Raw genomic sequence first — 58684 nt, 5'->3', positions numbered from 1 at the left:
TAATTAAAGTTATTTATTTCTATTATCCTATTCATATTTATATATATATATACAGGTTATCATTATCATTAGACGTGATAATAATATTATCTTGGTAAGATCAATTATAATAATCATTATAAATTGTATTAAGAAAGACTAATACTTTTATTATACATAGAAGGGAGTATGATATTAATGACATGCAACTACTATGACTCGCATTGATAGTCAAACTTAATATAGTATTATTATATTATTGGACTTATTGGCTTATTTGATAAATTCATGATCACATGTCAAATGCTTCTCAAAATTTTCATAATCCAATTAGGTAAAATTACTTTTAAATAAAATTTATTTTATATTTTAAATTCTTTTTATATCTTACTAATTAATTGATTAAGTGAAAAATATTAGATTATGTTATCATGTTTAATTAAGTAAGATATATTATAGATATGATTTAATTATAATTAGAATTATCAACAAATATAAAGAAAGTCCAATTATGATATAATTCTTTATTGGGGATAACCTTGATGGGAGGGAGTCTCCTAATTTTTTATTCTTGACCCTTTGCCCTCATCTATAAATATATATGACCTCCTAAGAACTAAAAACATTGAAGAGATATTACATATCTGCTCTCAATCTCTCAGTTCCTATTCCATTTCTTATAATGATCTTATAAAGGATAGGAAGAGAATAGAAGATGAATTTAGTTTTCTTTGTAGATAGCTTCCTTCAGATCGGATGACGGTGCATTTACATATATGATGAAAGGTATATATTGAAAGATATATAATTTTGATCTTGAATTATCATTATTTGATTTTAATTTTGATATTAAATTTTTTTCGTATAGTAGTAGAATGATTAGTCTTATGCTAACTAACTAAATTTTCATTCGGAAGAAATGCTTTGTCTAACAATTAAAAGAAATATTTTAACCATTTGCATTGGTGGAGTATTAACTTGCTTCTTCATAATCCAACTCAAAACATATACTTGAACTTCTACGATAACTACTCCTAATTGTTTATAGATATAGGGAGTGTTTGGTATATAAAGAAAATTGTATAAAAAAACATTCATGCAATATTCTAATGCAAAAACTTATGCCAAATGGGATCACCATGCAAGAATTCTTGAACTACCTCTTGTACCGGCATGACCCATTGTAACATAAAGAAATATTTCAATTGATAAGAAAACATGTTGTTGATAAAGTTCATGATTGGAAACAATATCCATCACTAATGGGGTGCCAAGACATAGACTCCTTTTGTCGCTACTTGGGTACCACTCATCTCGGTAAAGGGATAGCATCAATACTCTTGTATATGTATGGGGCTAATTATATATTATCCCTTATAATTAGTTATCTTTAGTATTTCAATCCTTATATTTTTAAAAATTATATTGAAATCTCTATAGTTATAAAAGTGAAACATTTATTTTTAGTTCTCGTAGGCGGGAAAGAGTAATGGAAAACACCAGTATCACTTCTACCATCGTCTTAAATAGCCAAGAGAAGGAACCACATGCAGAAGAAGATTCCACAATGGATAAACCTAATTGGTCATCACTCCCACTGGACATCGTAACACTGATTAGCGAAGAACTTCCCTTACCACATCGCATCTGTTTTCATGCCACATGCAATGCTTGGTATTTTGCAACCTTGCTCAAGCCCATCCCATCCCCATTGCTCCTTGTACGCAACGATGAAAGTGAGCATAATGATTCATGCCTGTTTGTATCTCCCATTACCGAGTTTTTTTTTATCTACTTCCCTATCAACGAGCTCCATGGCACACGTTGTGTCGGTTCTAATGCTGGTTGGCTCGCGATCTTAGATGAACAACTACATGTTAGCCTCTTAAATCTCTTGACGAAGACTCGAATCTACCTCCCCTCATTTATTACTTTGCCTCTTTATAATCCCCCTTATGAAAGTAAGTTTTTTACGACGGACTTCAATGATCTATTAGCTTATGCTCATAATAATTACAGCCTCAAAATTTTTCGTGATTTCATCGTTAAGAAGGTAGTCTTCTCCTCAAAACCTACTATCCATAGCTACATTGTGATGATTCTCTATGGAAAATATCCTGAAATTGCCTACACAAAGGCGGGCAATGATAAGTGGATTTTTCTTGGGACGCCATCAACAATGGAATGCTATTACGAGGATATCATGTATCATCATGATGGCAAATTTTATAGCATAACAAGTCAATCTGAGGTTCAAGCATTTGACTTAAGTGGAGATTATCCTATCACGATGCTACTCGTCGAGAGATTAGCACGTAGTATTGAATACCTTGATAACATATCCGGTTCCACCATCAATGATCTATACAACAAATACTTGGCATGCTCGAGCACAGGAGAGATGTTCCTTTTTCTATGGCATAGAGACCAGACACATTACCCGAACAATGGGGCACTGCCTAGACCAAAGGATTTCATGCTCATGAAGGTTAAGCCAGAGAAAAGTCATTGTTGGGCTACCACGAAGGATATGGGGAACATGTGTTTATTCATTGGTAGCAACAATCCCATTTTGATACCTAGTAAGGATTTAGAAGGATTAAAAGGAGACCATATCTTCTCTATCGAAACCTTCCCGAATGAAGAGGTTGACGGATACACTCGTAATTTTGGATACTTCGATTTGAAGGAAGAAAGGTGGAAGAGCTTCAGTGAATCATCACAGTCTCCACTATACCTGAGACCACCCATCTGGTTTACACTCTCATTGCATTGAGTACAGTAATATAAAGATATGTTGGCTTATTATTATGTTTGTTGGTCTATTAGTCATCTTTGAACAGTAAACATTTACATGAAGCTAATTAACCATTTCCATGTTAACTCCATTTGTTCTATATTGAGAAAAGAACATATTTTGATGTTTACCTTTCCCTGATTGATATGATACATAGCTGATGTTGTAATGCTTTAAATATGAAATCATAGATACAAAGCATTGCAATTGGTTTTCCTTCATGGAAAGACAACATAAATATACGTGTCCCAATTCTAGAGAGAAAAAAAATTGCTTACATCTTCAAAAGAAATGCTTGCATGAAAAACTAGACTGTGGAATTATCAGGAAAATTCAAAGATTTCAATAAAGTAGCATTGGACATTGAATTTAGGTCTCTGAAGTATTAAATGGCACTTAGTCCATTATAAATATTAATCTATAGATTAGAGGATAGATTGATCGATATAGTTTAATTTCTTTAAAACGAATATAAGTCTATTTGAGAATTTTGAATTCAATATGATTTTCAAAGGATCTCCTTATGTAATACCAACTAGTATAAGGAAATTATTATTAGGGTATGAGTTGGATAATATCTCCTAATCCTCACTACTTTTCACTTTTGAATTTTCTAATTTGAGCAAAAAGAAATCTTTCATTATGGCCTTCGATTACAAGTGTAGAGATTCTATGTGAAGCGTTTTCACCCAATTTGGATCGAGAATTAAGTTTTGGATTATAACTAATTCTTTATGAATCAAATGAGCTACCAACAAAGGTTTATATGTTAAACCTGAATATTCAATAAGGGTATATTAGGAATTAAAATGGATTTGGTTGTGGTTAATGATTAAGAATATGGGTTAAAGATAGCACATGATTATTGATTAATTTATCTAGAAAGAAATGATGATTACCTATATTTTAAAAGAAGTAATATCTACCTATAAATAAGCTATTGGTAATTTATTAGTATTATATTATTTTAGGATAAGAATTTTATCGAGATTAGCATTAATTTATTTCAAGGTATTAAATATTTATGCTTTTTATTGCATCCTAGAATTAGAAAAAAAGAAAGAAAGAAAGAAAAAAGTCAAATGAGTCAAAAATGGGTCCAGCATAGGGGACATATATTGGTGCAAGAGGTTTAGCTTAGACATAAGAGAGACCCAACGGACTTATGAACCCTTGGTTCTCATACTCCTCAACTAATGTGGGATTAAATGACATTATCAATACTCCCTCTCGTAAGGGAGCTAAGGGTTCATAGTTGAGATATACGATTCGGGAGTGAGTTTACTCGGTCGAGATAATGGGTATACGCATATGATTTTATATTTTCAGAGCATGTGAGTTAAAAAAAAAATGCTTCTAAGGGTAAGAAAGATCCGACGAATTTATAAGCCCTTAGTTCTCATGACGTAAGACTAAATGACTTTATCAAGAATTATTATTATTATTTTAATCTGTTTTGATTGTTTTTAAAAGATACTTATTGAATGTATGGTATGGATATGTAGACTTATTATTATGTTCGTTTATACGTTAGTCATCTCTGAACAGTAAATATTTACGTTGAGATAATTAATTATCTTGATGTTAATTAATTCTGTTTGTGCAATATTGAGACAAGAACATGTTTGGATTTATTATTGAAATTCATAGTTACAATTTGGTTTTCTTTTATGGGAAGACATCATAAACACATATCACAGTTCTACAAGAAAAAAAAAACCACTTGCATGATATCGAATTGAAGAAATGAATGAAATAATTCTGTATTGCGAAAATGAAAAACTCGAATGTGACTTTATTAGCCAAATTCAGAGAACATATTTTAAACAATAAAAGACACTCGTACCATTAAAAATATTAATTTGTATATTAAAGGATAGATCCACCGACATAGTATAATTTCACTAAAATAAATATAAAGCCAAGTTGAGAATTTTTAATTTCATATTATTAGGAGAAAATATCATTGACGTCCTTGTCAGCCCGACGTGAACTTGATCCGTACATGCAGAGTTGTTCAAGGTGAAAAGCGTCTCCTCCCGAGATGTTTCTTGCACAAAGACCAAAATTAATAGAAGTTTTCTGAGTCAATCCCTTCGACGCTCAAGTTAATCCCGATGTCAATTTTTATGGATCTATGTTCTCGATTTCAAAACCCTTACCTAGAGTTGAGTGTGTATTTTTATATTTTACCTTGAAGAGATAAAATATTTATATGAAGATTCCATAGGAAAGGTAATTGTAACTGTCCTGAGTTGTCCCTTGGACTCTCATGAATATTCCACAAAGAAGATATATTGTAATCATTTTTAACTGTCCTTTAAACTCTTATCTATGTAGAAAAGTATGTGGTAGGTCGTCTCGATTTTTTCCTCCCATAAATCTTATGTGGTACTCGTGTAACGAGTGATAACCGATCATATATTTTTTATCAAATATATTTTTCGAAGGATCTTCTTGTGCTATACCAACTAACATAAACATATTATGAATATTTTTATGAGTAAACAATTCCAATATACATAATGGATTCCAACCAAATTTTATGAATGATTTTCTAAGATATAAAAGTTATTTGTGAATATATAAACTTACTTAAACTTCATCAACCCATCAAGTTTGAACTTATCATATGAATAACCAAATCATTTTGCCCTTTTATATTTACTATTAAAAATTAAACAACATAGCTCAAATAAACTGTTTTGCTATGATAAATTCTAATGGCAAGCCAAAGCAAAACTAAACAAGGATATAGAATGCAGCTTCAAGACATCTACTTATTGAAGCTATTTCATAATAATGAAAAATCTCTATCTTTTGTCACCAAAACATTGTGAATGAAGCATTTATCATTAGATTCAATAGACATTTTTGAAGCTTTGAATCCTTATTCAGAAGTTCGATATGTACCAAACAACATAACCCAAAGCAAAATCTGAATCATACCACAAGTAATATCACTATAATAATTCGACTTAACTATGAGATCATTAGGGTTCATCCAAGCAACCATTCAAGGTGAATCATATGCCCTAATCATCAAGTAGTCACAATCCAAAACATACTATAGTATCAGAAAGAAGACAATTAAACCATCATAAATTCAGCCAATAGATCATCCAAATTTTGCTATATATTTAATCAAAATGCTCAACGATATATGAAAGGATGCACAATTCATAAAGTTTCATGCATGATCACAGCTGACCCAAACCGAAGCATCAATAAAAATATTATTGTAAATCTAAACCAATGTGCACCCGTTTGACTCAAAGAGAAGGAATCAATGACGTCCCTCCTCTACTCCTCCTATCTATGCTTCTGCGCTAACTAACGACATTGATGATACAACGGTGAAGAGATGAGACGTTGATCTATGCTGATACGAGGGTATCAAACCCTTAAGAGATGAGAAATTATAACCTTCTAAATTTAAGTTGATAAAGATTTAAATTAATTTACCAGAGCTTAAGCATTATGACCAGTAATTTAAAAGTTTGCTCTTTAGCCTATCACATTATGGAACCACAAAATATGATTGTAGAAATGTGTTGTGCTCTTTACCTATATAACTCTTTCTTACTCGAGTCTCAAATCATATCTAATATAAGATTAGCTTTAATATCATTTGTCAATGTCTCAACTCGATGCAATAACTAACTAATTACATTTATTGAGTCTAATTCATTTGTCCAAAATATTTAGACCCAAATTAACAATATATATCTATCAACTACTCATGAGTCAATTCAAATATTTACCCACTTCAAGTCTAAAACTAAACTTATGGTGTGTTAAAATTAAAAAAATGTGACATCCTGCCCAACTTTTTTTTCACAATGTATCATATAAACATTAACTAGAGAAATAAAAGTGAAAGCAATTTTATTCAAAGCAGAAATCTCAAATGTTATTTTAGAATAAAATAATTGTCTAAAAAGTTACAAAAAGTTCTATTATCTTGAACTAAGAGTCAGGAAATGCTGGGACTTCTCCACAGCACCACCTAGAGATCAAGGGAGGTCTTCTCTAACCAAGTTTCAGCTTAGCACTATTAGAAGTATGCTTTAAAATACAAAATATAAGATAAAAATATATTATTAATTATGTTGAATAAGAACCTTTTATAAATAAGTCACCATAATCATCTTTATCAAAAATAAGTGAGCAAAATAATCGTAAAACAACGCCATTCTGAAATCAAGTCATATATCTTTGATTGTTCAATGGCATAGTTTAAACACCTAATATTATACTTTTCCAATAGTAGATCGAAAGAACTTACCCTACCAGATATATTCTTATTCTCATAATATTAGACGAAAGAAGTGGAGAAATGTTTCTTCTAACAAAAAATATAAATATTATTTAAGTAATCACGTTTGATGACTCACTCTCTAAAGAGAATAAAATACTATCCTCAATCGTCATATACATTATCTTTAATTATGATTACTATTTATAGATAGAATTTGTTAATTGTTTTAAAATTTCGTAACATAAATTACTTAAATTAGAAGATAGGGGTGTATTAAACCTATATACCCTATGATTGACCTAAACCATAGCCGAACTCGAACTAGTGTGAATTAGTCATCAAAAACTAGTTCGGAATCACCCAAGTCTAGTCTAGTTTTATTTAATTTGGATGCATAGTGTTGATTTATATATACTACCAGTAATTCATTTTTAATTTTTTTTATATATACTACCAGTAAGAATTATATAATAAAAAATAAAAAAAATTCCATAATATATGGCACAATCAGTTAATCAAATTCAATCTAATTAAACATGAACTTCTAAAAAATATTTGACATGCTTTGAATCGATAAAATTAATCCAATTGACCTATCATAAAATGATATGAAATTTATTTATTAAAATATACCAATTAAGATCAAATAGTAAAATCTAAATTTACGATGTGCCACGAAGTTCAAAATTTTCCATTAATTAATTCTAAAATTCACAAATTTTTTAAGCAATTAAAACATAAATCGAATACTTTTCATGCATCTTAGAATTCGTAAATGTATCATTAGCTATTCTAAATTTCATAATATTTATTTATTAAAACACAAATATTTTTTTTTCAATTTCAATTAAAAAAGTCAACTTAAATAAAAGATGAGGGGATGTCACATATAGCATAAATCATAATTATTAATTATATAGTTGATATTTAATTAAATAATTATCATATTCCATATTGGCCATTCAAATTACAAAATAACCTTAATGCCATATTCCATATTATCACCTCAAATCTCTAATCTCGATTCTCACAATCACTAAGATAGGTTATATATCACTAATCTAATCAAATTCTCCTTATATTCAACATTAAATTGAATCTTTCGAACCCTATTGCTAATTCAAGCATGTAAAGACCATAAGTCCCGACATAGTCTTGCAAGATCTCAACAAATGGATTTGACGTGCTCACTCCTAATTAGCCAGAGAAAAAGATCACGGTTGAATCCAAGTCACAAAGATCTAACAACCAAAATCTATCATAAACACTTTAAAATCTCGCAAACGGCTCACGGGTGAAGATATGGATCCGACTTCAGACCCGATCCAAAGATTTTAGTTGGTAGTCGGATCGGAACTGAAATGGATCCGATTGGGTCGAGATCCCTTATAGAGGCTCCGTTACCTTGACCCAGTCATAGAAACCCTTGCGTGAATTGATCGCACGAGTCTGTCGCTCCTTCACGCTCCGGCCGATCTCCTCGCTTCCCTTCCTCCTCGCGATCGTCCTCCCCTGCCTTGTACGATATCGGGATCAATCCGATCGCAACAAGAAGGAGACGAAGAAGGGATTGGAGATGGGAGGCGGCAATGGCCAGAAGTCGAAGATAGCGCGCGAGAGGAACATGGAGAAGAACAAAGCGGCCAAGGGTATTCTTGATGGTTCCTCTACGATATCCATCTTTCGATCTTCTTTTTCAAGATTTAACTTTTTGGGACTTCTTTAGAATCTTGTGTGTTTTCTCACTGACCGATCGTTTATTTTCTTTTGGTATATTGGCGCAGGAAGCCAGCTGGAATCGAACAAGAAGGCTATGACCATCCAGGTTAACTATTTGGTTTAACTTTTCTTTTGGCTTCGTTCCTCTTCGTTGTCTTTGTCTTTGGATTTCTGATTGGAATATGGAGATTTTACGATTACGCCAATTGATTGCCTGGATCTGTCGCTGTGGATTGGGTTTTCGGATTCGTGTTTGATCAATCGTAAGGATAATTGACTCGGGATTCTAGGGTGTTTGTTTTTGATCGGGCCTTTTTTCTTTTAAGTAGATCTGGCTTTCGTTTTCAAGATGATTGCAATTAATGGGCTTATCTTGTTGTTTTCTTTTTTTATGTATAGCTGACTAATGATTCGGTCGGGATGTGATTCTTGGAAGAACTCGGTGGTGATGTGTTGCGATAACTTGTGAATATTATATCATAGGATGATTGTGTGTCTTTTATTAGAAAATCTGGTTACCTTCTCCTCTTCATTTTTCTAATCGAGTATCTATGGAGCATTCACACGCATCTTAGTGTCCCTTTGTGCTTTGGACACCCTTTAAGCAGAAAATTTTCTCTTTTTTGGTCACGTTATCATTCTTATGTTGAACCTAATTCTTAAGTTGGTGTGGACTAGGACTTAGGTGATAAAGTACTATCATGAAACAAGTTGTGATTTAGGATTATTTGATTGGGATTTTGTTCTCAGCAGATAGAATCTAGTTACAAAGCTTGTGGGTTCTATATGTCTTTTGGGTAAATTGGCTGGGTTATTTGTATATGCTCTTGTGGTAACAGCTTAAGTAGTTTATATTATATTTGTTTTAAATTGTTAGCTATGGATTTTTTGCAATGCAAAAACATGTAGGTAAACAATTGCTTTCGTGCATCAATGCATTTGCTCTGTTATTTCACGTTGAATGAGAGTATACAGCTTGAATTTAACAAAGAAAGTTCCATTATTAGCACTAGATCTGATATTTACACTTGGTTTATATTACATGTTGTATGCACTAGAATCCCCAAATAGCTGGGACTTACGGGTTTATTGTTGTTGTTGTTGTTGTTGTTGTTGTTGTTGTTGTTGTTGTACTCACTAGAAAAAAACGAGGTCTAAAATAGGATTAGAACCAGCACGCATTGGGATTGGAATGGATCCATTGGATCAGTGGGCTTGCATTTCAACTTAAAATCCATTAATAGAAAAAAATTCAGAAACAATTTAGAAGTGTTTAAAATTTTTCAGAATATGTGTCGGCAATATTTTTCGGCATTGTTGTTGTTGTCGTCCTCCTAATCTTCTCCTCCTCTTGATCCTTTTCTTCTTTCGATGATAACATCAAGTGCAGATTGGCTCATTGAGGTAAGTAGTATTTGCTTCACCTCCCTTCCTTTCATTTTTGACAAAACTACTCAGCTTTAAAGGTTCTGGGGCCTAGCAGACCTGATGGGTAAAAAAACAAGAAAATAATACATTTTTTCTTGGGAAGGAAAATAAGAAGATAGAAATATAGAGAACAAAGAGTTTGTCCTTTTTCCTTGATTTTCTTAAACCAAGGATATCAAGGAATATATATAGGCAAAGAACCAGCTTGAAATTCTCTTTATTGTTCTCTCTTTCTCTCTCTCTCTCTCTCTCTCTCTCTCTCTCTGGTTTGTCAACTGCAGGAATAGGGTAGTAATGAAAGGATTGATATAATGTGGACTTAGTGGCCTCGTCACTAGTTGGATCTAAGCATCTTTTATAATTTTGGCAAATCTATCTATACAAATTAGCTGATTTTTGTAGGTTGCTTGAGTTGTCCAGAACCCGCATTATCTGAAGCTTAGCATGGTTCTGATCATTCCTTTATATGTATTAGATATATTTTGGGATATCTAGCTATTTTTTTATCAAGTTTGCAGTATGTTGTTCAGAAATTTATGCATCAATTACACATTATTCCTAGATCTGTGGAACATGGACATCATTGCAGTGAAAGGGAGAACATAGCCAAGCGTGTTGTCATCAGTCGAAGTATGACTGACACATATAAGCCAGTTTGCTGATAGATGAGGAAGAACAGTTGAGACTTCCAAAAGACTCATCATACCAGATAGTAGGCTCTTTGGTTCTTTGCGTATCATAGTGCTGTTGAAAGCTTTACCAGGGATGAAGGTATCCTATTCTGAGTATGATGTGCATTTTTCGGAGGCCCTGTGAATGTTTTTGTTCCAAGTGCATGACTTTGTAGACTATTAGTCTTTTTGAGTGACAAACTAAATTATCTACATTACGCATTTTTGTCTTTGGTTTATTGCATGAACAGCCTAAGGGCTTAAGAAGTGCTACCATAGGATTTCTCAACATCAAGTTCTTCGACTCATTTCGTTCTCCTATTCTGATTACAGTGCAAGGTATGCATGCAAACCTTTATGTGTACGACATCAGAAGTCAAATGCAGAGAACATGCCGAAGCAAAGCATCCAAAGTCTGATGTGTCTCAGTGTTTCCCCCATCTTAAGAAGTAGTGACAAGCTAGAAGGAAGATTATAGTCAAATTAGGCATGGACTAAAATACTGATTGAATGGTGATGTGAAGGGTGCGGGCTTTGGCTTTGAATTGGACTGCTTTTATATGCCATGAGTCTTCTTATTGAAACCATGTCTGTTGTATTCTCAACTATCTAAAATAGTGAGCAGACTTTGTGGGGGATTAAGATCTTGTTATTGCTGCGAGCGACTATTCTGTGTTTTTGTCATTCATAAAATTCTGTGTTGATAAACAATTTGTAAGGATTCCATGTACCAATATAAGAGGAGTATGCAGACAAAAAGTGATATGTGGGATAAAATCAAAGCAATACTTAATAACCAGTTTTAATTTGTTGTTCTTTTCATCTTTCAGAATTACAAATTCAGACATTTATTTTCCTATGATAAAGTTTAAAAGAATATAGTTACCAATGATTTCATGGATAATGGAAAACCTTTTTATGTAGGTACAAAAACTGAATTGGGATGCATAAACCCCAACAAGCCTATTAAATCTCTCCTTTATTTTTTGCCCTCCAATTTTTGTTTTCCAAAATCAGTCTATATATCATTAACTAAAATGAAGGGAACCGACTCCACTTGCATATAGACACTATATTATTAAGTAGAAAATAAGAGCCAAGATTTAGAATGGTCTCAAATTTAGTAGTATATTGTTAAATTTGAATTAATTATTCAATAAGATGAAAAAAATTAATGAAGATATTATTCATATAATAAATCAATAAAAATAAAATAAGTAAAATGATAAGAGACATCAAGAGTCGTATATAATCATCAGATATCTTTAATATTAGAAAAAATTATAAAATAATAGTGAGATAATAATATTTTTATAGATTTGTGTACTAGATAATTTAAAAATAATATATAAAAAAAATTATGTTGTCAAGATAAAAATATTTGAATGAGTTTGTTGAGTTACTAGGAAAGATAAAAAAAAAATACTTTTATTCATGAATAACTAGGTATTGTAGATATTTTTAAGATTATAAGAAAAATTTTATAAGATAATAGTGAGACCAATAATACTTTTATAGACCTAAGTATTAGATAATTAAAAAATAATATATATAAAAATTTTAAATTCTCGAGATAAAAATGTTAAGATGAATGTATTGAATTACTAGCAAAGATAAAAAAAATACTTTATTCATAAATAACTAGTTATCGTTTGATACAAGATAAGATGGTATATATATACTTATAAGATTTTATTATATAGTAATAAAATAATTAATATTAATGATACGAGAAGAGATAGAAGAAAACTTAAAAACATCTTTATAGAAATTATAAATAAATATTTATGTATTCTAAACTTAATTAAATATATGATATTTTATATATCTCAATAGCGATAAGTAAGTGATTCATGTTATCCATCTCAAATAATTATAACTTATAAATTTATTATTATTATTATTATTGTATGTGTAAAAGTCATGTGTGTTATTTGATATAATAATTAAAAAATCAAAGGGATTAATACTGAAATAACTTTATTTGCAATTTTGCCTGATTTTTAAATAGTGGTTTGCCGCCTCTGTTTATACCCAACTTGGTTGTTTCCTCTGACGATGCCCTGAAGTCACTCCTGCGCTCCTTCCAAAGCCGTCACTCCCACCTCGTCTTCCTTCTTCGGCCAAAAGCCACCTCGCTCCCCCTCTCCTTCTTTGGAGGCCACCCTGTCACCTCCTCTTGCTGCTGTACCTTCCGTCGTGCAGAGGCCGCGGTCCTCTACAAAACAGGGAGGAGGTGTTCGCTCACGTCCCGATGTAATTTACCCGTGAGCTTCTTCATGTGACTGCTAGGTCTGGCTGAAGTTTCTCGGTACCGTTTGCCGCGGAAAGGCGCATGAAAGGGCGACCTCGACTCTGCTTTACTCGATTGAGGTTCAGGTGCTCGATCTTTTGCCTCCCTTAAGTTTTTCATTCGATGAGCGTTTGGAACTCGGTTAATCTCGAACGAAGTCCTTTCTTGTATTACTCGTACGAGCTAGAATAGCATAGGATATGATTGGAAGGCTAACTGGATATAAATACTTAAAGTTCAGTTCTCAGAATCTTCATTTCACTTCGCTGGCTTGACATTGCACATCATGTAACTGCTGGACTAGTTTGAGTTTTGTGATTATATGAAAGGGGATTAACTAAGTTAGCTTGGTGCAAAAATAATTAAGCCTCTAATGGGTAACCCATAAACTTGAGCCAGCTGATCAAAGCGCAATTTTTTTTGTTTTTGTTTTATTTTGATGATACTTGATTTTAAAGTATGACCATAGATGATATTTCTCTCCATATTTTGGCATGTATTGGATCCTTATTTTAATTGTTGAATATGGCTTACAAGTTGAGAATCGTCTGTGTCATAAAAGCAAATGCAGGCTTTGAGACAATATTTCAAGGCATACAACATATTTGCCAGAAAAGATTATGAACACTTGATGCCATTTGTTTTGGATGTATGGATGCAATGTCTATAAAAGTTCTGTTCCCCAAGGACATCAATGAGTTTATCATCGAACGTGGTTGTAGATTTCATATATGTTTCTTTTATTTATTTGGCATTTTTTTTATATGCTTACTGGTCACTTAGATTTAGCAGCATTCTTTAGTGATTAATCACCTACCCCAACCTCTGATATAAATATTTTTTGGTAGAATAACTACATTTACGATACTGTCACCTTTTCTAGCGTAGAGCTTATTGCAACATGAATTTGGTGAATAAGTTTTGCTTTGATTGAATTGTTCCGTTTAAAGGGAGAAACATCTTTGAGGCCATATGGCCTCTTGTAGGGGTTATTTGTCTTACACCAAATACATCCAAACACGAAGCATGCCTAGTATCTAGATATGATTAACTTTTGTCAACATATCTGAAAATCCAGTCACATGAAAACATGCCAAAGATGAGAAAGGTAGAGTCCTGGCAGAACATTCATCACAATCTGTTTTAAGCAATTTGATATTTTATTGGGAAGGTAGAGTTTTGGCACATGGAAGCGTTGCTCCTGTGTGAACTAGACAACCAGAATTAAAATCACAAAAATAATCTTTCTACTTGTAGGGGTAAGGTTGTGTATGTTGACATTCCAGATTTTGTATTGCTGAGAGGCTCATGCATTGGACCATCCTTTTTGATATTTAGGTGGACTGTCCTCTAAGTTGCTTAATTCTCAATGTTCAAGTTCTGTTCTCGATATATAAATAACTGCACCGCTAAAGAGCTTGAATGACTGAAGTGCTTTTTATATTTTAAGCTCATTACCAAACAAGAAGATAGATGAACCCTTTCTGTGTGCTCAAAGACCTGAGACTGATATGTTTCTTAGGACAATTCTAGTTTTTTCAAATACTCGTGGGGTTCATTTTGGTATACTCCAATAAACCAATCTGAATTTCATCAGGTTATACAACTATCTTCTACCGAAGGATTAGTTTTGATTCTTGACACTTCTGCATCATTTCTCTGAAGGGTAACATTATCAAAAGAGCTATCACAAAATTGATCTCAAAGATGCACAATGACATAGTTACTCCATTTTTTTTCACCAAACTATTAGTTTCTTTTTTTCAAATAAGCTCTTGTCATGGTTTTATGTGACATTGTTTGAGGAGATTCCTTCCAGGAAAAGTAAAAGAAATTGACATTTAAATGTGAATTGAGGTGGATGACTAAGGTGGGTTTTATTTCATCTAGTGGTCAAAACTATTAGATCCATGTATTTTGAGATAAGCAACAATTTGATTGATTAGTTATGCTCTTTGATTCTTATATAATTTATTGCAATCCATCATATCTATATATACAACTTCTCAATATTTGGCCACTTATGACAAATCATTGTTTCCATCCAAGTTGCCTAGATGTTGTGAAAGCACCAAATTGGTTGGCTTTAGGTTTGTAAATTTAGTGGTTCATATTGTCATCATTAACTTCTGTCTTTGTCAGATTTTCATAGTCCAAGCAATTATTTCATTAATGACTTTTTTCCTGTTCAATAGCATTTGATGGTAATCTTTTCATGGTTGCTATCACAAACAAACTGTAATATTGTCTGAATGCTTCACAGCTTGTGATGTGCAACTCTGTTTTTTGCATCAAAACAGGTTATCATCCACCAGATTCTTTTCCAATTTATTTTCATATATAGCTACAATGCTATTAATGGAATCTACAGTTTACACTACTGAAGCCATCATTAAAAGAATTCTTTCATAATGACATTACTGCACAAGCTACACTATTGAAGCCATCATTAGAAGATTTCTTTCCTCTCAAGCTAGCTTCATCATGTTGTTTTACTTTTCCACATAACATATGACTCAATCAGGAGATCACTTCACAATATGCTCATAATTTTTCTGTCTTACATGTGGGGTATGCCATCCTACTCTGTTTTGGAACCTATAATTCCTTGCCTGAAGTAGAAGGAGAAAGTAGGGCATCAGTTGTAGGCCCTCATTTCTGTGCCCAGAGTAAAAATTATTCTCCTGTCTCCTTACAGTCATTTTCATCTTAGGATACTTGGTTCACAAACATTCTCTTGTGGACCATCCTATGAAGTGCAGATCAAGATCCCTATAGTCAATGTTTGCTATGTGGAACTTCATCAAGGTTATTTGCTTCACTCCTTGTTAACTGAACTGTCAAGCCAAAGAGTTCATCTCTAGATATGTTATTTATTATTGTTATTATTATTATTTTGCTGCAGGATTGGATGTTACAGTAGCTGATCTTGTGTAGCTTGTAAGTCAATAAAGCCTTTATCAAAGTATGGATTAGGCCAAAATCTATCTAAATCTGATAAAGGATTCTTGAACTTGGATTAAGTTCATATATAGTTATCAAAATAGATCTGTCTGAAAAAAATCCAACTAATATATGTTTCCCTTCATTACATAATAAACTTCCTAATCTTTAAAGATTATAAGAGGGCCTTAGTACATTATACTGAATTAGTAACTCATGATAACACAAATTATTACTGTTCTTATTTCTTTTTTCTTATAGCAATGGTTTCATCAACAACAATAGTTGTTGGTTTTATTAGTGATTGCAAATCCATTTCTTCTATCAAGAACATAAAATCTTTGGGTGTGACAAATGCTTTCCGCTGAATGCCAATGAACATACTTTAAGATGTGTTGTTTGCCTTTATATATATATTTATATATTCATTGTGAAACATGGAGACAGAAAGACTATAAAATGACCCTTCTCAGGAAGCTTTGGATGAGGACAAGAGACTGGATGCGGCCCCGCCACGTCAACTCATGGTGGACAGAGCCATTAACCATCAGGTGACGCAGCGGTTGTCTCGATTAGGATGACTGCATGGCCGAGCCACCCTTGAAATTTAACTTCATTGGTGTCACACCTCTCAAGGGCCTGCCAAGTTGGCCCAACATCTGTGTACGGGACCCACTAATAGCGGGTAATCAGCATCAGCATTCTCAGGGGTGACTCAGCCGGCCGATCGCCATAACCATCAGACGCACCCAAATACCAAAAGAGTCGTTTCTTCTAATCAGGGGCACTGAATGTGGAGTCACCCCTGGACAAATTCAGGGGTGACGGCACCTCCGGAAGGCCTGACATGTTGGGGCCCATATGTCTGTGAGAGATAGTATCACCCCTGAAAGGTTCTCAAGGGTGGTTCGATCCTTACGCAGGTGACAGCCGTTGCTTTCCTCGCACTACGACCCCTCCATCATCACCATCAGCCTGTGACACTCCCTGTGAACAAGCAGCTCTCCTTTCTCTGCTGTTCCCATCGCCGCCGCAGACCCGCCTCCGTTTCCTCCCTCTCTCTCCTCCTTCTCCTTCTGTTGTTTCTTTCTTTGATCTCTTTCCTTTCCATTTCCTTCTCCTTTACTCTTCATATCTCTCCCTCTCTCTTTATACCGAGCCTTACCTCAGTCTGTCTCTTTACTTTCTTCTTGCTCAGCTCTTCTTCTCCAGTCTTCAGGGGAGCCTAAGAGAATAACCCGAAGTCCGGTGCTTCCCTCGGTAACATCACCGCCCATCCCCGGAACCAGTGAAAAGGACCAAGAGCTCGGCGGGGAGTGAGATCTCCTAAGATGGTTGCTGCCATCCCGGCGGCTACCGCCGCCACCCCGACGGCGACCACCCGCCCTCAAGCTCAGAAGAAGATCCCGAACCCCTCTCCTCGCCGCCGCGATCCCATTTGCTCCGCCCGGCCGCCGCTGTCCCTCTCCGAGAAGAACAATGCCGTCGCCCCCAAGTGCCCCCACACCAAAGAGATGGGTTCCCGCTACCTGGCCTCTTACTCCCCTTCCTCATCTTCCACTTCGGTTGCTAAATGTGGCTCCTTTCCGTCTGCTTCGGCCTCCTCCTCCTCGAAAGGTCCTTCTTTTGCTTCTTCTTCTTGTTATTCCGCTTCGACTGTGTCCTCTTCCTCTTCTTCTACTGCTAATTCTTCTCATCGACGCTCCCATTCGCCTCTCCCCACTCCCCGACCCTCTACTCCGGTGGCACTGCCCCGGTCTTGCATGCCCAGCCGATCCAAATCCGTCGACCGCACTCGACCTGCCGATACCGCGATTCGCCATGCCACTAATAACCCCACCGAACTCTCCTCCGCTGCCGCCAGAGTCCTTCGTACGACCACCAGGAGTCTCTCTGTTTCCTTCCAAGGTGAGTCCTTCTCCTACCAGACCAGCAAGGTCAGAAATGTCTCTCCTTCCCCAAACAGGAGGCCGACTCCGGAGCGGCGGGGGCCTGTCACTCCCGCGGCCACTCCGGCAAGGAGCAGTTTTAAGTCGGAGAGTGCCAGACCGTTCGACAACCACCACCGATGGCCCGGGACCAGGACTCAGCAGTTGACTCCACTTACGAGGAGCTTGGACTGCTCCATTGGTGAGAAAGATTCGGTCTTGGCAGCCATGCGATCCCTGAGGCATTCCATAGTTCTCAATGAAGGTGCAAGGAGGGCCTCATTTGACGGTGGTGACCTGTCCCTCTCATTCGACATTGATAGCTTGTCTTCTGGTGGCAATTCGGTGTCACATGAGCGCACTACTCTGCCACCAAGGGGGCGGGCAACATCCCGTGGAATTGATGTTCCTTCAAGGTTTCTGCAAGAGAAGGGACACCGGTTACACAGGTTGTCAGGGCCAGGTATGCCGCAACCATCAACTGGACTGAAGAGCACAGCCCCTACCAAGCTTGTTCCAGCAAAGAAATCACTTGCAAATGGCCTTCTGTCGTCTCCTGCATCTGCACCTTCTACTCATTATGGTTCTTTCAGACCTTCTTCTCCTAGTAAGCTGACAGCTGCCTCACCAAGGGGCATCCCAGGTGTTCAACGGGTGACAGATAGCCTTGTGACAAGCTCCCCCAATGTTGTTTCGCTGCCTGTTAATGCTGCATCAATCTTTAACTTCACTGCTGATATCAAGAGAGGAAAAACTGGGGAGAGATGGATCAAGGATGCACACCAGTTAAGGATATTATATAACCGGCTCTTGCAGTGGCGGTGGGTTAATGCACAAGCGAATGACAACTTTCTTGCTCAAAAATTGGATGATGAGGTACTATGCAAGATTCCAGCTTGGAGATTTAATCTTTGTAGTGGATTATCAAGTTGAAAGTAGAATGTTATAAATGGGAGGGTTTACTAGGTATTGCATCTTGATTAGTGTTTGATTTTCTGAAATAGAATCTCTTCTTTATTCTTAAATTAGAATAATTCATCTATACAATCTAGTGGTTAGTTGTAACAGTAGTCTTTTCACACATAATTACTGTGAAGTACAGATTTGATCTATTGCACCTTATGCCATAAGTTTGCGCTAGAATTTTATGGTTTATTCAATGAGAGTCAAATAAATTTAATGCTTAGCAAAATTAAGAATATAAGTTACAGTACCACAAGAATATCCATGACATTTTTTAGTATTTATGCCATCTTTAGATATCTTTAAGGCATGCTCAATCTGATTTAGTTTTTTGTCATATTATTTTGTTGAAATTCTCTATAACATAAAAAATCAGCTATGCTAATTTTATTAGCAGTTCTGCAGTTGTATCATTCACTATCCTGTCTAAAACGAGCATGAGTTAGTGGTATTAGGTTTGAATAAATTGCTTCTACTCAGAAAATAGATAACTAGTATTCTTTCTTCTTATGGCTAGCATTCTTTCCTTTTCTTTTACTTGAAGCATCACATTGTAGTCTGCATAAAACATCAGCATTTTTTTGAGAAAATCAATTTATATTTAGTGGAATATGCACAAAATCAATGTCTTAGAATTTTTTTTTAGAGAGTGACATTGAACAATATCCCTGCTACTATATATTTATTCATATGTGGACTTTGAAAGACCTTCCTGCTTAGACCTGGTTTTTGGGATCTGTGGTCTAATTGGCTGAAAAAATGGGCCCAACACTACAATAGATTACAGGTTTTGGTGGGCTGGACCAGCCATCTGTGCTATTAGCTGGTCTAAGGCCCACCATTCAAATAGCACTGGGCTCCATTTATGAAAAATCGTCAGGATAAATACAAGTATCCTTTGTTTGTTATACATGTAGTTCTATTTGCACCAGGGAACACACAGGTGTCATATAATTTGCTGTAAAACAAAAGAAAAAAAAGATTGAGCTAGCCTATTAATTATTTCAACTATTAAAGTTTGTTGGATGTAAAAGAACAAGTTAGAAGAGTGAATAAAAGCACTAGCCCTTGTAATATATTATTTATGCAGAATATGAACTAACTTATGAGGGAACACTCATCTTTATTTCTTGATATGATTTCATAAGATATGTTACGCCATAGCTGCAATAAACATAACCAACATTCTTGATAAAGGGTTGCACCTTGTTTGGTTGACACTGATAGCATATCTGGGTCATAACAGCATCAGCAAATTACCATGTCTCAGCACAGGACTTCTATTTTCCTTAAAAATAGTGACAAATTGGTTTCAATCTGAGCAACCTCTGAAACCCTTTCTGGTAGCAGTGTGCTTTGTGGTCTTTTCATTCTCTTGTCTTGTTGTCTTCTGATTCTTTCTGGTTGTAGCATGCCAGTCACCTGACAATTCTGATTTTACAGTATAACTTGATTGTTCTGAATGGCTGGTGTTCTTTATTGCTTTAGTCGTTGGACTCTTTTCAATTAAGACATATTATACTTTTCTTATGATCTCTGACCAGAAATATTTATATGATGCCTGGATAACTACCACAAAAATGCATGAGTCAACAGCAATTAAAAAATTCAAGCTACAAACGGACAGACAAAATGTGAAGCTCAATTCTATTCTCAAGGGGCAGGTAAGATTTTTGTCATTATCTAGATCTCATTTTCTATGCTTAATGCTAGCGATTTTTTACTTTCTTATTTTTTAACATCATTAGGGAGAATTTTAGGGATTTCTATTAGGATTTAAAATTCTATTAGGGATTTCTCATCTTATATCAAGTGCTTTAAGAGAGAATTTTAGGGGATAAAAGGAGAAAAGAGAGATTTGAGGCAGATGAGAATTTATTAATTCCAACCGTATACTTATTGAACTATAAAAGTTATTAAGGAGAAAAGGAAACTCATACTCTACGCAATTTGTCTAAAAGATGACTAAATAACCAGCATAATCTAACCATGTCGGTGGGACTTTTGGATAGCAATTTGTCTCTGATTGGCTCTAAAGATCCTCTACAATTGCCACTAATCTATGATCAAAGTACACTAACATTCCTAGACAAGTTTTCTATTGTGTGCATAGTGGGTTTCCTGTTCTTGCTTAATGGCCTTGGTCTTCTCTAGATATGATGAGGACCCTCTTAGCATTGTTCTAGGGCTACTGTTGAGGGTCACGTCACAGATAAACCTAGTCGTACCCATTTTAGGGGTGATTGGAATTCAAGTAGTGGTGGTTCTATTACATCTTCAGAGCAGGATCACTTACCAAACTACTTTAAGAGATAGTCTGCGCATAGACAAAGAGGTTTAACACTGAATTGACTACTAATGTGATATCATGGAATCTCAAATAGATTGGAGAAGACTCATCAGCACTGGTTCAGTCCTAGGCTTGCACCTAGAACAAATAAGCTCTAGTTAGATCTAGAAATACCATAGTGGGCTACCCAATTTTGCTTGACTCTCTGAATGCTGTGTTGATGATATGGAATTCGACCTTAGGTTTATGTTTGAGTCCGACATCATGTTCAATCCAAGATCAAAGATAAGCTCTAGTCTTTATAGTGAGTCTTATAATATTATTAGTTAAATTAATCCCATCTAACCCTCCTAAATCATCTGGCCATGTTACTTTGAGGTTGAAATACGTCCAACAGAGTTCTGTTTTGATTTGAATTGAACCGGAAGATGTATTGTAGCAGTTTCCTTCTTCTTCATGTAAAGTCATGGTTAATGACTACTTCTCATGAAAAGAAAGTTCACATTGAACTAGTTTCAGTATCAGGATTTGTCTGTCAGACTAGTGAACATTGCCCTTAGTTATATTAATTAATCAATTACAACCAGCACACACGACATATTTGAATGGTACAGTAAACACTTATTTGTGAGTGTTCATGACATTTTTTGGCCTAACATCAATCCTTTATTGGATTATCAACAGGGAAAGAAATAATCAAAGTTTACAGTATTGTAAACAAGCTATGAAGTTAGACTATAATCTTATATATGAACACTGATAATCTCATAATGTTCGACATGGTTACAGTAAAAAATATAGGTATTCATTTTCTTCTGTCTTGTATATATAAATTAAACCCTATTGACTTACAGGTTTAAACTATTTCAAAATTCTTGTAAAGCGTGACTAGGGCATCCAAAAAATTATATGTAGTATGCACCTTCTAACTGAATCCTTATCCTTATATTGTGCTCGAATGGTATTCCTTCCAATCCATGCCATTCTTTGTAGTATACTCAACAGATAGAGCCTAAATCTGCTCCACAATTGGCTAATGCAGATAACCTATCTGGAAGAATGGTCTCTTGTAGATCAAGACCATTCAAGTGCTTTACTTGGAGCCATTGAAGCATTAAAGGCGAGTACTATCTGCCTTCCAATTGTTAATGGAGCAAAGGTTTGTATATCCAAGTTTTCAGTAACAAATGCTACCTATTTGGTATCATCCAAAATTCAGAACTGATGCACTTTCTCTTCTTTCTTAACAGGCAGATTTTCAAGAATTGAGAAATGCTGTTAGTTCAGCAGTTGATGTAATGCAGGCAATAGGAACCTCAATATGGACTATATTGTCTAAGGTTGATGAGTTTGTTATTTCTTATTTGTGTTCCCTTTGATACAATTTTCATTGGCTTTTGCATGCATACTAGAGAATATTAAGCTTTAGTGAAAGAAAATAATCATTATAGTCACTGAAGTTTGTTTATAATTAATACATTCACCTGTGTCTCTTTGGAGCTTGGCAAAGGCCAAAGTTACTAAAAGCTGCATGACTTAAGGTCAATATGGATGACCAAAGTTTTTCTTTCATAACATGAATGATCACAGAGAAGAATGTTGAAATGGGTGTGTGAAATTACTAGGAAAGATAGGGAAAAAAATATTTTTATTCGTGAATAATTAGGTATTGCTTCGATAGACGATAAGATGAGAGAATCATTTAAAGTGATATGGGTATGTGCTGATGAGACTTTCGGATGCGATAGTCAGAAGAGGTGAAATAATTAATATTAATAGTACAAAAAGAGGTAGAGAGAGACCTAAAAAGAATTTAATAGAAACTATAAATAAAGATCTAAGTACTTTGAACTTAATTAAGCATATGATTTGTTACCAATCTCAATGACGACAAAAGATTCATGTAGTCGATCCCAAATGGTTGAAAATTACAGCATTGTTATTGTTTGTGTTGAACATGGATATTAACAAATTGTACAGTGTAACATTATATCATACCACAATGTGGTATAAACTTGCAATGTAATTAAAAATTGGTAAACACATTCCAAACAGGATTAGAAAGCAACATAAGTTATACAGAATAATCTATTGAAAAATATAGTTAATAATGTTATCTAAGAAATACCTAATCTGAAGAAATATACAGAGCTCTCTCCTTCTCTATGAGCTTATAAAATTTCTTAATTCAGAAAATCTCAGTTCATCAGTATTTTGAAATTAACACATAAAATAAACAGATTTTTTTCCTTTTTTTATTTAGGTCTCCTAGGAATTATTCCCTTCCGTCACACTTAATTTGTCATTGGTATAACTATCAAGAAGTTATTGTGTGACATTCAGTTTTTTTATGTAATTCACTTGCATCATGTGAAATATCAGAGTCTGTGAAGTGAGATCTATATAAATTTAGATATACATTGTATGTTTACGTAAACATAACTTTTTTTGATAAATCATTAGGAACATTTGATAAGACCTTTTTGCTAAACAATCAGCGATTTATTCTATCATCCATGCAGTTAAAAAAAATCAACTTTCATTGAACTGTTCACTTGTCCTTCAATATATTTGGTCAAAATCTGGAATCTATTACAGTCTATATGTGCTTCATCAAGTAGCCATCGGAAATGGTCCTTTTGGTGTAATTCCTTCAGAAAACCATTTTGCCCTGTGATTTATTTCAGATGTTTCGAGAAAAACATTTTTCCATGTGATTTGTTTCAGAGATATACTGCCTTAGATATCTTACAGATAATTCTTCAGTTCGCTGGTAGCTTTTAAGAAAATGAGCTGATTATGTAGCATTTAGTACATGGTGCAGCAAAGGAATTTGTCCAAGTATCCAACTGCTATAATAATGCTATTTGGAATCTGTACTAAGGAAAGCTATTTTTTTTCCTTCACTTGAGATCATTTGGACAACTTCCATTTTCTCCAGGTAGAAAGAAGAAGTTCCATGGTGTCTGAACTTGCTGATTTTGCAACCAAAGAACAAGCCTTGATGGACCAATGCAGAAATCTTTTGTCCACGGTATCAGCCATTCATGTGAGTGTTCCACCTCCTCTACTTGGTCGTTGTCGATAAGTTACCTGCTTCTTAGAACTACTAATTCGGTTTCTTAACGAGTCTTGAAACAGGTAAAACAATGTAGCTTGTTAGGTCATATAACACAGCTGAGCAGACCAAGCCTGATTCAATTATAGATGGCAACTTGGCATCATCTAACTACTAACTCCACAGCAGCCTTTCTTTTTCTAACTCGCGACTCTGCAGAAGGCAACAGAGAAGGAAAGCTCATCAGGTTCAGATTGGGTGCTCAACTTATGCATGCAACCATTTTGGTTAAGCATAGGTTAGTTGATTTCCATCATTGTTTGCCTTTCAGGGTGTGAGTTGTTGTGTATATGTGAGACTCTTTATTTCCTGTTAATTTGGTGATCAATCATTATTTATATCAGAATATGAGTTACATTTAAAAACATTCATATGATATGTGTGAGATGAAGAAAAGACAGGTTGAGGATAATATTATATAACTAAAGGATAGAAAGAATCGGATTACATATATTAGATTTAACCTACAACTTCAAATCTTAAACTTTTGAGTTGAATTGATATCTTGCTTGTTGTCCAACTTAGATTCGGTCGTTAGATTTATATTTCTGACCATTTTCATGTGTTTCGAATTTCTCATCTTTTGCTGATAGAATGAAATCAAGTTTCATTATCTTTAACATTTGAAGTTGTCATATGCATCGAGAAGTACAAAATGGTCCAAAGTGTAGGTAATGTTTGAGTCAACGCTTCACGTGCCCAAGAACAAGTCCTGACCTAAGTTTTCCTGTGCTCTTGGGCATAGTCAAAGTCAATCTGGTTGGGCATTTGCCATGAGACTTCTAAGAAGGTGAGTTCAACTGTTTCAAGAAGCTACTAGGAAAGAGTGGGAATGACCGAGACTTCCATTCTACGTTTCCTTCATCTCCCAAAAATCCAAGCCAGCCGTTGACCTGCCCAACTTTCTGTGTGGACGAGTCGTAACTCCACTCGATAAGAATCTACCTAAACTTCTCGTCATCCAGCAAAGACTTCTGCTGGATAGAGAGGGATTTAGCAATAAAATACTTTTAATGTTATTATATTTTTCACATATTAATAGAATTTTTCGACCTTTCATCAAACATTTGACATTAACATGGCAAAATTTAGCATACAAAAGAACTGTAATTGGTTTCACGATGAACTGCTACAAAGAATTGAGTAATTTTCTATACATCGAATAAGTAGCATTTATCTACGAAAAATTGATTGATGTGGTGGAGAGTTGACTCGTTGGAGGCAGTCAAAGTTTATGCCGGAATCAGAAGTCTGGCCTTCTTGAAGGCCATCGGGCTCTGCACTTCCTCCTCCTCCGCCATGGCCACGCACATCCGGCTGACATCCAACGCGAACTCCGCCGTCGCCGGTAGGTTCAGATCGAACCCCTTGCGGCTCGAGCTGGCGCCCTCCGACGCCGTCGACGCGGTGGCCGACCCGCTGCCAAGGCTCCCATCGTAGTGTCTCCTCTTGTGCCCGCCCAGCGCCTGCCCCGTCGGGAACGTCTTGAAGCACACGGAGCACTGGTGCACTTTGCCGCCGGTGGTGGTGGCGCCTGCTGCGGCGGTGGAGGAGCCGGAAGCGGAAGCGGCCGGCGACGCGGCGGCGGAGGGCTCCTCCCCGCCGCTGCTGGCGTTGAGCTTGCGGTGGCTGGCCTTGTGCCCTCCTAGCGCTTGGTAGGAACCGAAGGCCTTGCCGCAGACGGAGCACTTGAACCCGACCTTCGCGGTGGGCGTGGGAGTCGCCGCGGCAGAGGCGGTGGAGACGGACGGGAGGTGGTGGCCGGAGCCGCCGCGGGCGAGCATCATGAGGCAGAGGGCCAGGTACTCCTCCTCGGTCGAGGGGTGGTCGAAGAAACGGTGGTGGCGCTTCGAGCGCTTCCGCTTCGCCCACCCCTCGACGGGCGGGAGCTCGTCCTCGCTCATCTCCGATCTCGGCGGCGGCTGCGGCGGAACCAAAGCGACGGCAGTCTCGACAGTGTCCACGGCCATCCGATTCAGCTCAGAAGACTAAAACCACTACGATCTCTAGAAGCAAAGATCAGAAGCAGCAGCAGGAACAGAGAAGAGTGGCTAGAGGAGGCAAGAAATGGCTCTCGGGGACCTTATCAGTGAAGAGTGTGGCTGAGGTTACAGTTATATAAAGGAGAGGAGTGAAGGTGTGACACGCTATATGCAATCGAGCCTAGCCGTTTATGAGCGGCTCAGGCTAAGCTGGATTGCAAAGTCACTATCAATATCTACATGCGAAATGCGTGTAGAAATTGTCGGCGCTTATGTGGAAGCCAAGCCACAGTTCGTCATGGCTAGAGTCATCAGCTTGGCTACAGTCTCGAAGAGGAGTAACGATGGAAGACAGCCAACGAAGAAGTCAGCTGAGGGCTGCAGCAGGCTAAGTGGAGAGTGGACTAAACCGGTTCATTCTCAAGTCAAAAATAGAGCAAGCAGCAGACCGTTTCCAATCTTCCCTCATCTTGCGTGTCCGGTTTTGCTTGAAGCGGTAGCGGTGCGAAGACGACAAGTGTGGTTCTGGTGGCGTGGGGGTGAGGTGACATCCGTGGGTAGAGAGATGGCAGGTAAGAAGAATATGATTCCGGGAACCAAATGGGGGTCGGCATGCGGCCGCTTTCACGCTAGTCGGCACCTGTCCCGAAGCTGGCTTCCGCGTGGCGGTGGCTCATGGTGGAGGTCGAGGAAGATTCACTGGAGGTTGGGTGGGGCGTGGCATCTTCCTAAGAAGCTTCCACGCGGAAGAAACGTGTTCCTCGTCTTCCTCCCTGGTTACTATATTACAAAGGGCTGCGTGTGGAAGTCTTCCCGCACAGGTGTCCGCTACATGAGTCGTGGATCTCCCATCATCCATGAGGCTGCCCTTCTCCCTGCGTTTCTTGAACAAAGAGGGGATTGTGACTTTTCCCACTAAGTTCTTCGTGTTCATTTACTGAGGTATCATTGGATCACACATATCTGCAAAAAATTATCGATTAGGATTGAAAGGAATTGAGGAGACGAAGTAACACATTGGGAGAACTACGAGTATAAGAATCAAATCACAAGTTCATTGCATAGAGACAGGCCATTAATCTGGACAGAGCAGACCACCTAATTTTTATCATGGAGTGCAGCACAGTTGAGCAATTAATTCAGTTCTCATTCCACTGGATGAACATTGCATTGATCAGGCCAACCACGCAGGTCAGCCATCAAGTCCAACTCATGCGTTCTCCCATCAGTTTCGGTATGGTATGAATTCTTTGACTTTCTTTGATTAATTTATACAAGTATGCATGTGAAGCTCCCACAGTGACACCACTGTGGGAGTCATCGGATAGGGATCATAGTTAATGAGCAATTGTAATCTTCGCCCTTGAGAAAACTACAAGCTTGAGAAGTTGGAGCTTGTAATTATTTGCATAGCAATTTAGGAGATCCCACTTTGTTTTTGTTTGGCTGTGGGTTCATGATTCACATGCTTGTTCAATGCAGTCACTGCTTAGGTGATGCATGACTGAAGAACTGTGTGGTTTTAACGTATGGAACATAAGAAATGGCAAAACAGGAGGAGCTCAATGAAGATTGCATGAAGGTCTCCTTGCTTATTGATCACAAACATAAACTGGAAGCAATGACAAAAATGTGTGTATAAGTTGGTATACAATATAGGATCAAAGAAGGTGTATTAGGATTAAATCAGAATAGGATGCTCTGCTGCAGGCAGTTCTTGTTTATAGGTATCAGAGTGAACAGTGAACTGGATGTTGACTATTAGTTGCTTTGATCTAGATTTTGACTTTTAGATGCATAGATTTTCCTACAATGCTATCCACAGTAAGGATGTTTCCAGAGTTAGAACTCCTAAAATAAAGGCTTTTGACTACTCTCTTTCTTTCTTTTTTATGTAAAAGAGGTAGTTTTACCTCATTGTTATCCATGAGAAACAAAAGAAAACATGAGTGCCAGCTTAAAGTTGATTTCAATCCAACAGAACTCTTCAGAGAATATGGTAGCAGAGTTATTCAAAAGGATGAGAGAAGGAAAGCACCTAACAGGTGAAGCTTGATATCTGCCCTTCTTCCTCTGAAATTTTAGATGACCCTCAAATGATATAGTCTTCTGCTGAAAGAAGAAGATGTATCTTGCATGCCAAAGAACCCACCAAAAAGGTCCCAAGAGTATCTTAATTCTATGTCTTCTGAAGCATGCCTTTGTGGGGAAATGTCTTCTGCATCTATTCCCATACTTTTGAAGCTAGAGAACAATGTAAAATAAGATGTGCAACAATGTATGTGAGGAACAATAGCAGGGTCTGTCCTCTGTCCCGTGCTGGGCTGTCTCTAGTTAGGATCCTTATGTGGATGACTAATCAAGAGAAGGCTTTGACCTTAACAGTGAAGTGTAAAACTTCTAGCAACTCCACCATAATTGAAAACCCAGAAAGATAATTACATTGTTTGATCTCCTTGAGGATGAAATCTCCAATTCCTAGTCTCCTTTGCAACAAAGGACCATTTATCAAGAGGTTGAAGTTGTATTCACTTTGGAAAGATTCTGTCAGTGATATGCAAAGTCTGACATTCTCAAGTTATATGACTCCAATCACATGTATACCAAATGATATTTGTGCTATGCTATGCAATGCAATCAGATGAAGGTTATAGACAGGCACCTATCAACCTATATATCCTTACAAAACCTTCTCTCTTAGCAGCCAGGAACCTTCTCCCAGTACCATAGAAGGACAATTAGACAGGAAGTGTATTATGTTTTCTGAAGTAAATTAGCCAAACATTTAGAACCAAACTAAGGAATTCAGAAGCATTTGCTAAATTTCTGCAAAATACTAATAATTATTTTACTGCATATTTATCAAGGGATTCTCCAGTAGATTACATGTGTTTTTCCTACTTCCTTGTCTGTAATTAGAACACAGGCAATCCTTATCTGATTCTGCTATTTTAGTTCCTCTAACTGTAGTCAATCTTCTCCTGTTTATAACACCAGATTCATGTGCTCCACATCAACTTACCAACCCATATGGGAGCTGACACAGGATAAAAAATGTTCACACAGGTAACTTGTAATTCCCAATTTGATCTAAAACTATGAAAAGAAAATTGACAGTATTTGATGTTGGAATTTGGGGATAAATGAGAAAGTTATCTATAATTAACAAATTCTGTCGGGCTTTGAAGATTTCTGATCTTGAAGACTTGCATTTTAACAAGAATGTACTGGAACAGTGAGGTGGGGATGGCATTGTTAGAGAAACGACTGAAACACTCCCTTGATAGATTATCACTAGTCTACTACTATAAATCTACTGATGAGAAGCTCTCATCATTCTCCTACCTTTGTGAATATGCACAGGTGCTCAACAGTAGTTTAAAACAAGGTATATGATTTTGAATAATATCGTTTGGTATGGACGGTGTATACCGATACGTGGACTGCTCGCTACCGGACAGAACGTTTAACATCACATCGTATCAGATGATACAGGGTTATGTTGGATGGTAACGATCGAAATTTCGACTGTTACCACCCGGCACAACTCGGTAACAATCGAAATTTGATAACGGTCGATTTCGACCATTACTACTTGGTAACAGTGTTTCAACGGTCAATTTGACCATTGGAGCCCTTTCTCATAGGTTTTTAAACTCGTCTTCTCTTATATTTTACTCTATTTCACTCTCATACTCTCTTAAACTATCATAATTTTTTTTCTCATATTTGCGCTCTCCTAAACTCTATAAAACAATGATTTCTGAATTGAATCAATACTTATTTAGGAAGATTAAGATGAAGAACTTTCTAATCAAGAATTATATATTCTCTTTCTTTAATTAGAGGTATATATATATATTATTTTTATGTATTTTCAGATGATTTTACACCTAAATTAGGTGAACCACTCGATATGTCCTGATGCTCGATACATAGTATCTTACCATATCGAGCCAAGCTCGAAATATCAATACGATACGGTACGGTATTTCAATCCATGGTTTAGAGATGGTCTCGATGAGAGATGACATATAGTTAGGTATACGAGAGGTGCCTAACTTTGATAGATATTTGAGCTGTCCCGCTATGATTGAATCTTTCTTTCCAAGAATCTAAAAAAGAATTTGACATGCTTATTTACCAAAAGGACAAAGATGGATTGTGCAAGAAGCAAGATGTGAATGAGCAAAACTACTACCATATTGTAGCTTTTAGATTCTGGTGAATGTAACAATGGCTATATGATGACCAATTTGATGTTTTCTCAACCATGCATTGAATTATATGTAATGATCAGAATTGAACAGTCTTCTGTCGACAGAGTGACGAATGCTATTATGTTATTTTCATGGATCTGTACTTGTATGCTGCACTATTATGTTGCTTTCTTGAGACACAGACAAATTCACCAATCTCCTTCATGCAGTGAAAGCTCCAAAATTGTTAGGATTAAATGAACCGATATTATGGTGTGCAATTAAGAATAACAAATAAATATTTTTTGAACAGATTATTATGTTTCATATGTATATTTAGTTGTAATTTTTGCTGCAGATGTAGAAGAAGGTGTCACCTTCTGAAGGTAGACAACTTCCAGCAGAAATAGGAGATTGATAAGAAATTGCCACAATGAGTCAAACTCCAATGAGGCATGGCAAAGTTCATGAACCAATAAGCATACAAGTTGTTGTCATCAATAAAAGGTTGTTTCTCATGATGGCTTATAAGACATGACAGTTCCACTTTCTCTCCATATCTCATACCAATATATTTCAGTGATCTACAGCAATGCTGAAGAACTTATATGTCATCTCCAAGGGTGAAATGATTACATCTTATGTTATTAAAGAAAAAGAGCAACAGCAGTTGCAATACCCTCAATGGCTGGCTGTTCTTGAAGCAAACTCTTTGGTATCAGTTTGTATGTTTGATCTCTTTGCATATAAACTGGGTTATGAAAGAAAGAACTCATAATTCATGATTAGTTTGATAATTGGCTGTAGGTTTTAAGAGTTATGGGGTGTTGGTGATTGGACTATTTCCAAACCCAAAAAGAAATTGAGATAAAGCTTTCTCTATCTTTAGCTGCTTGAAATAGGGACTATTGAAATAAGAAACAATAAAACTTCTATGCTGGTATATATATTTTAAAGCTAAATTCATTTCAAGAGGATAAAATCTAATTGGTGAGTAACATAAATGTAACATGAATCTGATCTCTTCCATTCTCTAACATAATATTTTGGGTTTCTTTGAGAACCTGGTAGTATCACTGGCACAAGTTCCTTCACATGTGATGTTACTACTGTACCTGGGAAAAGATTTCCAGTGAAGACCTTATCTTAATTCATTTGGTAAGATAAAGGATCAAAAAAAATAAAAGAGAAGAGAGGACAATGGCAGTTTTGACTTTGTGTTGCTGAAATCCATGTGAAGCAGAAGAAAGAAGAGGTTGCACTTATTAGCAACCACAACACATTTTTTATATACTGAGCAAGTCAAGGTGGAAGGAGGAGGCATTGTACAAATCAAAAGAGAGATCAGGCAACTTCCAAAGTCTTTCAAATCCTTCTGGTCGAACTACTGTACTATTGATCAGGCAACTTGAGAGATCTTCTTTCTCGGGAAGATCTTAGCATTCATTCAAAAGAACAAAAAGAAATGTGTTAACTGCATAGATATATAAAGAAATCTGCAGTCAGATCTCCTCCAAATCAAAAGAATTATTATACCCATGAAACTTAGCATTTGAAACCTAAGGAGTGTAGCCAGATAAGCTTCTTTATAGAGTACAAACAGCACTATCAAATCCCTCAGGCAGCCAGTGCAAACAATAAATGAAACACCAAAAAAAGATTCAAACCAGAATGATTGAAGGGGAAGAAAAACTGAAGGCAAAGAAGAAAAGCAAAGATACCAGCTGGTTGTGGAGGAAGAAGTGATCCATCCATATATAATTAATGATATCTCAGAAGGGAAGGTACTGCAGTCACATGAACCAACGCACTGCAGAAGGCAAAATGACTCAACTGGGGAGCTTCAAGAGGATGACATCTTCTTGATGACCAAGGCGAAGAGAGAGGCAATGTTTATCTGACTCCATTTCCGCTGCGAACTACTGCTTATGACTGCTACTTCTGCACTGTAATCCTGCACACCATTCACTTTGCTTGTTCCATTCGACAGTCTTCCCTCCTCCTACATCTCCTATGCTCGACGGTGCAACAGGGTATGATAGCTTTCGGCTCATTGAAGAGATACAATGTAATAGGGACTTCTCCTGCCTCTTGAAACACCCTAATGTCGATCATCTCATGCACATAACAATTTAAATTAAAATCTATTTGTAAATGTAATTGAATGAACGGTGTAGGTTGCAGAGACATATGATTCAGTCTATGTAGCCTATTGCATGTGTGATGTGAGAGGAGAATCCGCACCTCGAGGTGGGAGAGGTCTCAAGACATTGCTCGTTTCGTCGTTCTCCTTTGTTTTCTTCAAGCAGAAGGGTTTACTCCGCTCCTCCCCTCACCCCTAGCCTTCGCCCATAGTCGCTCAGCGTATTGCTGAGGTTGCGGATGCCGCTGCTCTGCTGCAGATGGGCTGTTGAACAGCTGTGCTGAGACTGTAGCCACAACTGCAGCGCCACCGGCCATCCGATCATACCCCTGGATCTGTGGGTAACTGGTGAACATCTCCTGCTCTCTTGCAGCCACGGGGGTTTCCACTGCGGCCTGGTGCATCTCTGGCATTTGCTGCCTTTGATGCTGATGCTGCCCGCTCATGATCAGCATCTGCCCCTGGGGCCATGTAGCAGGCGCCGAGAGTGCCAGCCCCGTTCCAATACCCATCCCCCGAATCCCGAATGGCGACGGAGAAACACCCTGTAGCTGGTGATGGTACTGATGGGGAAGATTGGGCCCGAACGCGACGGGGCCAATGTAGGTGGAGAGCTCCCGCTTCGCGTTACTCAGATCATGCTGCACCTCCTTGAGCTTGTGCTGGAGGAGGTAGATATAGCCGACACACCCGTGGACGGGGTCACGCAGCCGCGCCTCCGCCTCGTATGACAGTGACGCCACCGCGTCCTCGCGCTGCTCTGGGCGGAGTTGCTTGAGCAGCTTCGCAACGTTGCTCGCCCCGAAGACTCGATGCACGTTGGCGAACTTCGCCGGCTGGTCCGGCGGAAAATGTGGTGCAAATATGCACTCGGGCGTGCACTTACGCCTCAAGAGCTTGCACGCCGCGCATGGCGAGCTCGACGACATCGCCCTCCTTACTTCCCTTGAAACAGCAAAACGAAAGCATGAATCGAAGACGCACAGAATCCTCATCCGAAATAGCGAACCTAAGAACAATCAGATAAGCTTTTGTCCTCTTGAGGAAGAGAAAGTAAGCCTTTTAGGAAGAATGATGACAAAAAAGCAATAATTAGGGTTAGGGTTTCTTGTAATCATTCCAAAGGATGTTAGGACTGGCATCTATGACAAAGCTGTTCGACCTAAAGGTCCAACCCATAGCTAGATCTGGGTGCAAGAAAGTCTTCATCTTCTTCACTCTCTTCCTCTCGTGTGTGATGGAAAGCAACTACAGTTAGATCAGCGCAAACAATCTGTAAATTCGTTTCCTTATCTCAAATCAGGAACAAAAGAAAACCAAACCAAAACAAAAGACACTAAGATCAGAGAGAAAGCGCTGAGGAAGAAGAAGGGGAAAAGAAGAAGAGCATGAAGAGTCTTTGTTTATGGTGAGAGAAAGAGAGAAAATGATAAATGAAAAAGGAGAGCCAGAAGAAGGGTATTTGTTTACCGACGACTGTGTCTGCCTTCAGCCCGCTTGGATCGGAAGGATTTCCGCCACTTCCTATGGAGATGGTAGGTTGCAGATCCCAACACAAGCGGAGAAAGAAGATGATGAGGTTAAAAATAAGGATATAAAGCAGGAAGGAGGAGGAGAAGTACGACTAACTCCAAGAACAATAATTTTCTCTCCTCTCCATGGCATCGACGTCAGCCAACTCTCATCTCAACTTGTGCACGACTGGATGATCCATTAATGCGTCTGGTCCGTAATAATAATAATGGAAATGTTGCAAGATCATCTTTCATTCTGTGGTGTTCCATAGGGATAACCATGCCCATTCTCTTGCCATCTGGTTGGAGCCAGCTTGATCTGCCTTATTATTCCTGCTTCAAACCTCAATCTCTTTCCATTCTGCTGGAGATACTTAATGTTAACAACTGGAATTTTTTGTTTATGATCTTTTCTATGTTCACAAAATTGCATGAACCTAATCCAAGGATTCATTCACATACATATTTGATGATTTCTGATATGGTAGAAAGGGAATATGTCTCCACAAGAAACCTAAGTTTGTGAAGTCAACTATTTCTTTAGATAAGATGGTGAAATTTTCCCTAGTAGATAATGTAATGTAGACATATGGCAAATGCCTAATGTAGTTACATGTTTACATTAGTAACACATATGAGTAATGTAATCCACATAGGGCCTGCAATAATGTGCCACAAAATGGATTAAATTTTGAAACTTAGTAATCCAAAAATAGGAAAAAGAGAGCAATAGTGTCTTCATCTAGTAAGACTGAAACTCTTGTTGGATCACATGTTTTCCTCAAGAGAGAAAAGGAAAATAAAAGGTCATATGATTAATAAGTATATATTTTTTTTCTTAGAGAAATTTGATATTACAAATATATAACTTAGATTCAATAGGTACATGTTCATGTTGGTAAGTGATGGAAACCCATCATGCTTTTTTAATGATCATATTTATGCATGCTTCCACTGTTGTTTTAGCAAATCAAATAGAGGTGTGTAACACACATGGAAAGTGAAATATGTGTAGGATTTGCCTACTTATCATCATAATAGCATTTTTCTAGCCTGTTGAGATTGAATGAGATGTATATGTAAATTACTACACACAGTTGCTAGGGACCTTCATTATTGCTCAGAAAATTACAAGGCTTGTCTCAGTATATCAAATTATGAAAGGATGACTGTCGGCATACTATTTTGATATTATTTTATGTTGTCATCATTGTTCTTCTTGATATAATAATATATTTATCTTTGTGTAAAATATCTGTGTTGGAGGATAAATACCACTTCTTTCAAAATTTGGTAATACAAGCTTACAATTTTAACCAAGTGATTTTTGTCTTTCTGTTATTCCTAATCAACATAATGATAAAAATTTGAGATATTTATAAAAATTCGAGCCGATTTTAAGGTGCTCCTCAACCTCTATCTTAATTAAGTGATCCGAAACTCAATTATGATAGAAGAAGACTAAGAAGAAGCAAATTAATGAGCCATTGAGGTATTCTTAAGCTCAATAATTAGATCATAATTCAAACTTATATCATGTATAGGTTAGAGCTAATTACATATTATCTTTTGTAATTGACTATATTTAGTATTCTTATCTCTATACTTTCAAGAGTTATATTGAGATACTTATACTTACAAAAGTGAAATATTGAGATCCCTATACAAGATTAAAAAGATAATTTCATATGGCTAAAAATCAAGAGAGAAGGAGAGAGGATAATTTTGTTAGAGTAAGGAGGTTAAATGTTTCACTTTCGTAAGTATAAGGATCTTAATATAATTTTTAAAAATATATGGACCATAATGCTAAAAATAACTTACAAAATATAATATATAATTAGCCCGATAGCTCAAGGATAAAATCAACATCCATGAGAGCAGACTCAGTTAAATCAAGTTAGATACTAGCATTAGAAGATGTGGAATGTTCAGCTACACAAACTGGTGCTCCATCAGCATCATCTGTCATCATCTTCTGGGCATAAGAAATTCTATATGTTTTCGGAAAGTTTCTTAAAGATATATAGTGCTTTTTAGTAAGCCTTAACAATCATGCAATGAGTACGAAGTGTTTCATTTGAACTTCCTATAAACATCGGATTTGCATAAGATTTTTGGGCTTGGAAAATAAATTCTTACAAGATTTCTTTTATAGATTTCGGTCAGTGAATCAGATCTGCCTACAAGATTTTATGTAAAGCAATCAATCACCAAGAAAAGAACTTTCTTGGGCATGTTTTGAGAATCTCACGCTCAAATCACCACCACTTCTTTTGTAGGTAATGGAGGACACCTTGCTACTCCATATGGGTCTCCACTTGCCTCTTTCATAGGGTCAAGAAAAGATATTTGAGCTTAAAATTGCATTATTCTAGCAAACAAAGATGACCATGAACGACTTCATCAGAACATGTGATCTGCTCAAGGGAACAGCTTCTTCCTTAACATAGCCAATGAAGTACAATGCATCTAATCCTAATTAATATCAATGTGGCATAAAACTCCAGCAGTAGCTGTTTAATTTCTTGTCCTCAACTAAAGTGTTGGAAAAGGCCATAAATGATCCTCGCATTTTTCGATCTCTCTGAGGCTTAAGCTCGATCGGATCGACACTCGATGGAGGTCCAAATTGTAGCAAGGGTGTGTGTGATACAGAAAGCAATTTTGAAGGCTACATATCAAGAAAAAGATTGTAGATTCCTAGAGACACAATTGTAGTTGTGGGCTCACTACATCTCGCACAGGTGATTCGGATCTTTGCATGCCACCAGTGAGAGTGACACTTATTGTCCATTACCACATCCTTTGGAAATGGAATATAAGATATGGGTTTCACCTTCACTGCATGATCAAGCAAAGAAGTTATAAGCAAAAGGGGCTCAAAAAGAGTGTTTCATTGTTCTTTTCTCTACTGCTACTGCTGTCAATTATGATATAGATCAGAAGGTGTGAACAGGCAACGATGATGATTTGGATGGCTTCAGCATTTTTCTTGATTGAAGGGAAATGGAATAGTGACATTATCTTTTGTACTATTCTTGTCAGATCACCTTCGTTGTTGTGAATCCATGAAAGCTTTTGCAGTAGTGGGGCTTTGGCCATCGATACCGATGGCCAGTTGCAGAATTGGGTATCTCTCAACATCTAATCCCTCGGGAATACCACTGTCTGGTGGAATAAGAGAGTCTGAAAAGACGGCAACGTGAACAAAAGAAGAGGCCAGCCAAAGAATCTATCATGTTCAATTTGTTGAGGCATACAAGCAGCTTTTCCACCTCCTGCTGATTCTGTATTAAGAGACTGAGTAGTCCTCATTCAGGAAGATGGATGCATGACAGCAAGTAAATGAGCTGGAGACAAGTTCAGTAAAGTAGTGTGGAAGTGTCTCAGATGGCAGCATGCAAGGTTATAGGCATTATACTGGCAAACAGTCAGCAGAATCCACGACAGTATCCAGTTCACCATGCAAGCAGGCATGACTTGGTTTTGGACAGGAGGCCCTACTCCACCTGAAAAGATTCTTGATGCTGAGAGGCATTGTTTCCTGGGCAGATGCAGAGGATGGAAACTTCTGTTCAAAATATGATAGATGTAGCACAAGATGGAAGATGAACTTGATGAGAAGGAATGAGGCAGAATCACAAGCAATGCTTTACTACTTCTGTTGGCAAAGCATTACTACTTCTAAGAATTAATGTAGACTTCCGATACTGAGAAGAACTTGTTTAATTAGCTTTTTCAGCATAAAAAGAAGAGAGGAAAATATATATCAGTAAAGAGAGAGCATTTTGATTCTTCAACTGATTAAGATATGAAGGTTTAGTGTAAAAATTCATTAAGAGTTGCCATCTAAATTGTGAACAAATGACAGTAGACACAGAGTGGTATAAAATGATCTGAAGTTACATGCTGTGAATTAATGCAATATTGACATTATAGGAGAAAGCTGCACCTTTTGGTAATAGAATTGACATATGAACTCATGAACAGAATATGATAGCAGAAGATGACACTCCAACTGACCAAGAAAAAGGGATAACAAGAGAAGAATGATGAATTTATTATGGGCACAAATAAGACAATGTTATTTCGAAATAACAGTGCTTATCATATGTCGTAAAGGAGCAAGTCAACGGATTAAAATGCAAAGAAACTTAATGTACTTCGAAAACATAAAGTTCATTGAATTAGACAAAGGAAACTGAAAACAAAAAAAAAAGAGTTGTTCGATATCCAAATAAAAGAATACTGATATCACAAGATGAAAAAAATGATTCTGGAGAATGCTCATTTCAAGTAACCAAATAGAAGAATACTGAAAAGATGACACAAATGAGACAATATTCCCTCGAAGATGGGAATGATACTCATAATCTGATATCATTAAGGAGCAAAATAGATTCAAGAAAGCCAAGAAACTCAGAACTTGGTCAAAAAAGATGAACCAGTGGTTTAGGCAAAGGAACTTGGAAAGAGCAGTTTATATCCAAACACCAAGTTTCTAACAGCTTTACTTGTGTGCTTCCCACTTATCTCACACTAGGCTAGGAATTCAGATCACTGAATGAGTGCCAGAGTCTTAATTACTCAATAGTATCAGCAACAACATCAGATATCATAGCCCATCTATCTTGAAGCACACCAAATAGCAGAAAAGAAACTTGAACAGACCAAGTTTTGGCCAAAATTTGAGTACCAATCATGTACAAAACCAGCAGAACCTTTTTATTCTAGGGGGAAGTGGCACAGCATTGTCAAAACAAACCTCAGTTTATCCAATAACAAAAGTTAATTAAAGAGGAAAAACTAACAGTGCAACACTGCCCAAAAGTCTCATGTGAGGAGGTCTAGGACTCCACTTGGACAAAAACTATCCCCCATTTTTCATTTAAACATGAAATTATAATCCAATCAGACCAGATCCTGCCCTGAATTATATCAGCAAAGACCCTGATATCTATATACATATGAAGTATTATGTCAGTCTCTTGAAAGTGCACCTAAAATTCTCTCTTCGGGTTGTACCTCTCATATATCAAAAGCATCCTGTTAATTATGTTCAATGGCAAAATTTTCTCATCTCAAGTTATAGTTCTCTGACTTCTCATCTACTTCCTCACAGCTATCTCCAGCATTAGCAGAGATCGCATGGTTAGAATTAGCTAACTGAAGAGGGCCTTCAGGAGAGCCAGAGTGGGAAGCACTCCGCGGTAAAGTAGTGTAGTTCTCATCAGGAACACACAAACCTCTCATAACCATAACCGGTTGGCTAATAGCAGATGTAGCATTAGGCATCTTTCGAGTATGCAGTCGGTATTTCTGAAAATAGAAAACAAGATTCTCATGTCAATCCACCACAACAATCATAAGCCCATGATAATTAAGAATTAGGAAGTCATGACGCAATCTATGTAGAATTTAGGAACCACCTGCAGATGGCTTTTCACTTCATCATTGGTGAGACCATCAACTTTCATCAGATCTCTAATCTGCTTTGGAGTAGCCACTGCATTAAGAACAGTTACAATCAGATCAGTGGGAAAGGAGAAAATTAAAGGATAAAACACTGCACAAAATGCAACTGTGATCAGATGAATATTAAGGAGAATTGTAAGTGCCTGACCTATAACCACAATTTATGAAGAGAAGCTTTATTCAGATTGAACTATCACAATATTAAAAGAGATTAAGCTGCCTATTTCAGATTTCTGCTACCATATTTTTTTTCCTCTACCTATATAGAAATGAAATAAAAAATATTTCCTAAAATCTCTCCCTTCCTCATGAATTATGGAATAAAATTATGTACATATTACAGAAAGATAAGATTTTAATTTAACCTTGAGGTCCACCGAGCTGTTCAAGAGCAAGGACAAACCGGCGATGGAGCTCCGACGACCAGCACCGCCTCGCCTTCCTCGGAAGCTGCTGCTGCTGCTGCTGTTGCTGCACTTGCAAGCTGAGGTGGGCACCTGAGATCGTCGGAGCTGACACCGGAGCTCTACCGACGCCCTTAGAGCCCGGGCCACCAACCGGGTGGTCCTCAACGGTGGCAGAAACAGGGGAAGAAGCGCTGTTGCCTGCAGGTGACAGCAGGGAGAGGTCAGGCAGCATCACCGTGGTCTTCGTCTCCTCCTTTGATTTGATTTTAGGGCCGGATATGCCCTTAAAAGGCACGAACGCGCCCCTGCCATTCCGGCTCGTGGATTCCAAGAACAAGTTATCCTCCTTCTCCTTCTCCTTCTCCTCCCGCTGATCCCGGCTTCCACTTCTCTGACATCACAACCAAATGATCCATTTGAGAGAGAGGGAACGAGAATCTTAATCCAAGAGAACACCTTCTAAAACTGCCTCTTTATACCTCTTCTGTAACGTTCCTATCACTGTCGCTCTTGTCTTCTCGAGAATTAACACTCCACAGCTGAGCAGAGCTCATCCAGCTCATCTTATCCTTGCAATCTGCTTCCGGCTTCAGCCTTCCCTCATCCTCGCGCTTATGCTGAACGGGAATGACCTCCTCGAAGACATGCGTGGGCCTCCCATCCCGGCACTGCTTCAGCTCTTGCTTCAAACCTTCGATCACTGCAATCCAGAATAATTCGTTCTAAAACCATAAAGATCCGATTTTTAAACCATAATCGACCCCAGAAAAATCTAAAAACGAGAAAAAAGAAAGATACAGTCGGTGAGGAGAATCATGCAGAGAGGGAGCTCGCGTTTGAAAGCCTCGATCTTTCTCCTCTCCTCTTCTAAGCTTCTCACGTACTCCTCCAGCTTCGCCACCCTACCGTCGCCGCTCTCGAGCGCCGCCGCCTCCTTGAGTGAGCCGCCGACGGCTCTCACGGCACATAGATTCAGGTCCAGTACGACATCCGCCACCGCAGATCCCATCTCCGGCCCGCCACGGCCCCTCCTCCTCTCTCCTCTCTCCTCTCTCCTTCTCCCTCGATCTCTCGCCCGGATGCGAACGAGAACAAAAGCCAGCCACAGCGAGAAACAGAGGGGACGTCCGTTCTATATAGAACACAGCGCAAAAGAGAGGAGGAAAAGGTCCGGTTCAGGCGAACCGGGCGAGGGGCACAAAAAGACCGGACAAGTATCGGGCTCGAGTCGTCGCGTACCTAACACGTGACGCGTCCCGTTTCCCGCGGCGGTCCGACTCGCCGAGTCGGCACGGAATCTTATTCCTAATTCCATTTTCTATTTTCTTTTCCTTTTATTCTAATTTCCCTTTTCGCTTATTTTTTGGAGGTGGCGTGAGTTTGGGTCCTCTCGTTGATTCTAATTTCTTTTATTTTTTATTTATATTAATTTTACTTGTAGGACAAGTAAGACGGCGTTGGATGAGGTTCACATCTTCTCTCCTTTACTCCAAGGCTGAGAATTACGTTAGAGATTATTCATATCACATCAATCTCATCAAGACAGTGCAATCAAAATAATGCATCCAATTTCTACGTAAGTGATCACAACAAACATATTTCCAACACATCGGTGTCACACAATATATGATCGTTATCATACAACGATCACGAGGAATGGCTTTATGGTTATTTTGTGCGAAGGTGAGGGGCAGGATAGGGAAATCAGGTGGCCGCCCGCGAAAGCTTGTCCGAGCCGATAAATGTGCGTCGCGTACGAGACTTATCGGATCCCCACGGAATAGGATCGCGCCACGTGGTAAGATCCGACGCAGGCTTTTCGCCTGCCGAGGGGAATCTTTTCCTCTTCCTTCCCTTTTTGATTTATTATTATTAATTGTTATTTGCTGGCCAACATTTTAGCATGCAAGAAAAAGAAAATAAATACACTAAAATACACTCAACTGGTGGAAGCATTTGATTGATCAGAGGAGATTATTAGAATTTGATTCTGTGGGTTGGATTGATAAGGATTTGGGTGAGTGGTGCCCTTCCTTGATGTGGATGGAAAGGATGTGGAAGGGAGAGAGAGAGATTTTGGAGGAGTTAATTGACAAAAATCTTGTAGCTATCAAAGATTCCTCTTATTGGGCCTCACATTTTCAACTAATCGAAAAGTAATAATTAATCTAAGAAAAATATAATTATTATTCTAATTTTTAACCATCACCTATGCTCTCAAATATGAACTTAGATTTTTTGTCTAAATTTATTTTAAATATGATCAAAATAAAATTTATGTTTAATGATAAAATTATGTATGTCCATGTTCACTTATTCATAATTTAAATATGAGATTAGGATTTGAGTCATAAAAATAATTTTTTGTGTATTTAAAGATAAGATCGTATATATTGACCCTTTTTCAAATTTTATAATGATGGGATTGAAAATTCGAGTCTCCGTAGAATACGTATTTTTTTAAATAAAAAGATAATCATGATAAACTTGAATATCAAGAAAATATGACTTCAAAAACTACTATGTAAACTTACAAAGAATTCTTCTAAGTGTGTATTTAAGATCATAGAATCTAATCATGTGATCATGTATTTTTTTCTTTTTATTTTGTAAAAAAAAGCATGAGGAATGTATCCTTATTGAAGTCCCAAAGGACTTTTCTTGGAATCCAATGTGTTCTAATAAAGTGGAGAGCAGCCAATCATCATATTATACTCATCAGAATCTTGAAGGCATGTAAGAGTCAATCTACATATATAGATAGATACATGAATCAATCTCTATAGTCAATGATCACAAATATCGATAATGTAACCTAGACTTTGCTCATTGGCATCGAAAACTTAAATAATCCTCATCTTGACTTCATTGACTTCATCTTTTGCCAATATGAACCTGACTGTTCATCAATGTAGACTTTGAGGCATTTTAATTAATATTTTTTGGTAGTACACAACAAGCCATGCATAGCATGGGCACAAAGCTAGTTATTAGGTAAATAAAAATTATCATGCCAGTTATGAACCACATTAGCATCAATCCACCATTTGATCAGTCACATAAAGATGACAACTGGTTGGATGTCTTGAAATATTTAGATTATCCTTTCTGACCTCCTTAAATTGTATTCAAGTATTCTTTAATTAAAAATAAGGTTAATTTATTTTAATAATGAATACTCAAGCCGAGTTAAAAGGCTAATTCAAATACCTAAGTAGCTAACTAGATTCCATTTGAGATAAAATATTACCTTACCAACTTATCATTATATTACCAAATAACAATGTTAAAAGGTTAGGGTTTTTTTCTGGTTCGAGTAATTGAGTCTAATTAACTAAATTTAAATTCAACTCAATTAATTTTAATTTAATTTGAGCTATTTTTTTTATAGAAAAGTTGATATTTGAGTTGATATAATAGGTATTCTTAAAGTAGTGCACATATGTTGTTGTATTGGGCTAATTACATAGTTATCTTAAATGTCTCGATTCTTATATTTTAAAAAGTTAGATTGATATCCCTATAGTTATAAGTGAAATATTTAAGTCTATTTATATCAATTTTATCAATAAAAATATAAAAAATAAATAGTAAAAAAATAATTTTAATATTTAGTTGTGGACAACAATGTTGCTAGCGTCGACGTCAATGTCGACACAATTGTCTAGCTATCTCCGACAACAATAAGGTTCGCTCTCGCTATAATGCCACCCACCTCCACAAGAAGCACGTTGTCGACCTCATCGCCGCTCACCTCATGTCGCTCTGTATCTATATCGGCATCGACATAGATGATAGTGGCCATTGCAACGTTTGCAACGAAGATTGTGGCAGCCCCATTGCTAACCCGTTGGGTGGATCCTAGTTTCAACCTGAAGCTGGGTCGCCAAAGCTCCTACCACTCCCCCTGTTGTCATATAAGTTCTAACACTACCTCTAGCTAAGTGACCCTTTTGCCACTCTGCATCTACATCGACGCCAACATAAATGTAAAATAATATTGTTTTGTATTTGTGTCGACATCGATGTAGTTGTCGAGCGACGAAAGGCTTACTCGGCAAGAGGTGGTGCCGAATCTAACATGGTAGTGGAGGGAGTGATAAGAGCTCCAACGACCCTAGCTTCGGGTCGAGGCTGAAATCCACTCGACGAGTCAGTAGTGAAGCGACCACCATCTTTGTCATAGATGTCGTGACGACCACCATCATCTGCATCGACGTTGATGTAATTACCGTCGACAACTGCATCAACATGAATACAAATGCAAAATAGCACGGGGCAAGCGGCGATGAGATCGACGACACACTCCTCGTGAAGGCGGGTGGATTCGCGATTAGAGTGGACCTTATCATCATCAAAGGCGATCAAGCAACTACGTCGGTCTCGACACCAACGGTGTTGTCGTCCGCCACCACCGACGTCGTCCATCATCGAACATTAAAATTATTTTTTTATCATTTATTTTTATATTTTTATTAATAAAATTGATATCATTAATGTAAATGGATTTATATATTTAACTTTTATAATTATAGTGATATCAATATAATTTTTTAAAATATAAGAATCAAAATATTCCTCATGTACGTTGACATGCCTTTTAATTTGGGCCATCGACTAACTTTTCATGTACTTATATATCTTTCAGCCGATTAGAGAGAGAGAGAGAGACATAGAATGACCCTATGACACATTCTAAATGAACATGAGAAAGTGGACATTGTTCACGCATCTAGCTAAGGCCAACTATTTCTATGATGGGTAAAAATAGCTCAAACTCTCCCTCCTTCGATTCCCCATTCCCATGCCATCTTCTTGATATCTACACCTTTCTTTGTTGTGGAACAAGTGGCTGGTCAACCTTCTCCGGCTCTTCTCGTTGATAAGTCAACGCGCTTACATCTTCTTAGCCAAAGAAAGACGAGCTGTTCTACAAAAGAATGAAATAAGGGCTGTAAATTACTTGAGAATTATTAAAAATGTATAGTAAAGGATAAAAGAACATTTACTATAAGTTATGTTTGTGCTTTAATCTCCGCTGCTTCAAGATCTGTGCTACCCGCCTACTGCCTTTAAGAGTCGTGATAGAGTGGGATGAACGGATTTTGATGAACCGTTCCTGAATCGGTGGTGGGTGGTGGGTGGTGGGTGGGGCCGGGACGCTCGGCGGAGGCAGGCAGGATGACGCGGCCCACTCGCCTCGGTTCGCCGCATCGAGGGCGGCCTCGTCCCGCACCGCGCGCGCGTTCTCGCGGACGCACGCCGACCACACACGCAGAGATTCCGGGGACAACGCGACGCCGCTTCCCTGCTTGCCTCCGCCTCTCGCCGGGTGGGTCCCGGAAACTTTGCCTCCGGGATTCTCGCCTCTTTGTCAGCCTTTTCCGGAAGCTAATTCTGCACTCCGTTCCCACTGTCGCATTGGAAAGATCAAACGGTTGTGTTGAGAATTAGAAGAGAAAAATGAGGACGAAGTCGCCTCGGTTCGTATTTACCGGATAAGTAATTAATTGAAGAAATGAATGATCAAACCATAGACAATGAAGGCGGATGATGAGATGGAACGAACACTTTAAGAGAATAAGAGGCTAATAAATATACTTATTTTTTTTCTTTTTCATCTTATAATGAAAATTACTTGTATTTCTTTGAAAAAAGGTAAATATTTTTTTATTATAAATAATATATATATATATATATATTTTTAAGGCTCATACTGTCTAATTAATAGTTTTTATAAGTCCTTAAGGCTTAAGAAAAATTATTTAATTTTATTAGATTTATATAATTTTATTCTTTCAGATAAGCTCAAAAAATGTAGGGTAAAGAATGACTTTGATGTTTATAATGGTTTAATTTTTTAAAATCGTATAAATCTATGTTAAACGAATAATTTTTCTTACATCCTACTCTCGTATTTCAATCGAGGACGATATGACTTATTATTTCGAAAGAATAAAATCATACGAATTCATCTAGAAAAGATAATTTTTCTCAATTTGGATCGAGAAGACAAACGATTTATATCTGACTTATAAACCAATCAGTTATTTTATATCTACTTTTTTTTAGCTCTCTCATGTTTCTCTTCTTCAATAAAACTTCTTTCAAAATTATTCTTATCTTATATTATTTTTATTTTTTATATTTTGCATTATCCCATTATACATACATTCACAAGTATGTGTGACCACACAATTTCAACATCACGTTTAATTGGTGTGGTCCAAACAAATCAATCAAAGATTGGAAATTATCTCCTAATTAAAGCATGCACATACTGTTAAGGGAACAGATAATATAATGTGTACAGTATTTTTTTTTGGATGTTATTGTGTGGCCTCTTGCTTCTTTTATGTACTTCCTCATCAACAAGAGTTTTTGTACATTTATCCTTTAAGATATTGGAAATTTCATATTTACCTCTTCAGATTTAAAATCCATAGTTACCAATGGATTAAAGAAATATATATATTTAAATATCTATCCCTTGCAACTTTCACTATTTATTTGACCATTCATGTTTCTTGATTTTCTAGAAAAATATTTAAATGTCAATTTATACTAATAGCTAACTAATGAATATAAATATATATATATATATATGTAATTTTGTCTATGAGTAATTACAGCATGATGGTCAAGTTTTCATCCTAAAAATTTGGTGACCAACCCATTCAATAGATAATATTGTTAATGACCCTAAGAATAGTTGACAACCCCATGATTGAAAGTGAGAACTTTCTAGCTTCCAGTGTAGGGTGGATGATGGCATGACATCTCTTCTGTTTCCTTGGCTTCTATGAGTTTCCATAGCAAAGACTAATTATGGTTAAACCCACAAAAGTGGCTTTTCCTTCTGAAACTTTCTACTGGTTTCTGTGAGGTCAACTTGCATGGCACAGTAACCATTACAAGGTCCATTAAGGAAATTGAGGTTTGTAACATGTTGAAGGAAAGGTGGTTGTCATTCCATCAGTTAAAAATGGATTCTGCACAGAATATGAGATATGTCCAAGAAGACAAGGACATGCTTCAAGTGTGGTCTAGTTGATTGAGTATTAGATGGTTGTCCTCCATTAATAGGGAATCCCCTTACCATTATGGATGTCTCAATCCTTCTTCAGGCCAGGTTCTGAAGTATGCCAGAGTCTCAGATGTGGTGGGTTCAGAAATCTTTTTTCTTTCACCAGCAAATAATTAATTAATTATGTAAAATTTGAGTACAATATTAATATAATCTATCAATGAAAAATAACTTTCTAACTTGTAATCTCATGTTATAAAGAATCCTCTAATTTCATCCATAAGTATCTACATATAGTTTTTTCCTACTCCAATCTATCTAAATATTATGTCAATTTTAATATCATTGATAAGTTAATTAATTCATCAATTTTTATTTAATTTAAATTATTAATTAAATATTTAAGTTAAAATTAATAATAATATATTGATCCTTATGAATCAATCTTAATCTTACTTATTTTTACTAACCAATATATTATGTAACTACTGTAATATCAATGAAAAATAATTAACCCTTATATGCTTTGAAGATTATGGTTATTATATATATATTTTAAATGTAGTAAAAATAGAATATAATAATCATAGTAAAATGCATTTAGCTATACCAACCAGTACCTGCCACTTGTCTAAGGTTCTTTGTTTTATGGAGTGCAATCACTCTGATACAACCCCTATCATCAGCTTTTACTCTCAGGATTTTGAAGTGGGAATAGCAGTGGTTACCAGTGGTTGGGCAACAGGCATCAGAGCATGGTACTGTTTGCCCTCAGAGCTATGAATGCTATAGATATTTTGTCAGACATGCCTTCCAGAGACCATTGAATCAATTGTCCTCAAAGAATCATCACTTGTCCTTAATCACAAAAGTAGTACAATTACAGTAAAGAAACAATCATTTATCCTTCAATAGGAGCCTATAACATCTCCTGTAGGGTAATCATCATACCCTACTAATCTACCTGTCAAGCTGTGGAACTTTCAAGTCTCAGATCAGGTTGTTCTGGTTCCATAATACTGGCAGCTACATACAGAGAGCTTTCTCCATCATTTGATTGATCTTTATCTGTCTGTAAAATTAGAAACAAACAAGAAGAAAAGTTTGGTAGATGTGGCCAACCTATCTGTTTTCATGTTTATGGTGATGTTTCAGTCTCACCTTCCATGCTCAATCACTTTTTCTCCACAGTCAACACCACCCTTAGTCAAAAAGTCTGATGACCATCACAGAGCTTTAGTAATATGTCCATAGAATTATTAGTAAAAAAAGAGAATACATCTACACTCCACTATTTATTTCCTTGTGGGTAGATTGAATTCATTCACATCTAATGAAAAGACATAGTCTTACACCAAAGTCCACTTTCATGCAAATAAAATGGGCAAATTGGCAAGCATATATCAAACTTTCCATATAAAAACCAAGGAAAACAAAGATACCACCTTGTGCATGTTAGAAACAATTAACCTAGTAAAATTAATCAGTATAGTTTGAATTCTAGAGGTTAATTTAACACACAAATCCATATTTCATAATATAGTGCAGTACTCTTGTGAGATGTCAAAAGTGGAGGGAACCAACCTGAGTCCTTGACTTGATTCCTGGTATGACAATGCATAAGCCATGAGACAGTGGATTTACTTTATTACTTCCACTTTTGGGACTTCTGAACACTGTTTGGCTTTTAGAGGAATCCAAACAATCAATTGTGTGAGGACCAGAGGTAGGTTCAACCTCATCCCAATGACACATTTCTTTTGACTTTTCCTCTGAGGCTCTCATCATCTTCCTCAACCTTATCATTGCCCCCCCACCTTGAAGTTTCTGAACTAAAATTTCCAGCTCTATCCCTTCATATTCTGTCTTTTTTTTTTCATTTATTCTTTATGCTGGTGGATGAGAAGTATACAGAGATCTTATCAAGCTCTTGCTGACTGTCATGAAAAGCAGCATTATTTGCCATAATCTGCATCCAATTATTAGATATTTCAACCAAGGAGGCATCGACAGATATTTGAATGAAATTATCAAAAAAAGTGCAAAATGGGAAATGTTCCTAATCAGCATAATTAAACTCTCATTTTTAAGTGGAAGTGGTAAAAGCAGTTCCTCAGAGCTACATTAGGGTCATAACCAGCTATGATGTTTCATTTGAAGCAGGAAAAGAGACAAGAATTCACATGAATTCATGACTGTCACAATACTGATGAAGGATGAAACTTTTATGGTGACAAGGACTGGAGTGAAATCTGTGGAGTGCAATGGCTTCTAGTGAAAACAAGAAAGCCTAATTCTCTGATGGAAGCTATTCCTATACAGTACAGAGGTATCTGTTTCTTATGGAAGCTATTGAAGTGGCATGCACAAGTTACATGATATCTGAAAGCAATGTTCTGTCCCATCTGTGCCATGGAATTCGCATAGTGAAGTGGATCGACTCTATATGATTGTTAGATAATGCAGAAATGCTCGAATAAGCAAAAAAAATCCACCAAACAAGGGAAACAGAGTAGCAAAATCCACCACTGATGTGAGAGGGGAATTTATCGAACACTTGGTCTGCACGAGACACGCACGGAGGTTACTAATTCTCTTCCTCTTTCTTGAAAGGAAAAATGTGTTTCCTGATTCCACTAAGGACCCACTTCACGTGGAATGGAATCCGCATTGCTTCCTTCTCTTCTCGGTCCAACCACTGCACCATCAAGCACGACTGAATGAAAGCACCGTCAAGAACAGAATCAATTAAGTATAACATCAGGTGCTCGGCCTGCAATTTATTACTAGAATATACGGTCTTATTTTATTAAATAAAATATATTATAATTGTAATTAGTTATTAATGAATAAAAAAGTTTAATTATTTTAAATCTTTTATTATAGATGATTTTGACTAGATGTAATACTCTTCTAATTATTTATTCTAGAGCATCTATCCTCGTTTATAAATAGATATGATCTTATAAGGATTATATATATAAAAAGGATTACATATCTACTTTCATCTCTCCTTAGTATCTATTTTATTATTTATAATGGTCATGTGTTATCGTAGGAAGAGAGAAAAAAATGATCTAATTTTTCTTGCAGATCGATATCGTTATTTTTTCCGAATCCAACAACGATGTGTTTACAAATCAAAATAAATATATTTCGAATGACATAGAAATGTATACATCATAAATATAAAAAAAAAATTTATTTGATTTTAGATTCTAACATTAAATGTATTCTACACAATATTATAATTATAATTTTTATACTTATAATTTTGTATGCTTACAATTGTTATTAGAACATATCTTGAAATCAAATACTCTACATCATGAAAGCATTAGATCTATTTTGTATTATTGTCATTCACTTGCGAAGGATGATCTGATTTATTTTATTTATCTCATTCACCCTAGTTGCCAGCTTGCAAGTGACGAAGGTTTCCTCGCCCACATAGATGAAACTATGGATGGAAGATTGGTACCCTATCTTGGTTGATGGGCTACGTCTATAGCTTATTGTCGAAGGTCATGGCCTATCTTGGTCATCGACCCTATCTTGGTAGAATCTGTGTGAAGCAACAACACTACATATAGTGGTTTCACATATTATGGTGACATTGTATTTGCTGGCTCTCTTCAGAGTAAAGGTGGAGGTAGTAGCCCTAATAAAGCGATGTGGCATTCGTCACAATGTTTTGGACACCGCAATGACCAACCCCCTCGGTAGCAAAGGGGTTCACCAGGATCACTGTTGCTTATAACGTAGCAGCAATGCATCATATGGTACAAGCATTGACAATTGCATTAGGGCATGATCGCTCAACAAGCAAGCATAGGCGCCACTATATGTCATAGTAGATGTAGGACTCGAGCAATAGTGGCATTGTTGGGTTACTATAGGAATGAGTTGTCGGCCACAAAAAGGATGCTATCAACCTTAGGTTGTACTGCGATAGAGAAGAGGTCGATGATAGGGTGGCGACACAATAAAAGAGGGCATCATGAAAGGAATACATAGAGAAGAGGAAACCACATAGACATTGCTGAATGTCATGGAAGATGAAAGGTGTAACTGTGGGTTTCAGAGCAAGCAAATTACAATGACAACTCAAAGTAGAGTACAGGTGGGCAATAGACGATAGTGTTATTTGACTGTGAAAGGTATACTAAGAGGAGGTCGACAAAGACGGCCAAAGCTCATATGTCTATGTAGGAATGCTCATTGACAAGCAACGACAAGTAGGATCAGTAACTTTGCTACTGTAGTACTCTGATAATGGGTGTTCAAATGTGAGGTTTGACAGGGTTATGCAATGATATGATAGTTGGTGGCGGCTTCCTATACTATCGACTACCGAATAGAGCCACAACTTATGAGAAAGCACATACGATCCACAACAAGAGTTCACTAGCGAGAAAGTTGTGATATGGCCTACGCAATGGAAGGATTTCCACATAAGTATTTTTGACCTAAGTTGGTGAAAATAAGATGTTGACCAAACTAGGACATATAAGATTTGATCAAAATTTGACCTAAATCTCATTTTGATCAGAATTTGGTCTCGAGGTTATTGCAATAGTCACCTAATCGATCAAAATCTAATTTTGACATATGTGATCAATTTTCATCCCTTTGTCCAATTCTAATCAAACTTAATTTTGACTTGATTCTATGATTTTGGCCTAAGTTGGTCAAAGTCACATGTTGACCAAAATTAGGGTAGCGATCGATTTTGATCGATTTCGATCAATCTTCATTTGATCAAATCTTCATTTTAATCAATTTTGACTTTTGTTAACTCTAATTTTGATTGACCTAAGTGGGTTATTTTTTAGCCTAAATATATTAGCTCAATTTGAGGAGCTCAATTCTAGACTTGTCTAATTAAATAGTATTAAATGGCTTAATTTAAGTTTTATATAAAATTATATACATATATATATATAATGGAATTCTTTTACAGCTTTCTTATATGAAATATTGATAATTTTTTTATTTGTTTGTAGTTCTTAAATTCTAATTATTAATTTTGGATATTTATGTAGTTATTCACATTGAATATTGAAAAATTATGAAATAATATTTATTTTTCACATAGAGGTATGAATTTTATTTTATCATAAAGATAGTGACATATAAAATTTTATGAAACCATTATTTCTTTCATATTAATAAAAGATATTAATCAGTGTTTACATTTAAAGGTTAGTTTGAGTAGGTTCATATTAAAAAAAGATATTAATCAGTGTTTACATTTTACTTACTAGTATTTATCTTGGTTTATTGCATGAGACTAAAATATTACCCATCAAGAATTTTAAGATGATTGATATGAATAAAATAATCTATATTATTGACATTGAGATAGTTAGGGATAGATCTCAAAAGATTATTAGGAATATCTTAGAAAAGATATATTGACCGAGTTTTGGAGAGATTTCGTATACAGCTTTGTTAAGCTAATGATACCTATTATCATAGATGAAAAATCTAGTCAAGGTCGATATCCTAATTATATCTTTAGAAAAATCAAATAAAAAATATTTCTTATGAATACAAAAGTCTATTATATATTTACCAGTCTAAATATCAATTTAATAATAAAAATACTGGGCAGATATTAGAGTTACCCATAAATAAAATATTGAAATACTACAAATAAAATACTAAAATATCTATAAAAGATAAAGGATTATATGCTCACATACAAAAAAATTAGATCAGTTTTAAATGATGAGATTTTTAAATGTTAATTCTATAAATTAACTCAATATAGAAAGTTGACTTTACGATTCATATTTATATTAGTTGAAGAGATAATTTTGTATTATCGAATATAGAAGTTGATTTTGTGATATCAAAAATTTTATCGTAAGACTTGATATTGTTAAACTCAATTGCTAAGTTGTTATAGATATTTCATGATATATTGTATTAATTTTTTTCTCTAAGAATGGTAATTACTCTAGTAGTTTTATGTATTATGATATAAAATACTTAATAGTTAGAGAAAAAATTCATAAATAACTAATGTCAATTGAGTACCTAAGCCTACTATAACGCCTTATAACTTAAGATATTTAAAGAATATATTTTTATAATTGGGCTCGTAAACAATCCATAAAAGATATAATGATGTAAGTTTGAGTGGATATCATAGTTGATATTTTTACTTATATAATTAAAGTTATTTACTTTTATTATCTTATTCATAATTATGTATATATATATATATATATATATTATAGTTGAATGTAATAATAATGTTGTCTTGATAAGATAAATTATATGAGTTATTATAGATTATATCAGAAAAACTAATAGTATTGTGGTACATAAAAAAAAGTATAATGTTAATAACATACATCCATGACTCATATTAATAGTTTGACTTAATATAATATTATTATATTTATTGGACTTATTGAGTTATTTTATAAAATTTGTGACCATATAAAAAATATTTTAATTTTTTTATAAATTTAATTAGGTAAATTTATTTTGAAATAAAATTTTATTTTATTTATTATGATTTTAAACTCTTTTATATCTTACCAATTAATGGGCTAATAGAATAATATTAGATTATGTGCTCTTATTTAATTGTATAAAATATATTATTATTCTGATTGGATTCTGATTAAGATCATTAGCTAATAGGAAGAAAGTTCAATTATGAATTATTTTTTTTTTATTGGAGATAAACTTGATGGAAGAGATTCTCCTCTTAGACATGACATAGACTATATACAAAAGAGAGATTATAAATCTATTTACATTTCTTAGATTATAGTGACCATTCGAAAGATAGGAAGAGAGAAATAAAAGAGTCTGTTCTCTTTGCAAATCAATATTATTGTTTCCTTCGAATTGGAGGATAATATGTTTGTATATCAAAAAAAATATTTTAAATGACATGAATATATATATATATATATATATATATATAATTTTAAATTATAATAAATAAAATATATTTTATATAATAAATATATAATTATAATCTTTATGCTTATGCTTATACCCTTCGAAAACCAGTTCGAACTAGCAAGGAGAAGATGAGATATGCCACGCTGGGTTTACCTCCACTTGAGGTCAAGGTCAAAAGATCCATTCCATGACCCAACGCCATAGTGTCAACATAAACAAATGGACAGAAGTCAGCAAGAATCTGTGGCAAAAATTGACGAGATCAAGTCAAGATCATATGCGATTTGGATCACAATGGATGTTCACATCATGCATCAGGTTGTCTCTTGAATCACTAGGAAATGGGCTTTACAGTTTTGGGCTTTACAGGCTTCACTTCCCGTGGAAATGGGCTCTCTTTTTCGACAATTTTTTTGTTTGTAGGAAAAATTGTTTTTTTGATGGAGCAAAATCAAATTGATAGAATGAAATTTTTTAGGTATGAAATGTTGTAAATTGTTATTTGTAATGAATTTTGTAAAAAAAAAAAAAGATTACATGGAAGTGCTTTTTTTTTATTGAAACTAGTTTGGCCACGAAATTTGTTCGATATATTTCAATTCTAGAAACATATTTTTTAGAATATTAGTAAAATATACAAAAATAACCCATTTTTCATACATTAATAATAATTTACATTGGGTTAATAAAAAAGCCCGAGGGTTTAGCTTGCGCAAAAGAAGTGATCGAGTCTTCTTGCTTTGTAGATGAACTCATCTAATAATAAGAAAAAAATTAGTAACTTCTTTTATTAGAATTAATAATATAACTCGACAAGTAAATGATGCTTGAAGAAATATTTTAGTTTTACGATCGAATAAATGAATTTTTTTTCCTTTACAATTTGCATAATGCATGTATTTTGCGAAATGGGTCGATCGTTTATTAAGTCTTAAAAGCAATAAATTATTGGAAACTAAAATACATAAACCTTATGACTTATTTCTTCGGGATCGATTCGAAAGAAGACAGCGAGGATACAAAAGATATCTTGATATTAAGGAATGAAAAGGTAAACCAATTAATTTAATTTATTAGAAAATATTTTTATGAATGTTTATGGTATCTGACATGCAATCAATCTATTAGACATTTGGAGTTGACTTAATATAGGAACACTCTGATTCTATCAATCGAAGATCGTTAAAAGATACAGTGATAGTGATCGGACTGCAGCTATAATAATGGTTAAGATATTGCTACTATTTTCATATTCTATGTTATTTAGCATGCATTCATTTCATTCAACAATATGTTACATCAGCTTCTCATTTCATCATACATAAGCTTCATGAGAAACAAAATATTCCTCCTACTACTATGATTTATATTGGTAACAAGACAAATATTAGCTTAGCCATGGATCCAATTTATCATAAATAATCCAAATATTAACACATGCTTTCATCTTATTAGGGAGAGTGTTAAAACCAAATATTGAGGTCATGTCATATTAAGATTAAGTGGACAAGTTGTAGATATACTTATAACATCTCTCTCTCTCTCTCTCTCACACACACACACACACACACATAAGGCTGCAGTGTATTGGGTGGGGGAAGAATCTAATTCACCTGCTGCATTTAGGCCACACCCCTTCCAAAGGCTGCCATCTCCCTCTTTAGCCCTCCACTTTCCCACTGCACAACAAGAAGAAGGAATCTCCGAGCACTCTCTCCCATCATATCTCCTCTTTTCTTTCCCGACTTGAGACCAACACAGCCTCAGACTAAATCACTCCCTACATAATCATCTGAGTCATCAACATGAAAGCAGTGTGCAGCGTAGCTTCTTTTTGTCACAATCAAACATACTCTTCTGAAAGAGACAAGAAAAGAACTATTATATCTAATTCTTAGCTGATCTCAATGTGATCAATACAACCCGGAAGCACAAAGAAAACACACATTTTTAACCCATTACAGCACAAGCAAGACTAGGAAAAGCTGTGACAGTAGAATCATACATCCATATCTATAATTCATCACTTAGCTCAACACCATGAACAAAAGGAGTAGAAGAACAAGCCCTAAACACAAACTCTATTCTAGAAGTGAGTTCTGTCAATGGAAAGCACCATTAGGAGTGGGTAGATCAGACCATGCCAAGGTGGGGTTCCAGTAACCAAACTCACCGACGGAGTGTGGGATGGGTTCCAAGATGGGAGTTGCAGCAGTGGTGACCACACCAGCTGTGGTCATCATGGAAGTAGCCGAAGAGCAAGAAGAATCGAAGCTACCGACATTGTTGATTACCGTCTGCAACTGCTCATTGTAGTAATTGGCCGAGGACTTGAACTTTTGGTACAGCTCTTGGATCTCCGAGCTTGGTATGTCACCTAGCAATGTGTTGTTATTTTGTGGTGGTGGCTGTGTCAGTCGCGGCTGTGGCTGTGGCTGTGGCTGCTGCTGCTGCTGTTGCTGGTATGAGTAGTCGTTGTTCCTCCATAGTGAAGCGCTTAACCCGAGCTGACCCAGTGGATCCAAGCTTAAGCTGTGAGCAGTATTTAGTGTGCCTCCTGCCTCGGCCACCATGTGCGAGCCAAGCATGGTTCTGTCCTCCTTGATTCGAGCAGAGCCGAGGTTAAGGCTGGTTGCAGAACTAAGGATAGGGTTAGGGTTTTGGGCGCAGCTGGACCTCAAAAGACTCAACAGGTGGGAGGTATGTGGCGAAGGCCACAGTATCGGGCTCGACGAAAGCTCATTTTCCAGCCCACCGGCTAGACCGGACCTCAGTAGGACGTCAGGTGAAGATGGCTTCGCCTTGGTGATGCCCAACTTACCACAAACCCCGGCCGCGGCAATGACGGGCACCGCCTTAGTCTTGCGGCACCCACCGCCGATCGGGACGTTGCGGAGCGCGCCCCCCTTGGTCCAGTACCGGCGGCAGGTCTTGCAGAAGTGACGCGGCTGGGTCAGGTTGTAGTTGTTGTAGTAGCAGAACTTGGTGTTGGTGGAGTCGCACCGGGGGCACCGGAGGTTCTGCTGCGGCTGCTGCTCCGCGGTGCCCGCCAGCAGCGAGGGTGAGGATGAGGACTGAGACTGGGACGATATGGAAGAGGTGGGAGAGGACGAGGAGGTGGGATCAATCAGAAGGCCTCCAGGGTGGGAGATCTTCCTCTCATCCACGACGCCACCTAACAGTCCTTGGATCATTGTGTTAGAGCTTGGAAGCGAACCGAGTAGAAGTAGAGTAAAAGGTAGAACAAAAAGGAAGAGAAAGAAGAAATCTACTGGCTTTGACGAGCTTCAAAGGTTGAGGAAAGCGGATGGCTTGATGTGAGGGAAGGGGAGAAGCCAAGGAGGCTTTGCTTTGGAGAGGTAACGGATGAAGTATGCAGGGAAGAGAGTAAAGCAGCAGAGGGAGGGTTATATAGGGGAAAACAGAGGGATAAAGAAGCTGCTAAGGCTGGAGTTGTCTGTTAGCTTATCAAAGTGGGTTTACAGAACTGAAAAGTGATGATGTTCTATGTGAGTGATATATAAAGTCATGAAATTTTCTTTGCATTAATAAGGCATCCATTTATCTTAAGATCACTCAGCACTCCAAAACACAAAACAGTGCAGACAATGTGTTCTCAGGTACTGATCATACACATCTATGTGAAAAGAAACACAAGTGTTGCATAGCATGTGTTTATGTTGTAGTAATTCTCACGTAACTGCGCATGCATATGTTTCCAAGCCCCTATGCATTTCATTCCCTCCTCCCTCAAAAGAACATGAATTCTTGTTGTTTCATTGACAGTGAAAGATAGATAAAATGAATCTACCAAATCTTTGCAGAAGGCTAAATGGTTCAACTTCGAGGTTGTGGATGCATGCCGGTCAAAGCAAACTGGAATAGGAATCAGCTGGTTGGGAGCACCAATCATGCCTATTTGGAAGCCTAGTCTAAGAGAAGTGTTTTCAAGACATGAGGTTTGGATTTTGGAGGAAAAAAGTGCGGAGACAGTGAGCATCTTGTCATGTTCCTCGATAGCAGAGACAAATTGGAATGCCATCATGTCTCCAGCATCGGACTCTTACACTGATCTCAGAATACACAAAAGAGATGTGGCAACAGCTGCTTTATAATTATCCTAATCTGATCACGGATCAGAAAGACGATACGGAGAAGTCGAATCTGTTTAAGATAACAGGAATGGACTGAAAGGATGTCGTCGGATTAAGAGATGCCCACAATCCGAAATCCCCTCCTCCTTCTTCCTCCTCCGTGGAATGTCGTTCAAAGACAATGATTACGGCTAGAGAGAAGGGAGACTAATGGCCTGGAAATAGGTGCAAAGGAGAATGTCTCCTTCGTGTCTATCTATGTCTGGATGAGCGTAGCAACGTTTCCCATGCAGCCATGTGTAGAGAATTAATGGGACGTAATCCCACTCACGGAACATACGGCAGAGATTTAGCCTCTCTCTTCTCCTTGTGCACCCTCCTCCTTCGAACAGATGGGAGGGAGTGTTAAGAATGCTTCCAAATCCTCATTACGTCCAACTTGTGATTGGAACTTGAAATCTATTGATGAAGAAAGACATCAGAGAAACAAGGATGGGGTGGTGTTGCATCTCAACAGCTG

General features: G+C 36.7%; 7 protein-coding genes across 8 annotated transcripts; 3 read left to right on the top strand and 4 right to left on the bottom strand.

The window, feature by feature from the left end:
• The first annotated feature begins 1468 nt into the window (after window positions 1-1468).
• LOC108951186 (putative F-box protein At4g22180) lies at window positions 1469-2755 on the top strand. Its single transcript, XM_018817955.2, has one exon. It carries the CDS (start codon window positions 1469-1471, stop codon window positions 2753-2755), a length of 1287 nt encoding a protein of 428 aa, XP_018673500.2.
• Window positions 2756-8451: 5696 nt separating this feature from the next.
• LOC135648588 (uncharacterized protein At2g23090-like) lies at window positions 8452-11497 on the top strand. Its single transcript, XM_065166404.1, has 3 exons — window positions 8452-8686; window positions 8822-8862; window positions 11189-11497. The coding sequence occupies exons 1-3, from the start codon at window positions 8614-8616 to the stop codon at window positions 11306-11308; spliced, it is 234 nt and encodes a 77-aa protein (XP_065022476.1). The 5' UTR covers window positions 8452-8613; the 3' UTR covers window positions 11309-11497.
• Window positions 11498-17050: 5553 nt separating this feature from the next.
• Window positions 17051-24681, top strand: LOC135650284 (protein SNOWY COTYLEDON 3-like). The gene is made up of 6 exons (XM_065169580.1): window positions 17051-18895; window positions 20527-20646; window positions 22315-22431; window positions 22523-22612; window positions 24214-24321; window positions 24414-24681. The coding sequence occupies exons 1-6, from the start codon at window positions 17423-17425 to the stop codon at window positions 24477-24479; spliced, it is 1974 nt and encodes a 657-aa protein (XP_065025652.1). The 5' UTR covers window positions 17051-17422; the 3' UTR covers window positions 24480-24681.
• Window positions 24682-25477: 796 nt separating this feature from the next.
• Window positions 25478-26492, bottom strand: LOC135650285 (zinc finger protein AZF3-like). The gene has a single exon (XM_065169581.1). It carries the CDS (start codon window positions 26358-26360, stop codon window positions 25623-25625), a length of 738 nt encoding a protein of 245 aa, XP_065025653.1. The 5' UTR covers window positions 26361-26492; the 3' UTR covers window positions 25478-25622.
• Window positions 26493-32080: 5588 nt separating this feature from the next.
• Window positions 32081-34427, bottom strand: LOC103999125 (LOB domain-containing protein 36-like). Of its 2 annotated transcripts, none has more exons than XR_001975511.2 (2): window positions 32816-34114; window positions 32081-32672 (listed from the first exon to the last, which is right to left on the bottom strand). XR_001975511.2 is itself a non-coding variant. In XM_018818023.2 (2 exons), the coding sequence occupies exon 2, from the start codon at window positions 33641-33643 to the stop codon at window positions 32873-32875; it is 771 nt and encodes a 256-aa protein (XP_018673568.2). In that variant the 5' UTR covers window positions 33644-33659; window positions 34185-34427; the 3' UTR covers window positions 32081-32872. The 2 variants fall into 2 exon arrangements, 1 of the variants encoding a protein (XP_018673568.2); XM_018818023.2 differs by adding an exon at window positions 34185-34427 and having other exon boundaries at window positions 32081-33659.
• Window positions 34428-38877: 4450 nt separating this feature from the next.
• Window positions 38878-41232, bottom strand: LOC103999124 (transcription factor HHO2). Its single transcript, XM_009420784.3, has 5 exons — window positions 40912-41232; window positions 40593-40813; window positions 40072-40504; window positions 39661-39737; window positions 38878-39550 (listed from the first exon to the last, which is right to left on the bottom strand). Exons 1-5 carry the CDS (start codon window positions 41120-41122, stop codon window positions 39308-39310), a joined length of 1185 nt encoding a protein of 394 aa, XP_009419059.2. The 5' UTR covers window positions 41123-41232; the 3' UTR covers window positions 38878-39307.
• Window positions 41233-56058: 14826 nt separating this feature from the next.
• On the bottom strand, window positions 56059-57462 carry LOC135648465 (dof zinc finger protein DOF1.4-like). Its single transcript, XM_065166194.1, has one exon. The coding sequence runs from the start codon at window positions 57262-57264 to the stop codon at window positions 56173-56175; it is 1092 nt and encodes a 363-aa protein (XP_065022266.1). The 5' UTR covers window positions 57265-57462; the 3' UTR covers window positions 56059-56172.
• Between the last annotated feature and the right edge of the window lie 1222 nt (window positions 57463-58684).

Source organism: Musa acuminata, chromosome BXJ3-9 (assembly GCF_036884655.1).
Source record: "Musa acuminata AAA Group cultivar baxijiao chromosome BXJ3-9, Cavendish_Baxijiao_AAA, whole genome shotgun sequence".
NCBI classification, from domain to species: Eukaryota; Viridiplantae; Streptophyta; class Magnoliopsida; order Zingiberales; family Musaceae; genus Musa; species Musa acuminata.
Note: the sequence above shows the minus strand (reverse complement) of the source record. Positions and strands in the feature narration are given on the sequence as shown.

What these genes read in the sequence shown, in the direction of transcription:
- LOC108951186 (XM_018817955.2), top strand. Translation starts at nt 1,469, where the DNA reads ATGGAAAACACCAGTATCACTTCTACCATCGTCTTAAATAGCCAAGAG.
- LOC135648588 (XM_065166404.1), top strand. Translation starts at nt 8,614, where the DNA reads ATGGGAGGCGGCAATGGCCAGAAGTCGAAGATAGCGCGCGAGAGGAAC. An exon ending in GAAGAACAAAGCGGCCAAGG is followed by an intron (nt 8,687 to 8,821) that starts GTATTCTTGATG and finishes ATATTGGCGCAG; the next exon opens with GAAGCCAGCTGGAATCGAAC. An exon ending in AGAAGGCTATGACCATCCAG is followed by an intron (nt 8,863 to 11,188) that starts GTTAACTATTTG and finishes TTCTGATTACAG; the next exon opens with TGCAAGGTATGCATGCAAAC.
- LOC135650284 (XM_065169580.1), top strand. Translation starts at nt 17,423, where the DNA reads ATGGTTGCTGCCATCCCGGCGGCTACCGCCGCCACCCCGACGGCGACC. An exon ending in ATTCTATTCTCAAGGGGCAG is followed by an intron (nt 20,647 to 22,314) that starts GTAAGATTTTTG and finishes TGGCTAATGCAG; the next exon opens with ATAACCTATCTGGAAGAATG. An exon ending in CAATTGTTAATGGAGCAAAG is followed by an intron (nt 22,432 to 22,522) that starts GTTTGTATATCC and finishes CTTTCTTAACAG; the next exon opens with GCAGATTTTCAAGAATTGAG.
- LOC135650285 (XM_065169581.1), bottom strand. Translation starts at nt 26,360, where the DNA reads ATGGCCGTGGACACTGTCGAGACTGCCGTCGCTTTGGTTCCGCCGCAG.
- LOC103999125 (XM_018818023.2), bottom strand. Translation starts at nt 33,643, where the DNA reads ATGTCGTCGAGCTCGCCATGCGCGGCGTGCAAGCTCTTGAGGCGTAAG.
- LOC103999124 (XM_009420784.3), bottom strand. Translation starts at nt 41,122, where the DNA reads ATGGGATCTGCGGTGGCGGATGTCGTACTGGACCTGAATCTATGTGCC. An exon ending in ACAGCTCGGTGGACCTCAAG is followed by an intron (nt 39,738 to 40,071) that starts GTTAAATTAAAA and finishes TTCTTAATGCAG; the next exon opens with TGGCTACTCCAAAGCAGATT. An exon ending in AAGTGAAAAGCCATCTGCAG is followed by an intron (nt 39,551 to 39,660) that starts GTGGTTCCTAAA and finishes TTCTATTTTCAG; the next exon opens with AAATACCGACTGCATACTCG.
- LOC135648465 (XM_065166194.1), bottom strand. Translation starts at nt 57,264, where the DNA reads ATGATCCAAGGACTGTTAGGTGGCGTCGTGGATGAGAGGAAGATCTCC.